The following is a 72,089-nucleotide window of genomic DNA, read 5'->3' on the forward strand; positions in this document are numbered from 1 at the left end:
ATTACTCGTGGGTAATTTGTATAAAAAAAATTCTAACTCCCTGCTTTTACATGCGAGGTTACCAGGGTATGTTACAATTGGTATCAGAGCTAAAGGTTGCAGCACTGGCGCCTTTGGGAATTGGTAAGCGGAAAAGAAATTGAGGTATGCCACCAGTGAGCATTAAGTTAGATATGAGTTTAACCATTCACATCTTGATTTATGTAGTACACTACTTTTGACATGATAAGTGTGATTCATGTTTATAACTGCTTTGAGTAGTAAGTAATAAAGTTTGTTGCATAACTATGTTCATGACATTGGATTCCTGATGAGAATAAAAGACAATAAAACTTTTGTCACACTTATGAACACTATTGAACACTCATTGAGGAAAGTGACAATCAACTACCAACTTTTGACTTGCAAATATGGCAATAAAAATGATGCATTTATTGGACAAGATTGAAGTTACAATGAACGAAATTTAATGAGTAAATGCATGAATATAAATTATGGGGAATATCCTTGAATAGGATGACAAATTGTTTTAAAAGGACATTAGAAGAACCCCTTTAGATATTGAAAATATGAAATGAGTCAAGTAGTGAGACTTGATTGTAGTAACTAATTTTTTGATTATGTTTTGCCATGGTTTCATTAAGATGATTGGTAGTTGTGATTGGTTAGTGTTGTATGACTAACTAATAACACTTATGTGCGTGAATTGAATTTGATTTAAGCTTATCACAATTCGCAAACAAGTGATTATGGTAGTTACTTCCTGTATTGGTCTGTTGATGGCAATACATTGTGGGAAATTGGAAATGTTTAGATTGTTTCCTCAACCATCATAGGCATTTACACAGTAATGAATATTTGCATATACTTTTATGCATGATAGTATTGTGCCTCAAACTAAAATATTTGGGAAGTGAATACTTGTTAAATGATGTATATGTATAACTAACGTTGTTGATGGGATTAAGTAGTGGTAGCTTAATGGCAACAAGAAAACTCGTCATGTAAAATGTTGCAATGAGAATTGCAATCATAAATGAGAAAGAATAATGTTATATGATATGCATGATTGTGTTATTTGGAAAATAGAATGCATACAACATATATGTCAATTGTGTTTCCCATCAATCTAGATGTTGTGGACCCATGTTGAGGGTTAAGTGTAGATGCATGGTGTACATGCATGTTTGTTTTGTTAATGATAATGATTATATGGTTCATTATGTAAATTACTTTGGGGATAGTGATAAAAGAGAATTTAAGATGCCAGACAGTTGTAGATAGTTGTGAAAGGCTAGAATGCCTTGGGTTGATGGCAGTTATCTGCCTAGAGGGGTTGATGGTACTTGTCTGCCCAGATTTGGGTTGATGGCAGTTACCTGCCCGAAGGGGTTGATGGTACTTGTCTGCCCGGATTTCCTCTCCCTAGAGATAAATTATCTCAGTAAGGGAAAAGAGTTTATGTGGTCATTGGAATTCTTGAGCTAGTTGGCCAGTGGAATTCCATGTTAGACTTGGTAAGGTCTCTATCAAAGAAACTGTCTGGATGTGAAAATGACTCGATCTGGTTGTAGAAACTAGTTCCCATGGGTTGGGAATTCTTTAGCCTATTGTGGTTCTCATAGCTAAAGAAATTAACTTATCAACTATATGTTATGTTAAAAATTCTATATATAGTTGTGTAAAATATGCTATGCACATTTAATAGGAAACGAGCTTAGTGCTCAATAAGGAGTTATTGGAAATTGTAATTCCTTTATCGTATAATTAATCTTGTGAACATCTTAGTAGGGGCTAAGACAATTTTTGCTTGATGCAGTGATTGACTGTTTTTGATGATTAGAGAGCTAGGTGCTCTTTTGGTACTTTTAGAAGTACTCTATGGATGTCTTTAGTGAGAGTTAATTCAGTGTGCATGTGGAGAAAAGATGAGCTCTTAAGTACTTGTAAAAGTACCGTGAATTAAATATCATCTAACATTGCATGATTGATGGATAGTTAAAAGTATTTCATTTGACTAAGAATATTGTGACTAATGTGATTGAATTTGTTTGTCATACATTATAGGATTACTTACCATGGAGGGTTGATGGGTTGTCCAACCACTATTAAAATGCTTACATGAAAGTGCTCATGATTTTCAAGAGTAGATGGTAAGTAATGGTAAGTTGATATAGAGTTTGGTTTTTGAATTTGAATAAGGGCCAAGTGGTGGCAATTAGAGCTTGCATATTTTTGCAGTTATGAATGCTTATGACTATTGATCTTTCTTATGATTATATCATTACAATTTTGTTTGTTGTCATTTCTTGGAATGAAATATTTGATTTTAAAGAGGAAGGACCACATTTTATGTGGTTTAGATGGTTATACCATGAGTAAAATCTAAATTTCCAACAAGAGATGAACACCGAGGACGGTGTTCCTGTTAAGGGGGGGAGTATGTAACATCCCTAAATAACTGGGTGTAAAATTATACAGTTGAGAAGGAGTAATTCGAAAAGTTACAAATCAGTTATTAAACTGATTCTTGATTCACGTGAAACTGAATGAGGGAATTCTATGGTAACAACCGCACAGCCACAAGCAAATCCCTCCAACAACCGCATACTCACACTACGGTTGATCAAACCTGTCGATTCCCTGCAACTCAAAAAGTGATGCCATTGTACTCCATATTCGGAAAGATAACAGTGAAATCCATGAAGAAATCAAGTCCAGTAACCAGATTTGTGTTCATGTATGTTCCTTGTGCTCGGCCCACAATATGGTCAGAGGCAGATTCAGAGCCAGGAATTTTGGTTATGATATCATTCATAACTATGACGGTTCCAAACTTGCCCGGGCTTGAAGAAGAGCCATTTAATCCCGCAACTGTAAAGGAACTGAGCTTATTGTTTCATGCTGGCTGGCGCACGAGTATAAATTTATGAGAGAATTCACTTTGCCTGCTGACTGCAACGTAGAACCTAAGACTATTGCAAGGCATGGTGTTTTTCTCTGGTCTTCAAGAGATCATCCGAATATATTACACCATCAGATAAGTAACTACATTCTTTATAGAAAAGAATAAGTTGTTTTTTTTGGGTTGTCAGTTAAAGACTAATTATTTATATGTTTTCTTGGTAAAGAAAATATGTTAGTGCATGCAGTTAAAGATTGAATGTTTTATATGTTTTCTTGGTAGATAAAGTATTTTAATGCATGCAATAAAATATTGAATATTTTTAATATTTTCTTGGTAAAGAAAGTATTTTAATGCATGCAGTAAAATAATGATTATTTTATATGTTTCTTGGTAAAGAAAATATGTTAATGCATGTAGTTAAAATATTGAATATTTTATATGTTTTCTTGGTAAAGAAAATATTTTAATGCATGTAGTAAAAGATTGATTATTTTATAGGTTTTCTTGGTAAAGAAAATATGTTAATGAATGCAGTTAAAGATTGATTATTTTATATGTTTTCTTGGTAAAGAAAATAGGTAGTTCCTCTTAGAAAGACTACATGTGAGTCTTGTGTGTGAAATGCTTGTCTCTTGTCATTTTCTTGGAATAAAATCCTTGCTAAATATAGCCAAAATATCTTCTTGAGAAAAGAAGGTGAGGCATATAAACGTCCTGAGGACATAGCGTGAAAAGTGGCCAAGTTTTCTTGAATTAAAATATGTATTTTTATAAAAGTTTCTTGAAAAAGGATATATGCTAATTGCATTGTGATACTAGCTAATTTCTAAGTTTCTTGTGAAATAATTATGCATTACATGCATGATAGAATTAGCTAATGATGCGCTTCTAGGCTCATAGATATTGATTTCTATAGTTTTTTTTTTAGAAAAGTGTGCATACTTCATGTATGAAAATGATGGCTTTTATGAGAAGATCTCTTGAAACAAAAATAGAGTTTCCTATTTTTGAAAGACATATGAATAGTGTTCATATCATATCAAGAATCCATACTTGTTTCATGAAAAGATTATGTGCATTGAAGTAAAAGTAATTGTGTTAGGAAAAACACATGTTGCATGCACATAAGGGTAGCTATTGTGACTGTGGAAGTATGATTTTGTGTGTACATAGAGAAAGTGATTATGTTAACTTTCTTGAAAATAATAATCTCTTGAAAAGTTTGTCTTGTTAGATGAGTTGTGTCGATTTCTTGATTTTTGGTGCATAAAAGGGTAAGTTAACCTTGTTATTGTTTCTTGATAAACATGGATATCTAATTAATTTCTTGAAAGGGAAGCATGATAAACCCTCATATAGGAAGATAGAGAAATGAGGTTATAATGACTTCCTTTAAGAAAGAAGTAAGTAATTTGTTACATGAAATGATGGTAGTATTCTAGAGAAGAGAATATGAGTTGTGCATACATTTAAGAAGGGCTATTATGATAAGCTATTGTATGCACAAAGAATAGTCATTGTGATATAGAGATCAGTTCTTTGTATGATAGAGAAACTATGTTGAGTTCTTGAAAAATAACTATGTGAAAAGAACACATGTGCATAAGCATAGGAACAACAGTTTATTACATGTATGAAGATATCACGATTGTGTTATACATTTTAGTAGAACTAATGGGTTAGATCTCTTAAAGAGAATTATGCATTAGTGTGAATAAACATGGTGGAAGTAAAACAAGTATTTACTTGAACATATGTACTAATTAATTAGTATGTTATGCTTGCTCATGCACATGAGTAGATGTTAAGAGATCACTTTTAGAGGTTTCTTATTGATTGATTAATATTGTATCTAATCTTGTTGCCAAAACTTGTTGATGACAACATTGACAGGAAACGATGGCGGTTGGTGCTAAAGAAAAGTGATGTTTAACATTGTGGCAGGAAAAGGATTAATGGTCCATGCAGATAAGTACGAGCTGCGAGATCATACATTGCTAGAATAATCAAGCCACAAGGAATGTTGCATGTGGCGGTATGTAAGTAAAGGGTTTCATGGAAACTGTATTAGCGTTTAGCTATTTATGTGACAACTTAATGATAATTCATTGTAATAATTTTATAACAATGGTTAAGGGATGGAATCCCTTATAAGCCATTGAGTGAGGGGTGAAACCCTCACCAGCATTTAATAATAAGATTAATTGTTTGCTGGTTTTCACCCTACGGGGTTTCCAGGGTATATCGGTGTTCAATCGTGTGATTGCCTTCGGTGTTCAATGAAGTCGAATCCTTGATGATGATGGTTCTTTATTTGATGGGATAATCATAATGTCCAAGTATGTGATTAATTAATATGGTTAAGGAAATCATGAAATGGATGCAAGGATTCATGAGACAGTTTATGTTATTACACTACCACAGTGGTGGTTAATGGTTATGCAACTTACTGTCTTCTATTGCAATTTACTTGATGTACTAATGTACATTATATCTAATGGTTAATGAAAAACTGTGGAGTTTTGAATTGGATAATTACTCGCGGGTAATTTGTATAAAAAAAATTCTAACTCCCTGCTTTTACATGCGAGGTTACCGAGGTAAGTTATAATTCCGTTGTTAAGTCGTGTAGACCAGTCGCCATCCATGGAATCCGTAGACACCCAAATGTAGAACATAATGTTTGTTCTAGAGGAAATAGGACAATAGAGACACGATGACCATAACGAAGTCATTGCATTCATGAACGAATTGCAACAAAACAAGTGGCATATTCTTGACTACTTGGCACCTTTGTGAAGGAGCCAGAGGTGCACCAACGACCACCTAGATGATATTGAGGCAGGCCTAGCTCATGTGGAATTCCATGCCCATCGGGATCCTCGACCTCTTGTTGCTCCTTGTGCCAATCATGCACCAGATTTCCCCCATGATCTATGACGACTGTTAGTTGTCTTCTTATTCTCTATGTTTTCTGGGCTATTTGGTCTTTCTATTTTTTGTTATTATGTTTAGATTCACAATTTATCCTTAGTTTTTTTATTGCTCTCCTAGCCAACGAATCTGATGAGAGTGAGGGCGAGAAAGCAATAATCTTCATATTTATCCAATGTAATTTTTGAAGAATTAATAAAAAAATTTGACACAAAAAAATAAAAGAAAAAAAGAAAAAAAAATAATAATTAATAGTATAAAAAACCATCTTAATTTCAAATCTACAAAACAAATTAATAACCAAAATCTTATTAGAAAGAAGAGGACATTTTTAATAGTTTAATTTCAGCTAAACAACTAGTTTTAAGCCTCATACAAAGTGGAAGAGTATTCTATTTTGTATGCATCAAGAAACCAACACCCTCATTTTTTAAAATAAACATGAAAAAAAAGCATAAAACAAGTTGCATGATATCTTTTCAATTAATTTTAAATTAAAATCCCATTTTTCACCATAATATTGTATCGATAGCTATGAGGGTTTTTTTCCTTTACATTAAAACGTTACTTTCACATCATTTTCTTATAATAATAATAATAATAATTTAAAAATGAAAAATTATTTTTAATTTAAAAAATTATAATAAACATAATTGTGTAAAGATTTTTTATATAATGAATAATTAATAGTGTTCTTTACTTTAAAATATATTGTGAACAATTACTCTATTTTATTTAATAATGGTCTTTATTTTAAAATATACTATGAACAATTTCAATATTGTATTCTGACGTCAACTCTATCCTTTCATTATTTCAATTTATTATTTAATTATAATTATTGAAATTCATATACAATTTTTTTTTAATTATTGAAATTTATATACATTTTTTTTCAATTATTGGAATTTATATATTATTAAATTAGGTTATAAAAAAACAGTGTGATTAATCATTTAATTATTTTACAATTTTTATTTTATATAGCATTGTTATTACAATTTTAAATTTGACCAAAAAAACAATATAATAATTTCTTAATATCACAAAATAAAAATGGTTGCGTATATATTTTCACCTCCCTTAGCACTTGCTATCTTGAAAAGTATAACATATTAAATTATTATGATTTTGTGATTGTTAAATCTATTTTATTAAATAATTTTGATTTTGTTATTCATTTGATCTTTGTATTTTTTTTGAATTATTATTAATATGATATTTATAATATCATAATTCATTATAAAAAAAATCTATATCAAATATTTCAAAACTATATTCCAATAGGGTGGATAACCATGGTATGAGTGGCATAACCCAGTGTGGATGAGACACATGCGAATGACATGAGTTGGACATAGAGAGGGAGGCAAGACAACTAACAATGTCAAAGGTTTAGAAACCTAGAGAAGGTAGAAGCACTATATAAACTTTGGATGGAAGTTTGGTTTGTTTGTCTATCATCTCAGTGTATGTGCGATAGTGTGGGTGGTGAAACTAACATAGAGTATGCCAACATGTGCATGCTCATTTGTTCGATAAACCCGACCTTTGTCATTGTTGTTGGTTGGTGGGAATTATAGAGTGTGCTTGTTTGGAAGCCCATCCGCACTGTGTAGGATCCTATGGAATGGTTTTGTGGGTGTTTGTAGTGCATTTGGTTCATGTTGGTAGGGGATGATGCCTTACTGGTCAAGTTTGTAGGGACTTGTCAATGGCTAGCCCTTAGAAAGCCCAAAAGGGTTTTGATAAGTTTCTTCTTGAGGACCTTTGTTTGGAAGTGTATTCTAGTTTTGTTAGTGTGTTACTTGTGTCTTATCTTTATTCTTCACCAAAGGAGCGTTGCTTTGTTGATAAAAATTAAGCCAGGGAAACACTAGCACTGGTTTCATGGGTGTTGGGAGGTGGGAAATTGGCTTTCAGTTGGTCGTAGTGTTTTTCTATTGGTAAAACCCCCTTTGGTTGTTAGTAGAACTGGTGCCCTAGAAGGGTGGGACCCAAGTTGGGATTTTGAGCATGTAGCTTGGAAGTATGGGTTGGTTAGTTTTATAATTCCTTTGAATGTGTGCTGTGACCACAGGGTTTATTCGAGTAGGCCTATCACCCTATCAGTAGTTGTGTTCCTTTTCTAGTGCTTTGTTGTAAACACAGAGATGTTGAGACAGTGAGGTCAGTCCCGGAGAGGGATGGGGCCTTATGGCCAATGAGGGAGCAGAGATGGACATGCAATAACAGTAAAGGATGAAGGGGTTGTGGGCACTGATTTGGTGGTGGAATTGGCTCAATACTAGATTCCGTTTTCAAGTCGTGTAGACCAGCCACCATCCATGGAATCCCTAGACTCCCAGATGTAGAACATAATGGTTGTTCTAGAGGAATAAGACAATAGAGACACGATGACCATAACAAAGTCATCACATTCATGAACGAATTGCAACAAAACCAATAGGATATTCTTGACTACTTGGCGTCTATATGAAGGAGCTAGGGGTGTGCCTAGCTCATGTGGAATTCCATGCCCATCGGGATCCTGGACCTCTTGTTGCTCCTTGTGCCAGTCATGCACCAGATTTCCCCATGATCTATGACGACTGTTAGTTGTCTTCTTATTCTCTATGTTTTCTGGGCTATTTAGTCTTTCTGTTTTTTGTTATTATGTTTAGATTGACGATTTATCCTTAGTTTTTTCATCGCTCTCCTAGCCAACGAATCTCATGAGAGTGAGGGCGAGAAAGCAATAATCTTCATATTTATCCAATGTAATATTTTGAAGAATTAATAGAAAATTTTAACCTAAGAAAAGAAAAGAAAAAAAGAAAAAAATAATAATTAATAATATAAAAAAACCATCTTAATTTCAAATCTACAAAACAAATTAATAACCAAAATCTTAGTAGAAAGAAGAAAGACATTTTTAATAGTTTAATTTCAACTAAGCAACTAGTTTTAAGCCTCGTAAAAAGTGGAAGAGTATTCTATTTTGTATGGATCAAGAAACCAATGCCCTCATTTTTTAAAATAAACATGAAAAAAAAGGCATAAAACAAGTTGCATGATATTTTTTTCAATTAATTTTAAATTAAAATCCCATTTTTCACCATAATATTGTATTGATAATTATGAGTTTTTTTTTTTCTTTAAATGAAATGGTTATTTTCACATCATTTTCTTAAAATTAAAATGTCACTTTCACATCATTTTTCTTCTTAAAATTAAAGTGTCACTTTCACATCATTGTCATTGTGTAGGTGTATATATAGATAAATATAATTTTCTTAAAATTAAAATGTCACTTTCACATCATTGTCGTTGTGTAGGTGTATATATAGATAATCAATTATATTTAGTCTATTTTTTTTTTTCCGAAGGTGGTAAAACCTATCAACTCAGGTGTCAAACCAACAGTGAGGACAGCCATCTCTGGCTGCTATCCGCGAATGCTGGGTTTGACTCATCACTGTTAAATAGGAAAACCACGCCCCCTGGCATAACCCTGCTGGTGGTCCGTAATCGGGAGCAGGCTCTCACTCCTGCCAGATGCCTCTGGGTCTTGGGCCGTTAACCTGTTTCCTTACGTCCGAGGAAGACGAGCTCTTAGCTAAGCAGAAGCAGTTTTACGGCATACTCTTATTTATAAATACAAATTTTAATGTTCAATTATTTTAATTTTTAAAATGAAATTTAATTTAATTATTTATAATTATTAAATAGATAGTAATTTTTACATAATATTTTTAGTAATATTTTTAGTAATGGTTTTTGAGGCATGTGATATTAATAACTTATGATATTGGCTTATGTTATTGTAACAAAGGCTATTTACAAATTAAGAATATTCATTTTATTAATAATAATTTATTAGATCTTTTATTATTAATAATAATTATTAAATTTAATAGTTTAACATTTAATTTAAACATTATATTTTTTTCTTCAATGTTTTGACCATATCAACTTGCCTAGATCAGAATATTTGACAAGTTGATATATACTATATATATCTGAGAGTATATATCAACTTGTCTAGATAACATTCATCAAAGTCGTGATGATGAACTGCACTTAGTGGACTTGTGTAGATAAAGATATTTGACAAGCGCCTAAAAAGAAAAAAGCTCATGTTTTCTCAGATTTTAGACCTATTTCTCTTTGTAATGCGATTTACAAAATTATCTCAAAGATTATAGCAAATAGAATCCGTGGGACTTTGTCAAAATTCATATCACTCGAACAACATGGCTTTCTTAAGAACAGGGATATCATTGAGGCTATGGCAAACACACAGGAGAGTTTACATTCATTACATACTAAAAAGTTGGATGCAACAATCCTTCAATTAGATTTAAAGAAAGCATATGATAGCCTAGATTGGGGTTTTTTAAGATGCATTTTATGTAAAATAGTTCTAGAATATGAATGCATAAGTTGGATCATGGCTTGCGTGGAAAATGTCAATTTTGCTGTCCTTATTAATGGTCTCCCTACAAAATTTTTCTTAGCTGCCAGGGGTCTTCGACAGGGATGCTCTCTGTCCCCTCTTCTTTTCATCCTTGCAATGGATTCTTTAAGTCTACATATAAAAAGAGCCGTAAAAGATAATCAATTCAGGCCATTAATGATTTGCCAAGGGAATTTTATTTCCCGCAGTTTATTTGTGGATGACATCATGATCTTTGGGATGCTCTGCAGATTTTCTTGGGAATGTATTCATGGCATTCTAAAAATTTTTCAAAGAGCCTCAAGAATCCATATAAATGAAGGCAAATCTTCTTTCTATTTTGATGTAGAAGACAGGGATTCATTGGATTTTCTGAGTGTTCTGTTTAATATTGGAATAAAACCCATAAAGGAAGGTTTAAAATATTTGGGTTTTCATCTCAAACCTGTAGGTTACAAAAAAGCAGACTGGATGTGGTTATCTGATCGTTTCTTTAAAAGAATAGCAGGGTGGGAGTTTAAGTGTCTCTCCATTGCAGGCAGAGCGATTTTGGCACAATCTGTCCTGGCCTACATGACAGTTTATTGGGCCCATCTATACTATATCCCAACTGGAGTTATTTCTATATTGAATAGATTGATGGAAAATTTCATATGGGGAGGTAGTAAGGAAAAAAGAAAATACCACCTGACTAGTCTCAGGAAAATTTCCTTTCCAAAATTTTTGGGAGGTTGGGGTATTATGGACATAAGGATTTTTGGTAAAGCTCTCTTATGCAAATCCATTTGGAGGGGCATAAATGGGGATAGTTTTTGGAGCTCTATCATTAGAAAGAAGTACATGGGGAATAAAGATCTCATATTCTGGTATAGGGAAGGTTCAATTGGAAAATCTCATGGATCTGCTATATGGCAGAGTTTTCGGAAAATTGAATCTTTCTTCCTCAAAAACCTCTTTTGGAATGTCCAGAATGGCAGGGATGTGTATATTGGATATGATCATATCATGGGTTTGGGGGAGAATATCATTATTCCTACATCCATCATAATGGCTCTACATCGAAAAGGAATCTTTACATGGAGTCAACTAATTGCAGAATGGCAGGGAGGCATTCCTATATGGAAGGACCTACAAGCTTTGGGTCTTAGTGAAGAACTAGCTCAGCAATGGGACAATATCATGATGTCTATGAGAAGCTCTGGCATATGCAGATCTGAAGGAAAGGACTATCTCACATGGAGGGGGATAAAGGGGTGGGATGATATACAGGTAAAAGATATCTATTTAGTTCTAGTAAAAGAAATCCCTCTCCCTTTCCAGAACATCTTTCCGTTGTCACTGTGGAAAACAGGGGTGCCAAATAAAATTATTCATTTCTCCTGGCTTGTTTTTCACAACAAAAACCTTACTTGGGAGAATCTTCAAAAAAGGAACTGGTCAGGCCCAAGTATATGCCTATTATGCAAAAAAGAGGAAGAAAATAATAATCACATATTCCTTACCTGCAGCTTCACTTATCAGTTATGGAGGGATCTAGCAGTTTTCATTGGTTTCAATTTGGTGGATCACATAGCTATTCAAGAGGCTTTGTGCTGGTGGAGCTCGCAGAATGCATCTTTTAGATCAATTCCTCTTCTCCTCTTATGGACAGTTTGGAAGCGAAGAAATAAAATAATATTCTGAGATGGGATAGAAGATCAAAAGCCTGTTTTTGAGCAGATCATCTCGTTGTATAATTCTATCCCTAAGAAGTTGTCCTCAAGCAAATCCAGAATTACAGAGTATCAGAGGAAGATTTCGATGAGTTATCCGCGAGCCTTTTTCGACGGAGCTGCACAACGGGGTTCGTGTGCTTGTGGTTGTTTCATATCGATGAATGAAGATCAACACTTTTCCATTTATTGGAATGGTGGTAATGGTTCAAACAATAAGGCCGAAGCTATGGCCCTGACGGGTCTCCTTTAGTTTAGCTCCTTCCTAAATATACAGTCCCTTCAGATATATGGGGATTCCAAAATCATAATAGAGCTGGCTTCAGGCAAACTATCTATTAAGAATCCCTTGTTATCTAGATGGATGAACAGGATTAAAGTATTATGGAACAACGAAAAGGATTACTCAATCAATCATGTTGACAGGTCCCATAATTCTCGTGCTGACGAACTATCAAAGAAGGGCCTCGTAATTCAGCTTGGTTCATGGAAAATGGAGATGCAAATGGAATGAACAACATATCAGATAGAAGATTTCTCCCTTCCGGGTACTTATTCCATTTTTTGTTTTTTGTCTTCCTATGCTCCATACACTATTTCCTCTTGATAAAAGGTATGTCGGTCTTTTCCTCCTTGTCTTTTCCTCCTTGTTTTTTCTCTTTTTTGATGGGGTGGCTAACTCTGGGATGGTCCAGTACATATCTCCATGTGTTTATGGCTGAACATTATCGATCTATGCTATTGATTTCTTCTTTATCAAGTGATCCTAGATACTATGCTTTCAGCTGTGCTTTGTTTAAAGCTAAAATCTTACATATATATGCTATAGCACTTATCAAGTTTGTCTCTATGTAAATATCTTTTATATGAATATCAATCATGTTTTTTTTAGTAATGAAGAAAAAAAAAAAAAAAGGAAAAAAAGAAAGAAAGAAAGAAAAGAAGAAGAAGAAGAAGAAGAAGAAAAGAAAAAGAAAGAAAGAAAGAAAGAAAGAAAAGAAAAGAAAAAAGAAAAAGATATTTGACAAGTTGATATATACTATATATATCTGAGAGTATATATTGTCTAGATAACATTAGTCACAATCATGATGATAAACCACACTTAGTGGTTCAAAATGCTGTGACTCAAAAATTTGAAATGTGATTTACTTGAATATTTCTCTCTTAATTGAAATTTCCGAAGTTAAAAATCTTGTTACATATTTTCTAATATATATATATATTCCTTTTATAATTAATAATAATAACTTAAATTAAATAAAAATTATTATCTAGTTAATTTATATAAATTTTTTAATAAAATGTTTTATAATAAATTAATATGTATTTATCGTTAATTTAATTATATAAATACACTGCTGCTAATAGATATAGATACGAATACACTATGGTGTGCTAATATCGAGTATAGTTTATTTACAACCCTAACTTTCAATGCTCAGTTATCCTAAATCTGAAGATAAAATCACCACCCTGTAAATGTACAACCATATGAATTTCATATTGCAGCTGTATAATCACATCCAGTGGACAAAATTTAGTTTCTCTGAACAATACATGTCAAATGCATTTATCAAGCATTGGGAAACATATTAATAAACATTCGGAACAGTAAATGCTGCAGCAGTCGTCCTTCATTGAATCGATTATCCTTTTCTTGGAATATTTTGGAATCAACTGTAAATTTTTTTTAACTCACATCTGCGAATTCTCCAAATCAACAATCCAGAAAGTTCAACAAGTTGCAACCATAATGCTAATTTAAATAAACAACTGACTTGGAAGGAGGTCCTTCTCTAGAAAGACCAGAAACGAAATTCAAGGAAGTCCTTTACCTTTAAATTTAAGATCAAAATTTGCATCGCAAAAACAAAACAAAGAAACTAATTGGAAGAAGATCCTCTGACAAAACCAACAACCTAATTGGAAGAAGGTCCTGCTAGAAAACAGCTTTTCCATTCAGATACCTGCAAATTCAGCCGTTTAACTTTTCCATTATCTCATATAAAGGAGAGCTCCAGTCAAGGGATTGATTTTTCTTATAACCTTTCCATGCATCCCACCAGATCATGAACCTGCTTCCTGCCGAGAAAACATCTGAAGAAATGCTCAGAGCGTTTTCCGTCTTTGCCACATACTCTTCAAACTTTTCAAGATTTTTTAGGCTCTGGTGTTGGTGTTGGCCTTGTTTCAGATTTTCCAGGTCTTTCCAAGCCTCTTCTACATCCGCCCAAAAGCATGAGTCCGAAGTGAGGGATGCACGCTCTCTGCGACGTCTCTGCCCTTTCGAAATGCGAGTTTTTTCTTTCTCTTCCATCCATTTCTGAAGAACTTTATGACGATTAGGTCTTCCATCTGAAAGGTAGTTGCCACTGTTGTTAATGCGATAATAATGTGCAATATCCAGAGGCTCTACAAATTTTCTGTATGTGTTGCCAGCATTTATCCACTTATTTTGGGATTGGAAATCACTTGGCAATTCATGACCCTCCCATGCTTCAATAATGCCATCCCAAAATATTCCCAGACTTATCCTACGCCCATCAGCTTCTATATCCGGAAAATTGGAATGGTTCTTGAAGGTATCATAATATCCGATGCCACCCTGTTTCTCACAACGCTCTTTATAGTATATACCACTCAAGCTCTGCCATAGTACTTTGCTTTAGGCTTAATTCAACAGCTAACTTATAACAATCCTGTTATACTTGTTTTCAATTTCTCCAGCTCTTCTGAGGGCAAGCTGTGCTTGATCATTCTGGGCAAAGTAATCCACAACATTTCAAGCAGCAATTAGCATGCTGAAATGACGTGAAGAAACTTAAATTCAAAAGTGCCCGTAAAACTTTTTTATACTAAATTTTATAATATAATAAGAATAATAATGTTGTATGCGATTTTTTTTTGTTTGTGAAACAATGTATAGGATTTTTTTATTAATGAAATAAAGGATTCATTTTTTTATGTAATAATATGAATGCTAAAATTTTCACGGGTTTACATATTTTAACTTTAGGATCTTTTAAAAAACACAAACAAAATACATATAGTTAATCATTAAACCCATTAAAACTATTAACTTATAATTTAAAAAAAACACTAAACAAACATATAAACATATATAGTTAATCATTAAGCCCACTAAAACTATACAAATAACTAAAATATTTAATCATTAAACCCCCTAAAACTATACAAATAACTAAAAATTTACAAATCCAAATTGACATTACCTTTAATATATTCCAATCTTGACATATAAAAGAGGAAAAATTTACAATTCCAAATTGACATTACCTTTAATATATTCCAATCTTGACATATAAAGGAGGAAAAATGTTTTACAGAAGTGTAAATACTCTGCTCTTCCGGACTTCACCCATTAAACTAACCGTAATATACTTATTTTCAATATATTTTACCAATATTTTTCCAGTATTTATCAATATAAAAACTAGATGAAAAACATAAACATTAGAGTTTCTGTCTCTGTTATTTAGATGTTATTTTAAGAAAAGTATTGAGTATTACCTGAGCTCCAACACCAGTAGCTTCTAACTGCACTGAAATTCCCATGTCGTAAGATAATTCTGAATCAGGATTAAATGCAAATTTTCTCCCATTTTTGGAGTTTTCTATGACATGTTTCAAAACCGAAGCATACATTATATGCTCTGAAAAACAGTCCTCCACTGTAATATCCCAGAGCTTTTCATGGCTCTGCATTGTCAAATGAAGCATCTTCAAAACGGTGTCAGAATTCTCAATACAAGCTGCGCCACGGCTTGAGCAGAACATGTAAGTGCCAACAGGTCTATATGGGCTTCTCTGTGTGATCCTGTCCGACCACTTTTGAGAATCAAACACATAGCTTGGAGTATACTGCAGGACATTATTAAGAAGAATCCTGCAAGCGTCTTGAGTAGAAGAATATGGGACTTTGCCATCCCAATGGGGCAAAATAGCAGTCAAAGGCGCAGAAATTGCCTCAATCGGTGCAAGGAGCATCCGCGGAGCAATGTCATGCTTGGAAACCACATGACAAAAGTTGCCTCCCCAATTCTCACGGCCAACTGCTTCAACAAGTCTTTCATCTCCGACCAGAGGGCAACCAAATGTGATACAAAAGGAAGAGATTTGCCTTATCCTCTTTTTCAGGAACCACAGTGTAGCCAAGGTTGCAACTGCCCCTCCCAAGGAATGACCCACAAACATAATGGGTTTGAGTTTTCTTTGTCTGGAGTCAGTAGAAGCCTGTAACTGATCGACCTGGAATACATCAACACAATGTTACTTTTCCCTTTGAATTTCAATAATTTCATCTATAATAACAGAAGTAAATCCTCTTGTTGTGAAATCGAGTTTACTTTTGACAGGTGCATTTAGATAAATCACTTTACCTTTGCTTAGAAATCTGTTTTCTACATAATATCTAGGAACAACTTAAGAGCTCCCTGATGGACTTGGGCTGGTTTATCATCGTAATCCTTGAGGCAATCCGAGAATACCTGGTTGTTTGTTTCTATAGTCCCCTCTCCATCGATGAAACTTTCAATTCTGAGAAATGATGGGAAGACAACATATGTAACGTCTCCATGCTCCTTCAGACTAAAACTCTCTGAATTATTTGCACGACCTGACTCTTCCCAAGCATTGAACAGTATTTCGCATGAAGCCAGAAAAGCTGCAGTCTCGTGACCAACAGTGAACCTGCAACAACATATGAGTAAATTAGCACCGTAAGGGAAACCGAGTATGGATCCCTCAAAATTTGGAATTCTGTGCATAAAATTTTCCACATTTTTATGAATCAAGAGATAGGGACGACATGATCAGATTCAACAAGAATAAATAATGCCTTCATTATCTGAGATGAAGATAAAAAAATGTGACAATGAAAAACACTATATAAGATTACATATACAACCCGGACTTCTAAACAGGATAACTGAGGTGTCTATCACACTGAAACCACTTAACTTGCCAAATACTGCAGATCAAGAACCAGATTATTGCATCTGCCATTACTGGACAGGATTAACTCACAATACTAATACCAAAGCTGTCCTCCCCTGCCTACACCTCAGGAAGATTAATACCCATACTATTCAAGGGGAAAGCCTCCTAAAGCTTAGCGGGGGAAATGATGGACCTAGAGCCTGCAATTGATGAATGGGTAATTTACAATGAAAAAACACTATATAAGATTAAATATACAAACTGACCTTCTAAACAGGATAACTGGGGTGTCTATCACACTGAAATCACTTAGCTTGCCAAAAACTACAGATCAACAACCAGATTATTGCATCTGTCATTACTGGACAGAATCAAACTCCCATTACTATACCACAGCTATCTTCCCCTGCCTACATCTCAGGAAGATTAATACCCGTACTGTTCAAGGGGAAAGCCTCCTAAAATTGGCTGGTAAATGATGGGCCTAGAGCCTGCAAAAGATGGATAGGTAATTTAAAATGAAAAAACACTATATAAGATTACATATACAAACTGGGCTTCTAAACAGGATCACTGAGGTGTCTATCAAACTGAAACAACTTAGCTTTCCAAAAACTGCAGATCAACAACCAGATTATTGCATCTGCCATTACTGGACAAGATCAAACTCCCATTACTAATACCACAAGTGTTCTCCCCTGCCTACACCTCAGGAAGATTAATACCATACTGTTCAATTGGGAAAGCCTCCTAAAGCTTAGCTGGGAAATGATGGACCTAGAGCCTGCAATAGATGGATGGGTAATTTATAATGAAAAAGCAATATATGAAATTACACATACAAACTAGGCCTCTAAACAGGAGAACTGAGGTGTCTATCACACTGAAACCACTTAGCTTGCCAAAAACTGCAGATCAACAACCAGATTATTGCATCTGCCATTAGTGGACAGGATCAAACTCCCATTACTAATACTACAGCTGTCCTCCCATGCCTAGACCTCAGGAAGATTAATTCCCAGACTGTTCAAGGGGAAGCCATCCTAAAGCTTAGCTGGGAAATGATGGACCTAGAGGCTGCAACAGATTGGATGGGTAATTTCCAACGACAGAGACCAAGCTCAAAAAATTTATATTTTAAAGATCACAAAAGTCCATTTTTTTATCCCAAAGTCACCCTAAACTTCTTTAAGAAATTCAATCTTCGTATACCAAAAAGTTTCCCGCTGATTTATTTATCAAAATGTAAAGAAGACAACCATATCCTCATAAGAAATTATGGAAAACAAAATACCAATCTTCATATACCAAAAAGTTTCCAGCTGATTTATCAAAATGTAAAGAAGACAACCATATCCTCATAAGAAATTATGGAAAACAAAATCCCAAGCTTATCCTTACAGTGGGGTAGATGAGTCTTCTTCCGTGGTGAGCAATTGTTGCTTGCTTCGATTTGTTGCGCACTGGCGTTGGATTTAAGCGCTGAATGTTGCCCATATAATAATTCATAATGGGTACCGGTCGTTCCTGACACTGAAAACAGGGAAAGACCCAAGAAAGAACAATAGAAGACTTTGAATGGGTATGCAGTGTGGAAACTGTATTTGTCACTGTCAAATACAGTGATTGTCATCGCTCTGTTTAAGCGAAGCAATGTGAAAAGGTTGATTATCCACACTTGTCTGGTACCAATAGTAAAGGAGCCCGGAGAGCCCTGATGAATGAATTATATTTAATTTTTTAAAAGAAGTGCCCATGTTCTCAGTTTCTGTGGAAAACCAAAGGAAAAAGAATGGTCAGCGAGTTCCAAGAAAATGCAGTAAGATAGTGAGAAAGAGATTCCAAATATTTTTTTTAATTGGAAAATGCTTATTTTATCGAAGTAATGCTTGTGTCACGATATTTTGTTTACTGGAAAATGCTTATTTTATCGAAGTAATGCTTGTGTCAGATATTTTGTTTACTGGAAAATGCTTATTTTATCGAAGTAATGCTTGTGTCACGAAACCTGTACTCGATTTTTTAATGCTAAACAATTGTAAATGTATAATTATTAGAGGTATGTTTTAAATAAATATACTAGTAATATCAACCTCAATAATAATGACCATGTTTATTTTCTATCTTGCCATGGCAGCTCTTATTTGATTAAAGGATAGAAGTGACTTATTAGTAATATATTTATTATTGCGAAAAGATTTTATATATATATATATATATATATATATAAAAACTTATATATATTAGTATGGAGGAATAATTTAATAATTAAAATTTGAATTATTCTTCTAAACTAATTAAAAAAGTTACTACACATTTTATTAGCCAAATTTATTATTATAAATATTTATTTTCAATATTTTTTAATTAAAATTTAAATATTAATAATGAAAATTTGAATGAAAATTGTTTGGCCGTTTAAACCACTCCACCAAAACCATACAAATTCAATAATTTTGATTAAAAAAAATTGTGTTATGGATAGTCATATTGAAATTGGTCCCACATAATTTTGATTGGAAAGAAAAATTTAAAATAACTTACTGATTTTATTAGCCAAATTTATTATTACAAATATTTCATTTTAATATTTTTTATTAAAATTTGAATTATTCAAATTTTATTTATATTACAGCTTACAAAAACAAATATGAATTTCATATAATCTAAAAATGCAAATATTCTTAAAAAACACTAATATTCCTAAAAAAAACCTAAATTATTTATCAATCTATCAACATATCATAATGCTACAAGACTTTACTAAATAAATAAATATATCCAATCCTAAAATTATCTCTAGAAATTAAGATATTTTCAAAGTTAAAACCAAAAATTAATTAGCCAACAACTTAATTATCATACTCAAATTTTATATAAAATTTTTGCATTAATATTGCCGTGCGTCCGTCCTCTCAATAATATTGCAATTATTAAGAGTTCTGATAATTAAAAACCATTAATATTTTTCTGTGAAAAATGTACAATTAACACAATCTAAGAGGGGGAGATGGATCGCACGCGCAAAGGGCTGGGCTAGGGTTTCTCCTCGCGCATCTTCTGCGGTTCGTAGCGGCTAAGGTTCGATAGCACTCCTCGTCTAGGCACAACCGCTACGGTCACGGATCAGGAACTTACAGCTGCAGCATCCCCATCGTATTCTTCACCTGTCATTTTCGGTCGCCGACAAAGTGATAGTTATGGATGACATGGAGCATGAAGCAGTGGATTACTCGGCGGATCCCTCGCCGGACAAAGCTATTTTTGGGAACCCTAGTTTTGCCCCTCGCTCACAGTTCACGCCTTCCACATCTTCAACTGTTCCTGCGCGCACACCTTCCCGGTCCTCCGCCTCGCCCGCAGTTTATCACTCCATTCCATCATCCGCTGGAGCATATCCCATCGAATCTCCGCCATTTGAAGTCCCTCCGCTCTCGCCGGGTTCTCTGCAGTTCTTGGCCTCACATACACCTCCCTCGCCCTCATTCGATCCACAGGCTCCGCCCCTCCTTTCGGTGCCTTTCCCCCCGCCGGCAGCTACTCCTGCATCACATCCCTCCGTTTCGGGAGTCCGCCCATCTGGTTGTTTTGAAACTCCTGCGGTCGTTATTCACCCCACAAATCCCCCATCCCGGGAAGGCATTACAAATCCACTGGTGGATCATCCGTCGGCTCCCCGCTCCGGCAAAAAGAAGGCAAAGTGTGTTAGGTCTACGACAAGGGACATCTCCATCAAATTCGACGAATCGAAGCCGCTCGGTGACTATATGGACATTGCAAACACTGTGTTGGTAGGGCACGTCAGGGGTAGAACATACTCGAGGCAGAGGCTCAATCTATGGGTAAAGGAGATCTGGGGCGGAGTGCTTTTTGACCTACCAGAGGTCCATGTCCTCCCCAGAGGATGGTTCTCCCTTAAATTTTCCAAGGAAAGTCAGACAAACCTGGTATTGGGCCGATACTGGCATATTGAAATGGCCCCGGTCCTCCTCAAGCGCTGGAACCCCCTTTTCGACCCTGAGCGGGAGCAGCTCGGTGCAGGACCAATCTGGGTTCGCCTCCCAGGCCTTCCGTTACCATTCTGGGCTGAAGAAGTTTTCATTAAGGTTGGCAATGCCCTGGGGACTTATTTGGATTACGATCGCACATATGTGGAATCTGGGAATCGAACACTTGCGCGGATTTTGGTTCATCTGGACACCCGTGAAGGACTTGAGGAGCAGATCACGCTTCAGTGGGGAAGGTGTATCAGAGTGCAGTTGCTGGATTATGAAGGAGTCCCCTTCCGTTGCAGACGATGCCATAAAGTCGGGCACCTTGCAAAGGACTGCCCACTCAACAAGAAAGCTGAAGACACTCCGAAGAGTACCCCGACTCCTACCAGGACGGCATCACCCAACACTTCTCGCCCTCCCTCTGCAGGCCCGCCCCCTTCGGCTTCAGCTCCCGCGGTCGATACAGGACTCCGGCGTCCATCGCCTCCTATTACCAGGGCTCGCTCGGCGGCAGAAGCGGGTATGATCTCAGGTTCTTTTACCTCTCATTTACTTTCTTCGTTTGATGTTAATCATGTCATTGGTCCCTCTTCACATTCCTCCATGATTCAATGCACATTAACAACATCTCCTCTAATCTGCAACTCTGATCCCATCATATCCACTACTTCCCCTGAGGCTTGCTCCTCCCCGCGCCCGTCTTCCCCTCCACACTCATATTTTCTACGGTCTAGGAACCCTGCCAAAGAGACTCCAGCAGGACATTCTGGTCTGGGCATTGTTATTCCAGAAGGGGGTGTATTGCATACCAAAGGGAGAAAATCCCATCTCTCAAAGGCCATTAAACTTGCTGGGGCAGAGGTGGTTTCTGGCCGGCAATCGACCATTGACGGGGTCCTTAGAGCAGGACACACCCCGAGAGGTGTTCCCCCATGAAGTGCCTATCCTTTAACTGCAGAGGACTGGCTAGTTCCTCCAAGAAACTAGCCATGAAGCGGCTCATTGAAACTGAGCCTATAGACATTATCATGCTTCAAGAGACACTCTGCTCAGCTGAACAGATTACTCGAGCCTTGCAAGCCTTGGCCCCTGGATGGAGCTTTTATGCCAATGATGCTGTAGGACGATCTGGGGGTCTAGCCATTGGAATCAACCCTCGCTCCATCAAATTGATTTCGACCTGGGGGGGGCAGGGTTCATTGGTTTGGACGTTTTCTCAGCTGATCTCGGCATGGATCTCAGAATTGTCAATGTATATGCTCCCTGCTCCCAGAGAGAAGCGTTCTGGCAGCACATCCTACACCTCCCATTACTGAATGAAGACCATGTTATTATCGGAGGAGACCTCAATTTCTCTCTGGGATTCAGGGAGTCTTGGGGCTCGGAAGCACAAATCGACCCCATTACCGATTACATGACCAATCTGCTGGAGCAATCAAATTTCACGGATATTCCAATGCAGCGTCTCCTTCCTACTTGGAGGAATCGACGAGTTGGGGATGCTGCTCTTGCTCGCAGACTTGACAGATTTCTCCTAAAGGGGACTCTCCTTCAGCGTCTGCATCTCTACAGACAATGGGTTGGCTCGGGGGGGCTATCGGACCATAATCCTATTTATCTGGAGATTCAGGGTCCTTCCAAGAAACCCAAGGCACCCTTCAAATTTAATCACATCTGGCTGAAGGATCCATCATATATCAAGCTGATAAAGGATTACTGGATGGCACACCCTATCAATGACAATGAATCTCTTGCCAAAGGTTTCTGCAGGAACCTTTCAGAAATAAAGCATATTTCTATTCAGTGGGCAAAGGAGAAATTGGAGAGGGAAACAGCACAGCTCACCCAAATTGAAGCTGATTTAAGTTCTCTCACCGACGACCGAGGATTGGGGTTCATCTCAGCTGCTGACAAATGCAGGCTAATTGACTTAGAAAATCAAAAAGCCAAGATCCTCAAAGAAAGAGAGGAATCCATCAGATTAAGGAGTAGAGCTTTATGGATACAAGCTGGGGATGACAACACAAAGTTTTTCCATAACTTTGCAAAGAGCAGGAAAGTATCTAATACAATCTGGAAGCTCCCCTCCCCGGATGGCGACATCGCAGACAATTTTAACAAGCTCGCTCACCTGGGCACCACCCATTTCAGGAATCTATACAAGAGCCCCCGGGAAGCCAACCTACTGGATATCATTAATGTGGCAAACCACTTCCCGAGATTCGTGGAGGAAGATGATGTGGAGGCCTTAACTGACCCAGTAACAGCTGAGGAACTCGAAGGAGTGCTGAAATGGTTCAAAAAAGACAAAAGCCCTGGCCCGGATGGTTGGACCATCGAATTCTACTTAGCCTTCTTCGAAGTATTGGGGCAGGATCTGCTGCGGGTGGTCGAGGAGAGCCGGATTACTGGATCCATATATCATGCTATCAATTCTACTTTCATTGCTCTCATCCCCAAATCAGACTCCCCGGCATCCTTTGAGGACTACCGGCCCATCTCGTTGTGTAACTGCCTCTATAAAATCATATCTAAGACCATTGCTAACCGTCTTAGACCCATCCTCTCCAGATCCATTGCCCCGCAGCAATTTGCATTTCTTGAATCCAGGCAGATCCACGAGGCCATCGGACTTGCACAAGAAGCCCTTCACTCCATTTGGTCAAAGAACCTTAAAGCCATCCTCCTCAAGATCGACCTTTCCAAAGCCTTCGACCGAGTCAGCTGGCTCTATCTTAAAATGATCCTCATACATCTGGGGTTCCCACATGCCTTCATCACTTGGATCATGGCCTGCATCACCTCTCCTTCCTTCAGTATCCTCATCAATGGCTCGGCCTCTACATTTTTCCACTCTGAAAGGGGTCTGAGACAGGGGTGCCCCCTATCACCCCTTCTCTTCCTCTTGGTCATGGAAGGTCTCAGCCGCCTCATGGAATCTGCAAAGAGGGATGGAGACATTGGGGGACTTGGCATAACCGACCTTTGCTATCTCACTCATCTACTTTTTGTGGACGATGTCCTTATACTACTAGATGGCAGTGTACGAGACACCCGGACCTTCACAAAGATCCTGCAACGTTTTTCTGCAGCTACTGGTATGCAGCCAAATCAGATGAAATCTACCATCACCTGCTCTCGCACCTCTGTTCAGGAGACCCGGACAGCCCTTCAGGCATTTCCTTACTCGGTTCACCCTCTGGATAGAGGCCTCAAATACTTGGGATTCAATCTGAAGCCAACCTGCCAAAGGATAGCTGATTGGGTCTGGTTGGTGGCAAAAATGGAAAAAAGACTCATGGGATGGAGCCACAGATATCTCTCTAGGGCTGGCAGATTGGTGCTTATTAAATCTGTGCTAGAGGCTACCCCGGTCTTCTGGATGGCACTAGCCTGGATTCCAAGGAATATCTTGGGTAGGTTACAGCAGTTGTGCAACCGATACCTCTGGAACGGGAGTCAGGAGAAAAGGATCTTTGCTTGGATTAGCTGGAAGAAAATTTCTCTGCCCAAAAAATGGGGAGGGTGGGGCCTCAAAGACCTCCCTGATTTCGCCAAGGCACTGGTCGCCAAGATGGGATGGACATTGCTTACTTGCCAAAACCTGTGGACACAGGTAACCTATCACAAATACATATGGCCCCAAAATATTCTGGATTGGGCCCGACTACCATCCTGGTCATCTAAGGGATGCTCATCAGTCTGGAAGGCTTTGATAGATTCCCTTCCTCTCATTCGGGACAATCTAGCTTGGCGAATAAATGATGGATTGACGGGCAGGATTGGCTTGGACCCATGGATCAACAGTGGGGGCAGACACATACTAAATCGAGAGCTTATCACTCATCTTCAAACCCGGGACATCCGGCATTTCGCTCAGATTGCAGATCAGCATCGCACGGACATCTTCTCCCAAGCTTGGAAAACTGCCCAGCAACTGGAACTCCCTCCTCAATGGCATCAGGAATGGGAACAATATACTGTGGCATTAACTGAATCCCACATCCGCATCAAACAAGGGCCGGACGAACTTATTTGGTGCATCGCGGATCATGGTATGTATGCTCCAAAATATGGGTACAAAGCTCTCATATCCTACAGAACACCTGAACAGATACACTCGTGGTGGCAAACAATCTGGAAGCTCAAGGCTCCACCCCGCTCCAAACTCTTCTTCTGGTGCGCCCTCAATGGTATTGTTCCCACTGGTGAACATCTTACCCACAGAGCCATCTACGGCCCAACATGGTGTTCGTTTTGCAAGGGTGCGTCAGAAAACACAGATCATATTTTCCTACACTGCCCTGCTATACACAACCTATGGAGAAATATCTGTAATCAATTGGGCATAGCGGGCCTTTGGACTGGACTTGATCTACAGAGCGCATGGGATACCTGGTCACACAGTCATCCGGGCACAAAACTACAAAACCTCCCCCCTGTGGCCACTTGGCATATCTGGCTCGCTCGGAATCGGGCTATATTCGAGGATCGACCGTTATCATGGAGCCGGATTGAAATCACCATCATCGCTGCTTATCAGGAGCTACCTGATCCGCCACCTCCCAGACCCAGAACCATACAGCCTATGCCCAGTATCGACAGATCCACCCCGTGGGCCTTTTTCGACAGGGCAGCAAATCAAGCTGGGTGTGGAGGGGGATTTGTCCTGCACATAAACGAGCATCATCGATATCTTGCAAAAATGGGTTTCGGAATGGGATCAAATAACTTTGCTGAGCTTTCAGCTGTACACAATCTTCTACACTTTGCATTATCGCATCAACACAAAAAGATCAATATATTTGGGGATTCAATGGTGGTTGTGAACTGGATTAACAATGTCACTACTTGTCATACACACACACTCAGCAATATATTACATGATGCACTCACTCTCAAAGCAGCTTTTGATCATTTCTCTTGTTTACACATTTACAGAGAACACAATAGCGAGGCTGACAAATTATCCAAAGAGGCCTCGACACTTCCCAGAGGCGACTGGCTAATAGTGGAGCAGAATGGAACAGAAGAGCACCAATTTTACCACAGGCCATACATAGATCAGAGAGAACAAAGGGACAACAGTCCCAATAGCTGACAGATAATGGAGACTATTTTTGACGAAATGTTTATGCCATATTGTTTATAAAACAGAATCCTTTTGTGATAACGAATAGGCTGAACAGCCAGACACATGAATGTACACAGCACTTTTTGCAACTACTCACTGAACAACACCTCGAGAGGTGAATTTTGTATGATCGATACAGTAATGCCATGGCATCTGCTTATGTAATTTTCTAATATAAATGAAAGTTACTAATTTTTCCAGTGGAAAAAAAAACACAATCTAATAGCAACTCGGCCATATATCAAATATTAACTTGGTAATATATCATCTGTAATTTGTATAAATTTAAAACAATTAAATATGATAAATTTAGTATAATATTGCAATTATTAAGAGTTCTGATAATTAAAAACCATTAATATTTTTCTGTGAAAAATGTACAATTAACACAATCTAATAGCAACTCGGCCATATATCAAATATTAACTTGGTAATATATCATCTGTAATTTGTATAAATTTAAAACAATTAAATATGATAAATTTATACTAAAGTAAGTAATTATTTTAAATTTATTCTGGTTTTTTTTTTTTAATTAGTCTAGTTTTAGTTGTGTGATATTATATAATTACTAACAATAAAATTATGAAATTTTGTCTAAATATAAATGTTTTATGTTTTTAAATAGGTTATAGTCCACATAAATATTATAGGCAAAATTATGGGTTATCATAAACTTAGGTATAAAAAACTAATTATACCTAAGCCAAATTTACCAAAACCACTCCAACATCTTGGACATAGAAAACCAACTATAACTAAGCCAAATTTACTAAAACCACTCAACATCTTGGACACATATGTAGTATGTGAACTAATATAATGAAAATTATCAAATTAAAAAAATTAATTTTAATTTGACTTTAGTAATGAGTATAAATAATGTGAATCCGTTATTCCACAAACAAATAAGATAGTCTTACATAACAAACTATTCTACAAATAAATAGGGTTGGCACTAAAGACAATTCTTAGAACAAATTAATATCTAACTTATTCTTAACATTAAAATTAAATTACTAACATTATATAAAATAAACCTACTAAGATATAATCTTTTTAAATAATTATAATTTATTATTATATTATTTTTCATAATAATATTATATATTGAAATTGAAAAAAATTCCAATTTTTTTTATAAACAAGCTCAAAATACTAAGTATCAAACCAACATTATTAATGATTTTTTTATATCATTTTTCCATAATATAAAAATTTGGAAAAAAAAAAAATCAAATTGTAGCCTTTGAGTTTGATTATGGCTTTGTAACTTAATTAAATGATTATATAATTAAATTGGGATTAATAAAGAAGACCATTTTTAATTATGATATGATATAATATATATTAATTATTATATATTAAATTAAGTTTTGAGAATTAGTTTAATTGGCTTTTTTATTAAAAAGTTAGCAGTTTAATTGTCTAAATATTCTTAAGTCAAACTTCTTATTTGAGTTAGTAAAAAAAATTAAAAAAATCTTCTTATTTGAGTTAGTAAAAAAAATTAAAAAAATAATTTTAGTTTTATATATATATATATATAATTTAAAAAATTATAATAAACCTTGTGTAAAGTTTTTTTATATAGCTAATAATGTTATTTACTTTTAAATATATTGTGAACAAATACTCTATTTTATTTAATAATGGAAAATATACTATGAACAATTACATTATTGTACTTTCATGTCAACTCTATCCTTTCATTATTTCAATTTATTATTGAATTATAATTATTGAAATTTATATACAATTTTTTAATTGTAAATAAATAATGTTTAATAAATCAATTTAATTATTAAATCGGGGTATAAAAAAATTGTGATTAATCATTTAATTATTTTACAATTTTTATTTTATATAGCATTATTATTACAATTTTAAATTTGACTAAAAGAACACAATATAATAATTTCTTAATATCACAAAATAAAAATGGTTGCATATATATTTTCACCTCCCTTAGCACTTGCTATCTTGAAAAGTATAACATATTAAATTATTATGATTTTGTGATTGTTAAATCTATTTTATTAAATAATTCTGATTTTGTGATTGTTAAATCTATTTTATTAAATAATTCTGATTTTGTGATTGTTAAATCTATTTTATTAAATAATTTTGATTTTGTTATTCATTTGATCTTTGTATTTTTTTTTAATTATTATTAATATGATATTTATAATATTATAATTAATTATAAAAAAAATCTATATCAAATATTTCAAAACTATATTCTGATGGGGTGGATAACCATGGTATGAGTGGCATAACCCGATGTGGATGGGACACATGCGAATGACATGAGTTGGACATAGAGAGGGAGGCAAGACAACTAACAACGTCAAAAGTTTAGAAACCTAGAGAATGTAGAAGCACTGTATAAACTTGGGATGGAAGTTTGGTTTGTTTGTTTATCATCTCAGTGTATGTGCGATAGTGTCGGTGGTGAAACTAACATAGAATATGCCAACATGTGCATGCTTATTTGTTTGGTAAACCCGACCTTTGTCGTTGTTGTTGGTTGGTGGGAATTGCAAAGTGTGCTTGTTTGGAAGCCCATCTGCACTGTGTAGGAACCTGGGGAATGGTTTTGTGGGTGTCTGTAGTGCTTTTGGTTCATGTTGGCAGGGGATGATGCCTTACTGGCCAAGTTTGTAGGGACTTGTCAATGGCTAGCCCTTAAAAAGCCCAACAGGGTTTTGGTAAGTTTCTTCTTGAGGACCTTTGTTTGGAAGTGTATTCTAGTTTTGTTATGTGTTACTTGTGTCTTATCTTTATTCTTCACCACAGGAGCGTTGCTCTGTTGATAAAAATTAAGCCAAGGAAACATTGGCACTGGCTTCATGGGTCTTAGGAGGTAGGAAATGGCTTTCAGTTGGTCGTAGTGTTTTTCTCTGGGTAAAACCCCCTCTAGTTGTTAGTAGCACCAGTGCCCTAGAAGGGTGGGAGCCAAGTTGGGATTTTGAGCATGTAGCTTGGAATTATGGGTTGGTTGGTTTTATAATTCCTTTAAATATGTGTTGTGACCACGAGGTTTATTAGAGTAGGCCTATCACTCGATCAATAGTTGTGTTCCTTTTCTAGTGCTTTGTTGTAAACATAGAGATGTTGAGACAGTGAGGTTAGGCTCGGAGAGGGTGGGGCCTTGTGGCCAATGAGGGAGCAGAGATGGACATGCAAGAACAGTAAAGGATGAAGGGGTTGTGGGCACTGATTTGGTGGTGGAATTGGCTCAAGACTAGATTCTGTTGTCAAGTCATGTAGACTAGCCACCATCCATGGAATCCCTAGACACCCAGATGTAGAACATAATGGTTGTTCTAGAGGAAATAAGACAACAGAGACACGATGACCATAACGAAGTCATTGCATTCATGAACGAATTGCAACAAAACCAGTGGGATATTCTTGACTACTTAGTGTCTATGTGAAGGAGCTAGAGGCGCACCAACGACCACCTAGATGATATGGAGGCGTGGCTATCTCATGTGGAATTCCATGCCCATCGAGATAATGGACCTCTTGTTGCTCCTTGTGCCGGTCATGCACCAGATTTCCCCCATGATCTATGATGACTGTCAGTTGTCTTCTTATTCTCTATGTTTTTTGGGCTATTTGGTCTTTCTGTTTTTTGTTATTATGTTTAGATTGACGATTTATCCTTCGTTTTTTCATCACTCTCCTAACCAACAAATTTGATGAGAGTGAGGGCGAGAAAGCAATAATCTTCATATTTATCCAATGTAATATTTTGAAGAATTAATAGAAAATTTTAACCCAAAAAAGAAAAGAAAAAAAGAATAATAATAATTAATAATATAAAAAAACCATCTTAATTTCAAATCTACAAAACAAATTAATAACCAAAATCTTAGTAGAAAGAAGAAAGACATTTTTAATAGTTTAATTTTAGCTAAACAACTAGTTTTAAGCCTGGTACAAAGTGGAAGAGTATTCTATTTTGTATGGATCAAGAAACCAATGCCCTCATTTTTTTAAATAAACATGAAAGAAAAAACATAAAACAAGTTGCATGATATTTTTTTCAATTAATTTTAAATTAAAATCCCATTTTTCATCATAATATTCTATTGATAGCTATGAGGTTTTTTTTTCTTTAAATTAAAATGTTACTTTCACATCATTTTCTCATATATATATATATATATATATATATAATGGCAAATCATTTTTAATTTAAAAAATTATAATAAACCTAATTGTGTAAAGATTAGTGTTCTTTACATTAAAATATATTGTGAACAATTACTCTATTTTATTTAATAATGGTCTTTATTTTAAAATATACTATGAACAATTACTTTATTGTATTCTCACATCAACTCTATCTTTTCATTATCTCAATTTATTATTTAATTATAATTATTGAAATTCATATACAATTTTTTTTAATTATTGAAATTTATATATAATTTTTTTAATTATTGGAATTTATATACAATTTTTTTTTAATTGTGAATAAATAATGTTTAATAAATCAATTTAATTATTAAATCAGGCTATAAAAAAACATTGTGATTAATCATTTAATTATTTTACAATTTTTATTTTATATAGCATTATTATTACAATTTTAAATTTGACAAAAAAAAACACAGTATAATAATTTCTTAATATCACAAAATAAAAATGGTTGTGTATATATTTTCACCTCCCTTAGCACTTGCTATCTTGAAAAGTATAACATATTAAATTATTATGACTTTGTGATTGTTAAATCTATTTTATTAAATAATTTTGATTTTGTTATTCATTTGATCTTTGTATTTTTTTTGAATTATTATTAATATGATATTTATAATATCATACTTAATTTAAAAAAAATAAAAATTATATCAAATATTTCAAAACTATATTCCGATAGGGTGGATAACCGTGGTATGAGTGGCATAACCCAGTGTGGATGGGACACATGTGAATGACATGAGTTGGACATAGAGAGGGAGGCAGGACAACTAACAACGTCAAAGGTTTAGAAACCTAGAGAAGGTAGAAGCACTGTATAAACTTTGGATGGAAGTTTGGTTTGTTTGTCTATCATCTCAACGTATGTGTGATCGTGTGGGTGGTGAAACTAACATAGAGTATGCCAACATGTGCATGCTCATTTGTTTGGTAAACCCAAACTTTGTCGTTATTGTTGGTTGGTGGGCTTTGTAGAGTGTGCTTGTTTGGAAGCCCATCCGCACTGTGTAGGATCCTAGGGAATGGCTTTGTGGGTGTCTGCAGTGCTTTTGGTTTATGTTGGCAAGGGATGATGCATTACTGGTCAAGTTTGTAGGGACTTGTCAATGGCTAGCCCTTAGAAAGCCTGATAGGGTTTTGGTAAGTTTCTTCTTGAGGACCTTTTTTTGGAAGTGTATTCTAGTTTTGTTAGTGTGTTACTTGTGTCTTATCTTTATTCTTCACTAGAGGACCATTGCTTTGTTGATAAAAATTAAGCCAGGGAAACATTGGCACTGGCTTCATGGGTGTTGGGAGGTGGGAAATTGGCTTGCAGTTGGTCATAGTGTTTTTCTCTGGGTAAAGCCCCCTCTGGTTGTTAGTAGCACTGGTGCCCTAAAAGGGTGGGAGCCAAGTTGGGATTTTGAGCATGTAGCTTGGAAGTATGGGTTGGTTGGTTTTATAATTCCTCTGAATGTGTGTTGTAACCACGAGGTTTATTATAGTAGGCCTATCACCCAATCAGTAGTTGTGTTCCTTTTCTAGTGCTTTGTTCTAAACACAGAGATGTTGAGACAGTGAGGTGAGGCCCAGAGAGGGATGGTACCTTGTGGCCAATGAGAGAGTAGAGATGGACATGCATGAACAGTAAAGGATGAAGGGGTTGTGGGCACTGATTTGGTGGTGGAATTGGCTCAAGACTAGATTCTATTGTCAAATCGTGTAGACCAACCACGATCTATGGAATCCTTAGACTCCCAAATGTAGAACATAATGGTTGTTTTAGAGGAAATAAGACAATAGAGACACGATGACCATAAAAAAGTCAATTCATTCATGAACGAATTGCAACAAAACTAGTGGGATATTCTTGACTACTTGGTGTCTATGTGAAGGAGCCAAAGGCGCACCAATGACCACCTAGATGATATGGAGGCATGCCTAGCTCATGTGGAATTCCATGCCCATCGGAATCGTGGACCTCTTGTTACTCCTTGTGCCGGTCATGCACTAGATTTCCACCATGATGTATGACGATTGTCAGTTGTCTTCTTATTCTCTATGTTTTCTAGGCTATTTGGTCTTTCTGTTTTTTGTTATTATGTTTAGATTAATGATTTATCCTTAGTTTTTTCATCGTTCTCCTAGCCAACGAATCTAATGAGAGTGAGGGCGAGGAAGCAATAGTCTTCATATTTATCCAATGTAATATGCTGAAGAATTAATAGAAAATTTTAACCCAAAAAAAGTAAAGGAGAAAAGAAAAAAATAAATAATAATAATTAATAATATAAAAAAACCATCTTAATTTCAAATCTACAAAACAAATTAATAACCAAAATCTTAGTAGAAGAAGAAAGACATTTTTAATAGTTTAATTTAAGCTAAACAACTAGTTTTAAGCCTCATACAAAGTGGAAAAGTATTATATTTTGTATGGATCAAAAAAACCAACACCCTCATTTTTTAAAATAAACATGAAAAAGAAAGCATAAAACAAGTTGCATGATATTTTTTTCAATTAATTTTAAATTAAAATCCCATTTCTCACCATAAGTTTGTATCAATAGCTATGATGTTTTTTTTTCTTTAAATTAAAATGTTACTTTCACATCATTTTCTTATAACTAAAAATAATTAGATATATTAAAAATCATTTTAATTTAAAAAATTATAATAAACCTAATTGTGTACATATTTTTTATATAATGAATAATTAATAGTGTTCTTTACTTTAAAATATATTGTGAACAATTACTCTATTTTATTTAATAATGGTCTTTATTTTAAAATATACTATGAACAATTACATTATTATATTCTCACGTCAACTCTATCCTTTCGTTACAATTATTGAAATTCATATACAATTTTTTTTAATTATTGAAATTTATATACAATTTTTTTAATTATTGGAATTTATATACAATTTTTTTTAATTGTGAATAAATAATGTTTAATAAATCAATTTAATTATTAAATCAAGTTATAAAAAAACATTGTGATTAATCATTTAATTATTTTACAATTTTTATTTTATATAGCATTATTATTACAATTTTAAATTTGACCAAAAAACACAATATAATAATTTCTTAATATCACAAAATAAAAATGGCTGCGTATATATTTTCACCTCCCTTAGCACTTGCTATCTTGAAAAGTATAACATATTAAATTATTATGATTTTGTGATTGTTAAATCTATTTTATTAAATAATTTTGATTTTGTTATTCATTTGATCTTTGTATTTTTTTTGAATTATTAGTAATATGATATTTATAATATCATAATTAATTATAAAAAAAATCTATATCAAATATTTCAAAACTATATTCCGATAGGGTGGATAACCATGGTATGAGTGGCATAACCTGGTGTGGATGGGACATATGCGAATGACATGAGTTGGACATAGAGAGGGAGGCAAGACAACTAACAACGTCAAAGGTTTAGAAACCTAGAGAAGGTAGAAGCACTGTATAAACTTTGGATGGAAGTTTGGTTTGTTTGTCTATCATCTCAATGTATGTGCGATAGTGTGGGTGGTGAAACTAACATAGAGTATGCCAACATGTGCATGCTCATTTGTTTGGTAAACTCGACCTTTGTCGTTATTGTTGGTTAGTGGGAATTGTAGAGTGTGCTTGTTTGGAAGCCCATCCACACTATGTAGGATCCTAGGGAATGGTTTTGTGGGTGTCTACAGTGCTTTTGGTTCATGTTGGTAGGGGATGATGCCTTACTGGTCAAGTTTGTAGGGAATTGTCAATGGCTAGCCCTTAGAAAGCCCAACAGGGTTTTGGTAAGTTTCTTCTTGAGGACCTTTGTTTGGAAGTGTATTCTAGTTTTGTTAGTGTGTTACTTGTGTCTTATCTTTATCCTTCACCACAGGACCGTTGCTCTGTTGATAAAAATTAAGCCAAGGAAACATTGGCACTGGCTTCGTGGGTCTTGGGAGGTAGCAAATAGGCTTTCAGTTGGTCGTAGTGTTTTTCTGTGGGTAAAATCCCCCCTAGTTGTTAGTAGCACTAGTGCCCCAGAAGGGTGGGAGCCAAGTTGGGATTTTGAGCATGTAGCTTGGAAGTATGGGTTGGTTGGTTTTATAATTCCTCTGAATGTGTGCTGTGAACACGGGGTTTATTAGAGTAGGCCTATCACCCGATCAGTAGCTGTGTTCCTTTTCTAGTGCTTTGTTGTAAACACAGCGATGTTGAGACAGTGAGGTCAGGGCCGGAGAGGGATGGGGCCTTGTGGCCAATGAGGGAGCAGAGATGGACATGCAAGAACAGTAAAGGATGAAGGGGTTGTGGGCACTGATTTGGTGGTGGAATTGGCTCAAGACTAGATTCCGTTGTCAAGTCGTGTAGACCAGCCACCATCCATGGAATTCCTAGACACCCATATGTAGAACATAATGGTTGTTCTAGAGGAAATAAGATAATAGAGACACGATGACCATAACAAAGTCATCACATTCATGAACGAATTGCAACCAAACCAGTGGGATATTCTTGACTACTTAGCATCTATGTGAAGGAGCCAGAGGCGCACCAATGAACACCTAGATAATATGGAGGTGCGCCTAGCTCATGTGGAATTCCATGCCCATCGGGATCGTGGACCTCTTGTTACTCCTTGTGTCGGTCATGCACTAGATTTCCCCCATGATCTATGATGATTGTCAGTTGTTTTCTTATTCTCTATGTTTTCTAGGTTATTTGGTCTTTCTGTTTTTTGTTATGATGTTTAGATTGACGATTTATCGTTAGTTTTTTTCATCGCTCTCCTAGCCAACGAATCTGATGAGAGTGAGGGTGAGAAAGCAATAATCTTCATATTTATCCAATGTAATATTTCGATGAATTAATAGAAAATTTTAACCCAAAAAAAAAGAAAAAATAATAATAATAATTAATAATATAAAAAAACAATCTTAATTTCAAATCTACAAAACAAATTAATAACCAAAATCTTAATAGAAAGAAGAAAGACATTTTTAATAGTTTAATTTCAGCTAAACAACTGGTTTTAGGCCTCATACAAAGTGGAAGAGTAGTTTTAAGCCTCATACAAAGTGGAAGAGTATTCTATTCTGTATGGATCAAGAAACCAACGTCCTCATTTTTTAAAATAAACATGAAAAAATGCATAAAAAAAGTTGCATGATATTTTTTTCAATTAATTTTAAATTAAAATCCCATTTTTCACCATAATATTGTATCGATAGCTTTGAGGTTTTTTTTTTTTTTTTCTTTCTTTAAATTAAAATGTTACTTTCACATAATTTTCTTAAAATTAAAATGTCACTTTCCCATCATTTTTCTTAAAATTAAAATGTCACTTTCACATCATCGTCGTTGTGTCCCACTGTATATTTGACAGTGACAAATACAGTTTCAGTTGAAAATAATTAATATTATTTTGTATTAATGGAGAAATGGTTACATTAGTTGTAACGTATCTCCTTAGTTTAGGATTTGTTCCTAAAGTCTAGGAGTTTGTTTGCAACTACCTGATTTCTAGTGATGTACTTATTGATGTAATCTTTCATTCATGAATAATAGAGGGTACAAAGAGAGTTCTCTTTTGTATGAGTGCAGTCTCCAGGTGCAGTACTCACCTGTGAGCTGTAACTCCTTTTTAATTCAAGTTTGATTTTTATCTTGGTATCAAAGCTTAGGGTAGGGACAGCCTTATTTTTTTTTAGGATGCATCATTGATTAGATAATTGTAGTGGCAGTGGAGTATCTGTAGGATCAGGTGGACTGCAGTAACACCTGAAGACGGGTCTCAGATGACTGATCATCTCTGAGCACAAGAAAGGGTTGGCACGGATTTGTCGCGCGCTATTTTTTTTCTTGAGCAGAAGCGGCTTGGCGCGGGTTTTTAACGAACAGACGCGCCTATTGGCGCGGATTTTATGGTGATAATCGCGCCAGAGAAAAAGACACTGTAATTGGCGCGGATCCGTGGCTGTTAATCGCGCCAATTTAGGAACACTTCCATTGCTTCTGTTTTCTGCGTTTGGTGCGGATCCGTAGCTGTTGAGGGCGCCAACGCGCTAATCCCTTTCTCTTTGAAAACAATCTGCAATTTTCTGCAGATCAAAGTTGCCCGGTGGTGGCACCTTGAATTTACGGATCTGTTCAGAGGCAGCAGATTGGAATAGCCCCGTGGTGACGTGTTGGAGTTCCTGATCTACTCGGTGGTAGAAAATTGGACTTGCCCAGTGGTGGCGTATTGAAGTTCCTGATCTACTCGGTGGTAGCAGATCGGACTTGCCCGGTGGTGGCGCATTTGAGTTCCAGATCTGTTCGGTGGCAGCAGATCGGACTTGCCCGGTGGAGGCGTATTGCCCGGTGGTGGCGCATTGAAGTTTCAGATCTGTTCGGTGGCAGCAGATCGGACTTGCCCGGTGGTGGCGCATTGAAGGTACATTTTTTTTCAGCAAAACAGAGGTTCAGATCTGGTATAAGTCAATATGAATAACAGTTTAGAATCGTATCTCCACGAGTCTGGCAAACTCGATGGATCAAATTTCAACAACTGGAAATTCAAGATGCAGACTTTGCTTGAAAGTGAAAATGCATGGGCGATCGTCACAGGAAATGAGCTGAGAGCAGGAACAGCGACACAAGAACAAGATTGGGATAAAAGGGAGAAAAAAGCAAAGGTCATATTGAAGATGTCCGTCAAGGACAATGTTATCCCTCATATTAGAGACTGTAAATCGGCCGCTGACATTTGGACGACAATCAAAAACCTGTACGAGACGCAGAATACAAACCGTGTCTTGTCACTTAAAGGCAAGCTGTTTGCATTGAAGATGGAGGAGAATGAGTCCGTTGCTGGATTCATTGCTCGAGTCAAGGACCTGAGTGACAGATTGGGAGCTATCAGAGAGAAAGTTTCCGATTCAGATCTGGTCACGCTCACATTGAACAGAATGATTGATGAATACCAGACGTTCATCACAGGGCTGTCAGCAAGAGAGAAAGCCCCTTCATTTGAAGAGCTGACAGGGATCCTGCTACAAGAAGAAGAGCGACGACAAAATTTGAAAACTCAGAGCAATGATCTTGCTCTGATGGCAAAAAGGAGACAGTATAGAGGGAAGCAACACCAGCACCAGCAACCACAGCAGCAGCAGCAGAAAGGAGCCAACACATTTCAGAAGAGACCGTTTAAAGGTATGACTGCTAATGATTTTCCCATCAAGAAATGTTTTTACTGTGGAAAACCTGGTCATCAGATTAGAGATTGTTATAAGAGGCAGGCAGACGAAGGAAGAAACAAACAAAGAAAACATAAGGGTTATTTTGCTGGGGAAGAAGAGGACCACAGCCACGAACTTCGACTATTCACAGTCGACTGTGCTCTTTCGGCTTCAAAGGGAGATGAGGATGACATATGGTATGTCGACTCTGGCGCATCCTCACATATGACTGGTAAGAAGGACTGGTTTGAATTTCTTGAAGAAACTTCATGTGGGTCGAAAATATATTTAGGAGATGATAGTGGATATGAGATCAAAGGACATGGTGACATTCCTGTAAAGTTACCTAGCGGTGATATTAGACATCTTAAAAATGTATTGTATGTCCCAGGAATTAAGAAAAATTTGGACTCTGTCTCAATGATTACTGATCAGGATATGCAAGTTCAATTCTTTAAGAATAATTGTGTCATTAAGGATAGCCAGATGGAAACAGTTACAAAAGTAGTGTGCGTGGGACGCTTGTACAGATTAGATGCAAAGAGTATGCCACAACAAGCAATGGTTGCAGCTGGATCAACAGTCGAAGATCTCTGGCATCAAAGATTCGACCATCTTAATCTGCAAGACCTCATCTTACTTCAGAGAAAAGGTATGGTTGATGGACTACCTGTTTTTCATAATGTTAAGCTGGATTGTGATGGATGTGCATTAGGGAAAATGCATAGAGAAGAGTTCCCTTTGCATGTTAACAAAAAGGAAAGAGACATTTTAGAACTGGTGCATACATATATTTGTGGACCTATGCAAACTAGGTCATTAGGAGGAGCATATTACTTTCTCTTATTTACAGATGATTGCACTAGATTTTCATGGATATACTTTCTGAGTAAAAAGAGTCAAGCCTTTCAGTATTTTAAAGAGTTTAAATCTATGGTAGAGAACCAGACAGGAAAAAGGATAAAAATTCTCCGCTCAGATCAAGGGGGAGAATACAGGTTGGGAGAGTTCATGAATTTCTGCAAGCATCATGGGATTGTGCAGCAGTTTACAGTGCCACACACTCCACAGCAGAATGGAGTGGTAGAACAAAAGAACAGAACTCTTGTGGAGTGCGCAAGTAGTATGCTACAAGGTAAGGGTCTATCAAATGGTCTTTAGGCATAAGCTATTAACACTGCTGTATATTTAAAGAATAGGAGTCCTACTAGTTGTTTTGGCTTCAAAACCCCTTTTGAAGCATTGTTTGGATTCAAACCAGCAGTTAGTCATTTAAGAATATTTGGGTCAAAAGCTTATGCTCATGTACCTAAGGCAGATAGGAAGAAGTTAGACCCCAAAGCCCTGAAATGTATATTTGTTGGATATGGCACTGAGTTCAAGGCATATAAGTTATATAATCCTGTGACTCACAAAGTTTTTGCAAGCAGAGATGTCATATTTCATGAACAGGTTGAAGAAGGAAAGGAGGATTCTAACAGTGATTGCCACATTCCATTGCTTATAGAAGAAAACAGTGAGGAAGATGAAGAGCAGGAGCAGAAACAAGAAGAAGAAGTAACAGATAATGTAATCAATGAAGATGCAAGCTCGGAAAAAGTTTAAATTGAGGTAAGTCCCCTACCAAGGAGATCAGGTAGGAAGACTCAATTATCTTCTAAACTGAAAGGCTATGCTTTAATGTCAAACATTTTAAACATTGTAGAACCTGCAAATTATGAGGAAGCAAGTAAATCTAATGCATGGAGGGCTGCAATGTGTGAGGAAATAGAGTCAATAAACAGAAACCATACTTGGGATTTGGTTGAATTGCCTGAAGGTAAAACCCCCATAGGATGTAAATGGCTGTATAAACCAAAAATAAATGCAGATGGGAGTATAAAGAAATTTAAAGCTAGACTAGTAGCAAAGGGTTACTCACAGCAAGAAGGAATAGATTACGATGACACCTTTGCTCCTATAGCCAAATTAAACACCATTAGAATGCTAATTTCCTTAGCAAAAAACACAAATGGCAGCTACACCAGCTAGATGTTAAATCTGCATTTCTGAATGGAGACTTGAAAGAAGAAATTTATTTAGTACAGCCTCAAGGTTTTGTGAAAAAGGGACATGAACATCTTGTGTGTAAATTGAAAAAGGAACTTTATGGTTTAAAACAGGCACCCAGGTCGTGGTATGAGAAGATTGACTCATTTTTTATACAGCATGGCTTTCATAGGAGCTTGAATGATCCAAATCTATATACCAAGTTTAAAAAACAGAGGCAAATTATTTTGATTTCTTTGTATGTAGATGATATGATTATAATAGGGAATGCTAACAATCTGATCAAAGAAATCAAGCAGCAAATGTCACAAGTGTTTGAGATGAAAGATCTCGGAAACCTTCATTATTGTTTGGGATTGGAGGTATGGAAAGATTATGGACAAACTTTTCTCACTCAAGGGAAGTATGTCAGAAGCTTGCTGGAAAGGTTCAGAAGGGAGCAGTGCAGATCAGCAGCAACACCATTACAACAGAATTTAAAGTTGAGCAGTGACGATGGCACTAAAGAAGTGGATGCCACTATGTACAGGCAGCTAGTTGGCAGTTTGATATACATGACTACAACTAGACCATATTTGGCATATTCTGTTAGTGTGTTGAGCCAGTTCATGTCAAAACCACTTGAAAGTCACTAGGTCGCAGCAAAGAGTGTGTTGAGGTATCTTAGTGGTACTAGTAATTATGGAATTTTGTACACTGACACTTCTGATGTTATTCTAGCAGGTTTTTCAGATTATGATTGGGCAGGTAACTTGGATGATCGAAGATCTATCACAGGTTACGCATTCAACATTGGATCCGGGGTCATAGCATGGAGCAGCAAAAAGCAGAGCACTGTAGCTCTATCTTCATGTGAAGCTGAGTACCAAGCATTGTGTGCAACCACATGTGAAGCTATCTGGTTGAGAAGACTTCTCAACGATGCAGGAGAAGGACAGAAAGAATCAACTAGTATCAAAACTGACAACCAGAGTACCATCAAGCTTGCATACAATCCAGTCTTTCATAAAAATACCAAGCATATTGACACTCAGTTTCATTTTGTTCGAGAGAAAATACAGTCAAAAGAAATATGTGTTGAATATTGTAAAACTTGTGATAACTTGGCTGATATTTTTACTGAGCCTCTTGGGCGTGTAAAGTTTGAATTATTTAGAGGGATGCTAGGAGTTCAGGATAATCCTTTCTCCATTAAGGGGGGGAGTTGAAAATAATTAATATTATTTTGTATTAATGGAGAAATGGTTACATTAGTTGTAACGTATCTCCTTAGTTTAGGATTTGTTCCTAGAGTCTAGGAGTTTGTTTGCAACTACCTGATTTCTTGTGATGTACTTATTGATGTAATCTTTCATTCATGAATAGTAGAAGGTATGGAGAGAGTTCTCTTTTGTATGAGTGCAGTCTCCAGGTGCAGTACTCACCTGTGAGCTGTAACTCCTCCTTTTTAATTCAAGTTTGATTTTTATCTGTTTCCACCCTGCATACCCATTCAAAGTCTTCTAGTATTCTTCCTGGGGTCCTTCGCTTTTTTCCATGTTATGTAACAACCAGTACCAATTATGAGTTCTTATATGGGCTAACATTCAGCGCTTAAATCCATTGCCAACGCGCAGCAAATCGAAGCAAGCAACAATTGCTCAATATGGAAGAAGACTCATCTACCCCACTGTAAGGACAAGCTTGGGATTCTGTTTTCCAAAATTCACATAAGGAATATGGGTGTCTTCTTTACATTTTGAAAAATCAGTAGGAAATTTTTTGGTAGATGAACATTGAATTTTTGAAGGAAGTTTAGGGTGCCTTTGGGATAAAAGTTGGAGTTTTGTGGTGGTTAAAATAGAATTTTTTTTGAGGTTGGTCTCAGCCCTTGGGAATAACCCATCCATCTATTGTAGACTCTAGGTCCATCATTTCCCTGCTAAGATTTACGAGACTTTCTCCCTTGGACAGTATGGGTATTAATCATCTTGAAGTGTAGGCAGGGGCGGACAGCTGTTGTATTAGTAATGGGAGTTTGAACCTGTCTTGTAATGGCAGATGCATTAATCTGGTTGTTGATCTGCAATTTCTGGCAAGCTAAGTGGTTTCGGAGTGATAGGCACCTCAGTTATCCTGTTTAGAAGCCCAGTTTGTATATGTTATCTTATATATTGTTTTTTCATTGTAAATTACCCATCCATCTATTGCAGGCTCTAGGTCCATCATTTTCCAGCTAAGCTTTAGGAGGCTTTCCCCCTTGAACAGTATGGGTATTCCCATCCATCTATTGCAGGCTCTAGGTCCATCATTTCCCTGCTAAGCTTTATGAGACTTTCCCCCTTGGACAGTATGGGTATTAATCTTCCTGAAGTGTAGGCAGGGGCGGACAGCTGTTGTATTAGTAGTGGGAGTTTGAACCTATCTTGTAATGGAAAATGCATTAATCTGGTTGTTGATCTGCAATTTCTGGCAAGCTAAGTGGTTTCGGAGCGATAGGCACCTCAGTTATCCTGTTTAGAAGCCCAGTTTGTATATGTAATCTTATATATTGTTTTTTCATTGTAAATTACCCATCCATCTATTGCAGGCTCTAGGTCCATCATTTTCCAGCTAAGCTTTAGGAGGCTTTCCCCCTTGAACAGTATGGGTATTCCAATCCATCTATTGCAGGGTCTAGGTCCATCATTTCCCTGCTAAGCTTTACAAGACTTTCCCCCTTGAACAGTATGGGTATTAATCTTCTTGAAGTGTAGGCAGGGGCAGACAGCTGTTGTATTAGTAATGGGAGTTTGAACCTGTCTTGTAATGGCAGATGCATTAATCTGGTTGTTGATATGCAATTTTTGGCAAGCTAAGTAGTTTTGGTGTGGTAGAAACCTCGGTTATCCTGTTTAGAAGCCCAGTTTGTATATGTAATCTCATATATTATTTTTTCATTGTAAATTGTCCATCTATCTATTGCAGGCTCTAGGTCCATCATTTTCCAACTAAACTTTAGGAGGCTTTTCCCCTTGAACAGTATGGGTATTAATTTTCCTGAGGTGTAGGCAGGGGAGGATAGCTGTGACATTAGTCATGGAAGTTTGATCCTGTTCAGTAATGGCAGATGCAATAATATGGTTGTTGATCTGCAGTTTTTAGCAAGCTAAGTGGTTTCAGTGTGATAGACACAGTTATCTGGTTTAGAAGCCCAGTTTGTATATGTAATCTTATATAGTGTTTTTTCATTGTAAATTACCCATCCATCTATTGTAGGCTCTAGGTCCGTCATTTCCCAGATAAGCTTTAGGAGGCTTTCCCCCTTAAACAGTGTGGGTATTAATCTTCCTGAGGTGTAAGCAGGGGACGACATCTATGATATTAGTAATGAGAGTTAATCCTGTCCAGTAATGGCATGGTTCTTGTTCTGCAGTATTTCGCAAGCTAAATGGGAGTTAATCCTGTCCAGTAATGGCATGGTTTTTGTTCTGCATTTTTTGGCAAGCTAAATGGTTTCAGTGTAATAGACACCTCAATTATCCTGTTTAGAAGCCCAATTTGTATATGTAATCTTCTATAGTGTTTTTTCATTGTCAAATTTTTTATCTTCATCTCAGGTATTGAAGGCGTTATTTATTCTTGCTGAATCTGGTTGTGTCGTCCCTACATCCTGATTCATAAAAATGTGCAAAGTTTTAAGCACATAATTCAAAATTTTGAGGGATCCATACTTGGTTGCCCTTACGGTGCTAATTTATAGATATGCTGTTGCACGTTCACTGTTGGTCAGGAGGCTGCATCTTTCCTTGCTTCATGCGAAATACTGTTCAAGGCTCGGGAAGAGTCAGGTCGTGCAAGCAATTCAGAGAATTTTAGTCTGAAGGAGCACGGGGGCGTTGCATATGTTGCCTTCCCTTCATTTCTTAAAACAGAAAGTTTCCTCGATGGAGCGGGGAATATACAAACAAACAACCAGGCCTTCCTGGATTGCCTCAAGGGTTACGATGATAAACCAGCCCTCGTCCATCACGGAGCTCTTAAGCTGTTCCTGGATATTATGGAGAAAACTGATTTCCAAGCAAAGGTAAATTGATTTATCTAAATACAACTCTCAAAAGTAACCTCAGTTTCACATCAAGTGGGTTTACTTCTCTCAATTATTATAGATAAAATATTGAAATTCAAAAGGAAAAGTAACATTGTGTCGATGTATTCCAGATCGATCAGTTACAGGTTTCTGCGGACTCCACACAAAGAAACCTCAAACCCATTATATTTGTGGGTCATTCCTTAGGAGGGACAGTTGCAACCTTGGCTACACTATGGGTTCTGGGAAAGAGGTCAAGGAAAATCTCTCCTTTTTGTATTACATTTGGTTGCCCTCTGGTTGGAGATGAAAGACTTCTTGAAGCAGTTGGCCGTGAGAATTGGGGAGGCAACTTTTGCCATGTGGTTTCCAAACATGACATTGTTCCTCGGATGCTCCTTGCACCGCTTGAGGAAATTTCTGCGCCCTTGACTGCTATTTTGCCCTTTTGGGATGGCAAAGTTCCATATTCTTCTACGCAAGAGGCTTCTAGGATTCTTCTCAATAATGTCCTGCACTATACTTCCAACTATGTTTTTGATTCTCAAAAGTGGTCAGACAGGGCCACGAAGAGAAGCCCGTACAGACCTGTTGGCACTTACATGTTCTGCTCAAGCCATGGCGCAACATGTATTGACAATTCTGACACTGTTTGAAGATGCTTCATTTGACAATGCAGAGTAATGAAAATCCTTCGGATATTACAGTAGAGGGATGTTTTTCAGAGCATATAGTGTATGCTTCGGTTTTGAGACATGTCATAGAAAACACTAAATGTGCGAGAAAATTTGCAAATCCTGATTCCGAATTTTCTTTCGCCATGGGAATTTCAGTGCAGTTAGAAGCGATTGGTATTGGAGCTCAGGTAATACTCAATTCTTTTCTGGATTAATATTCGAAAGAACAAAAGAATGTAATACGTTTTTTATATGAGTAAATATGTCTGAAATGTAAGGGAAATATAGAATTACAGTTTGGGTGCTTTTAAGAAGTCATAGATTCAGATCAGGGGAGTAAAGTATGTATATCTCCATTAACTTTACCAGTCAAATCACTGCAAGGTACACAGAGGGATTTCGCCACCTCTCTGCAAGGTCTGCCTAACATGCACACCTCGCTGCAAGGTCTGCCTAACATGCCCACAGAGGGATCTACTCCGTACCACGGCTGTAGAGCCCTTCTTGAGATGGAAAAACATTACAATCTAATTAATTACCCGTCTTTACTGTGAATGCTGTGCTTCCTAGGCTGGCCTTTTCAGCTTTCTGCATGCTAGTTTATGTATTGTGTAAGACCTGATATAAGATTTACTGGAGCGTTGTGCTATCTGCTCTTCTGCTCTTTTGAATTTGATCAGACACACTAATCGATGTTTGAAATGTTGTTGAATTGGTGATGATAACTTTGTGCAGAATGATCATGCACAGCTTGCCCTACGAAAAGCTGGAGAAACTGAAAACAGGTATAACACAAATGTTGATAGGCTAGCTATTGAGTTAAGCCTGAACCAAAGTTTTATGGCAGAGATTGAATGGTATAAAGAGGGTTGTGAGAAGAACGGTGTCATCGGATATTATGATACCTTCAAGGAACTTGACAAGAGGGATATCGGTGCTAATTTGCGTAGGGAAAGGCTCGGCGGGTTTTGGGATGGTATTATTGAAATGTGGGAAAATCATGAGTTACCAAGTGATTTCCAATCCCAAAATAAGTGGATAAAGGCTGGCAATACATATAGAAAACTGGTAGAGCCTCTGGATATTGCATATTATTATCGCACAAACAGCAATGGCAACTATCTTTCAGATGGAAGACACAATCGCCATAAAGTTCTTGAGAAATGGATGGAAGCGAAAAACTCGCAGTTCACGAGGTCAACGACGCCGCACAAAGCGTGCATCCCTCACTTCGGACTCGTGCCTTTGGGCACATGTAGAAGAGGCTTTGAAAGAATTGAAAATATGAAACAGGGCCAACACCAAAGCGTACAAAATCTTGAAAAGTTTGAAGATTATGTAACACAGATGGAAAACGATCTCAGCACTTCTCAAGATGTTTTCTTTGAAGGAAGCAGCTTCATGATGTGGTGGGAAGAATGGAAAGAGTATAAGAAAAACCAATCCCCTGATTGGAGCTCTCCCTTATGTCAGAAAATGGAAAAGTTGCATGCTATTTGAATGGAAAAGCTGTTCAGAACATGATCTTCTCCTGAATGGAGCTTTCCTTTATGTCAGACAATGGGAAAGTTGCAGGTTATCTGAATGAAAATGATGTTTACAGCATGATCCTCCAGTTAGGTTGCTTGTAATGTTTTCGAGATTCAAAGAAGAGGGTTTTCTGCTAATTAGATTGCTGGTTTTGTTTTAGATATGCAATTTCTGTTCCTACCTCCAAGTAAAAGACCTTTTACATTGAGGTCGCTTCTTCTGGAGCTTCTCCCACGAGGTTATTTTTCTGAATCGCTTAACATTTTGATTTCTATGCGTATTTTGCTGCGAATTTTCCAAGAAGAATTGAACTTTTTCCTATGTAGCAATCCTAATGTTTGATAAATGCACCTCCCCATCTTTGAATAAACAAACTCTGGCCATTGGATATGCTTATAGTTGCACTATATATATACATATATTTATGTTGAAAAAATGAGATTGTTGAAGTTCGTCAATAAATTATTAACGAATATTTGATCAAATTAATTGTTATTTTGATTTTCTAATTTATTTTAATTTATGTATATATTTACTAGGCAATGTGGGCATAGGCTTTCCTTTATGTTCTATTTGAGAAGTTGAAAAACATTATTAGAAATAATACCCATAATATGGAAATGGAGGAATAATATTATATTTCAAGACAGAAAGGAGATTTTCATGGTTGTATTTGATAACATTATATTCCTCTTTAACACTATCCCAGCAAAAACTTCTCAGCGTAATAAGCCAAATCAAATAGAACAATCTCCATAACTTATGGTTTTCCCAAGAGCATATTTTGATGGAGCAGCACAAAATGACATATGCGGATGTGGGGTCCATATTATTATGGAGAATGACCTGCAATATCAAATTTTCTGGAATGGGGGAAAGGGTACCAATAATAAAGCAGAGGCTATGGCAACTTCTTACTATCAGCTATTTTCTAAACATTTAGTCCTTTTTGATTTGCGAAGACTCCAAAATTATTATTGATCATGCCACAGGGAAGAATCATATCAAAAAGCAGCGTCTTGTTGGTTGGATGAACAAAATCACGTCTCTATGAGGGAGGATGGAGGGCTACACAATTCAGCATATCAACATAGCTCAAAATTCTCAAGCTGATATATTATCCAAGAAAGGTCTACTCTCACAAAAGGGTTTCTGGAATATGGATGTAATATTTGAAGCGGAAACCTTCTCCATTCAGAAATTCTCTCCCTGGTACATAACCTCTAATTTTCATTGCAGAATTCCCAGGTATGTCTTTCTTGTTTTTCTGTATTTTGGTTTTTTGCATATGCCACTGTTATCCTCCCTGGTGGTAGAAATGATCATTTTTACTCCTCTGGATCTCGGTGAATTCGCGTTTTCGCTATCTTTCTATCTATCTAGGTTGTTTTGTCTCCCTCTAAAGCATCTTGATGTCTATCCATCTACTATGGGGGGTGGTAGAAATGATCATTTTTGCTCCTCTGGATCTTGCTGAATTCACATTTTCGCTATCTTTCTATCTATCTAGGTTGTTTTGTCTCCCTCTGAAGCATCTTGATGTCTATCCGTCTACTATGGGGATATTATTTGGCCATCCAACTTTTCTGGAATTGCCATTGTTCAGACTTTGGATAGATCTATTTTACAAGCTTTATCATGATGTAATATATTTGTCCTTTATATATCTTATATAATACAATCAAGCTTTTTTCGCCCTCAAAAAAAATGTGGTCATAGGCTTTCTTTATGTTGTATTTGAGAAGTTGAAAAACATTATGGGAAATAATAACCATAATATTCTCATAATTATTAGAAATTATAGAATATTATGTCAATAAATTATATTTTATTTTTAGGTTGATAAGTATGTTTATTTTGGATTAGATCTTTGCAATTTTAAATTAATGAGCAATAATGATTAAATAGATGGTAGGAATTTAACCTTCACAAAATATTCTAGAATATTCTTAGTAGTATACACAAATCCAAAGTTGAGATTTACATCCAATGTAGTTATGCTTTTTTTTGCCAATGTACTTAAATTAGTTAATTAAAAACATGTCAAATATTAACAAGTGTCATATAAAGTGAATTATGATTTTTTGGGTATGTGGTATTAATAAGCAAAGGTATTGACCATTAATATTTTAAAAATTAAGAACATGTATGGTAAAATAAGATAAATATGCATGGTTAAGAATTTTGTTCCATGTTTATTTTTTATTTTTTTTGGTTAGTGAGAAAAAATGACAATTAAATTATCCAAAAATTTTAAAATGTATATATATTTAATTTATATATTTTTAAAAATAATAAAATTATAAATTTCTTTAACTTTTTTAATAATTTTTGAAATTTTAACAACATATAGATGCTTATTATAGATTGATATCTATTACTATCTACAAATCATTTAATTTAAATATAATCATTAAAAAATCTCATATAACATATTATCTTATATTTTCAAAAATTAAAAAAATTTATTAAAAAAGTATTCATACTCATTAAAAATCAATAAAATATTATGTAAAAAAACTTACCACAATTATTAAAAAATCTCATGTAACAGGTTATAATCTTTCTTCATATCTATTTCTAACCTTAAGAGTGGTGGTTTGGGATCCATACATAATGGAAAGTCCCTTCAACCACTTCCTAGACGGTATTAAACTAAGTTGTTTAGCTAAAACTAATTAATTAATAAGTGTATTTGTCATTTTTCCGAGACTTCATTATTATTTTGTTTCTTACTTTACAAAGTAAGATGGTCTCACATAATGGAAAGGCCCTTCAACCACTTCCTGGACGGTATTAAACTAAGTTGTTTGGCTAAAACTAAATAATTAACAAGGATGGCTGCGGAGCAGCAAGTCCCTGCCACGATACAAGAAGCCCCTGCCCTGGCTCCTTTGACCTGCCTTCAAGAGGCCTTTAAGATTCTCTTTGATCAAGGAAACATTGGTTATCCAGCGAGAAGATAATAGTGACAAGCCAGGAGGAGCAGTTGAAGGGATTAATGGGAGATTGCCGGCGTGCAGTATTCATCTTATTTCCTATTCACGCATTAACGCATTACCAATTACACCCATTCGCTTTGAAAAGAAGAAGGATCAGGAGGACAATAACAGATAGCCGTACCCGGAGGACACAGAAAAGGAAAAGTACCACGTGGACAAATTCTACTGCATTGAAAAGAAGTACCTGGAGGCTAAACAGAATAGAAGCCTCTCAAATTCTTGCAAAATGAACTTGTTGTGTGGCTCTAATTTTTCTTAATTGGCACTAGTCCTTTACACTTTTGCCTAATTTCTACACTTATTCTCACATAATTCTTTTTTCATCCCTAGCAAATCTGATGCACATCCAACAATGTGGGATATTAGAGTGGTTGAAGGCCTTCATATGGTAGTCATCACTGACCTTTCAATAGCAAGATCTATTTGTATTTTTCATTTTAAACCGTAACATGATGTATGCCATTTCACTAACATGATTTAGATTCTGAAATTTTTTTGGATTAATCTGTATTGTAATGGGTGTAAGTGTTTCCAAGCGCTAAGGTTTGTTGGGAAGGACATGATTTCCTTGAACTCAACCAATGTTCAATGTTCAAGTCATAAAGAGTGCCTTTGAATGCTACTTGTGTGCCTGTCATGCACTTTACTTTCCATCAATTACCAACTCACTGCCTTTTGTAGGGTTCGGGTCCAACCATTACTGTGAGTATTATAGCTTTTTGGAAAAAGAAGAAAGTTTGTCATTGCTATAAAGTTTAAAACTTGTAAAATTTAATCTGGTACTATTAAACTTCCATCTCATTGAAAGTGATCCAATTTTAATTAGAACTTGTATTTTAGGCAGTAATAATTTTGTTCAACCTTCTTTCCTTTATGTTTTTACTCCTGCTAATTTTGAAATATTGGTTTTAGTTGCTTTTTGGTGTGAAAATTGAAGTTTGCCAAGCCTTATTATTAATTATATTTTGTGTCTTTTCTAACCTTTCCACTTTCTGTCAGCAATTAAACAAGAAAATCATGACCCGACATTGTGTTTAGGCTTATGTTTTTTATTTTTCTTAGGCATGTTGCATGATAGAGAGGTCAACTACTGGAACTTGTTTTTGCAGTATTATATGGTGTGTATAATAAGTTCTTTAAGTGACTGTTGCTTGCTTGCATTTTCAGGATATCAAGTATTGTTCTTTTGGTGGCCCTTTGGCTACTTCTTTGTAAGCTAATATTTAGAAGAGCTTTATGTTGCCACTTTTCCTCTGTGGTTTGTACAAAAGCTGATCAAGAAACAACTTTATTAACAAGGAAACACTCAGTTAATCTCACATCTACACGATATGGAAAAGCTTCATTTTACCTGTTCTTTCTCTGTGGTTTATGCAAAAATCAATCAATAAGCAACCAAGTTAAAAAAGGAGATTGAACATCTATCCAACCGAAAATCAACCCTCGAAGCTGTCTCATGGAAATTCCTAGATCATAAAAACTTTCCTTCCCTTGGGAGTTCTTAAGAAATAAATGTGCATATCTGTGGCATGATTGTGCTATATCAGTGGACTTGGCTAGTTTCTCTGCTGTCTTGGGGCACTTAGCGTGTAATGGTCAATTGAGATAAATCCTTTTGAAGTAAATGACATCAGTTAGGTTGAAAGCAATGACTTCTCAGTGTCTTAACATGGCTGTGCAGTTTTATGAACTGAAGAAATATGGCCAAAAATAGTTGAACTTTACAGCAAGAAAGGCGCCTAATTGGAAATTTTAGTGCTTTTGATTGAGTTATATAAAATGGAATCACAATCAATAGATGATTGTGTGCTGAATATCAGAGGAACCATTGTGAAGTGGGAATTTAATCTTGCAACGTTGATACACACTATTACAATCTTTAAAATGGCCTTTTCTTAAATAGTGGCAGGCCTGCAGTCTGTGCCAGTTTACTGCACAGGCCCTCCCAAACTAAAAAGCAGAAACAAAAAGGTCAAATTAAAAGCACAAGAAAAATCCAGAAAAAGAAAATTAAATATACTCTAAACTTAATACATACATTTTTGTTTGTTTGTTTCTATGTCCCGTTTGGTTCTATTGGCATTAACAGCATTTATTGATCGTTCTCAGATGGATCCTTACTCACTTTTGATCAATATTTGTTATTTTTGGAAAATACATCTCATATTGTTTTTAAATTTTGATCAACATATCTGTGGAATTGGTGCTTCTGATCTATTCTTCACTGGTTGCAGTTGCTTTATTAATCTGATTGATCCTTCATCCAATTGTTCCCTTGATACCCTTTGACTTCTACCTCACCTGAATTGCTCAATAGCTTGTTTATGGAAATACTCTTCATTATTCTATTAAAATAGAAAATATTTTTGAGTATAAACGGCACATTACAAAATAAAACAGACAACAGATAAGCTGTTAACACAAATATAGGTCAAGAGCTTAAACACAACATCCAAAATAAAAAACAAATTTCTGAGAACCACATATTCCTGAAAAAACAAAACACAGATGTAGAACAGATAAACTACCCTTCACAAAATATGAGGTCATTGTGCAAGGGAGCAGGAGGAGCCTGGCATATTAAACTTCCCCTTTACAATTTCTTAGGCAAAATACAAAAGGGAGCAGTGTGTGCCTGGATAGTAAGGTGTTTGATTTACCTATACCTTCATTATGGAATATACTATGATCTATTAATCAAGTAGGTGGTGGAAGTGATAAAATAGGCAAATGAAAGCAGTACCAATTTCCAAAGTTGAATCAGCATTTATCAGGGACAGAGTAAGCAACGAAGGAGGTAGAGGCAGCCTTACTATGAATAGGGGAGTCATTATCAGATACAGAGCCTGAGCCGGTGGATTTCGTGACTGAAAGCGACCATATGATTATTATCTACAAAATGATTGGTGCTCATTATGCGCTCATTGAGTTCCAAAGTCGGTTTATAATCTAGTGGGAGATTCAGTTTACCGAGTGGTTTCACTTTATTAGAATTTTGACAGTAAGTAAGACATTGCCCACCGACGGAAATCAATATATTAGGTATCCACTAAATAGTACTATAGTTCTCCGATTTCGTAGCATATATATATATATATAGTTTAGCCAAATGACTAGCATTTACCCCCGTGCTATTTGAAATAATGATTAGTTCAATAATCAGCTTTTCAGTGATGGGACGCTGATCGGATTACAATATAAAGCAGAAGTCGTTTTTCAATTTACCCCTTACCAATACAAGTTAGAATAGCCCTCTAACTAAGTAAGCTTAAGAAAAGTATCTCATCATTCAGTCAGATCAGATTGGGCCTCCTTCAATCCGCTCCGTCTGTAGATCGAACCTGATAACTTAAATAAATATAATGCATGGAATAAAATAAAAATAATAAAAAAAAGTTAGTGGACTATGTGGGCCTTCGCATGAGAGCCACATGCCTTACCACTCTATCCTCTATCACCATTACATAGCATGCAATTTGTAACAGCGCCACTTAAATGTTGCATCAAGCTAACATATGTAACTTAGTTCAGAAAGCTAGCGTTTAATTCTGCAATGAATGTCATTGAGCTTTACCTTTCGTGGCTTGAAAATGAAAAAATTGTGTCTGTTTTCCTCACTGCCACCATTTTCTGAATTTGTCAACATGATACCATTGTTTATCTCATTTTCTGAAACTGTTTGTGCGATGCCAATGTTTTCTGAAACTGTGTGTGTAACGCCATTATTTTCCTCACTGTTATTGTTTTCTGAAAGTTTCTGTGACTTGTAACTGTTTACATCATTTTTCATGTCACTCAGATCAAAAGAGGCATGATAAATGTAATCAACGGTTCACAATGTTTGGTGAGATAGAAGAGATATGACCAGAAAAATACTCGGCCAACAGAGCGAGTTCTGAGAGGGAAACAGAGCACCCACTCTGCAGAACTCATGGATTTCCTCCAAATCCATCTTGTCTCCTTAATTTCCACAGAGGTTGCCACCAAACACCCCACAAAAATGGCGACCCGAATCGCTAGTAGTCCCAAATTATAAAATGTTGGAATTGGGCCCAAGGGCAAGGGTTTCTTCCTGAAAATGAGAACCATTTTGAGGAACAAAATGGCGAAGATATATAGAGAAGTAGAGCCGAGCAGGAACGACCATGAAGATCCCCAGGCGTTTTGATCCCATCTAAAGTGCACAATTAAGGGATGATCTGCGAGCCAGTATGTGGTCAGGGTACGGGAAAAAGGACAAGAAGGGCCAGATTTCATCTCACAGGTTCGTTAATTTACTGGATTTCAATACAGCTTTGAAATCAAGCTAAATTCATTGATAGTTTCGATTTGCTTGAGATTGCTCTGGCAGAACTTGAAGCAGACCACAACGGCCCCACTTTCATAGACCGTTTCGTCAAAGCTCTGAACCATTACTTCATCCTCTTCAATTCCCTAGAAGCCACAATGCCCCCGAAGAGCGAGGAGCGTTGAGCGGGTCTGGTTCGGCCGAGAGATTACCAACATCGTGGCCTTGGAAGGACACAATAGGAACGAACGCCACCAGAACAGTTAAGTCGTTGATGAAGTAAGTGGATAAAGTAGTTTCAGTACCAGCTATTGATGAAGTGCCAGTACCCACAATCCATTTCTTTTCACAATACCCGCAGCTATTGGTAAAGTGAAAGTGCCAGTGCCGGCTATGGAGAAAACCTTGCACTAGGAAGCACAAGCCCTCCGGACCTTACTTTCCCATAGCATTTGTTGTTAATAAATCCATTCCTGAAGGTATGCCCATGGCGCCCCAGTAATCACTTTCAAAGGGTCGGGAGGAGGCCTAACTAGACCCTGCCTTGCAGCGTTACAGAATGATTTCCCCATTCTCTCTGAATTGCAGCGTTACAGAATGATTTCCCCCTAACCCATAGAAACAAAAAAGCAGGGTCTGCGAAGGGATGGCTCTGCTTAGGTATGTATCGATCTTACCCATGTTCGTTAGCTTGACTTGTTCTGAATTTCGTTAGCTTAGCTTGCTCTGGTTCTGTAAGATTAGCTTGTTCTGGTTCTATATTAGCCCTGCCTGAAACACATTTTGAACCAGCAACAGCGAAAGCCAAGCAGCCAACAAAAGAACTAGGAGGTGCCAATGAAGGACAAAGACCAGTAGGAGATGCCAATGAAGGACAAGGACCAGACACGAGGGCAGTACTGCACAGATGTCAGATTACTTGCAAGGGCAGTACTGCGCAGATGTCAGATTACATGTAATGTCACTGTTGGCAGATGTCATATTACATGCAAATATGGGGTACGTGGTTGCACTATTAACCTGGTCACATATAGTCAATAGGCAAGTCATTAAATCATAACATTTAATGCTTTCAGGTAATGCCAGCATTAGTTTCCTGATTTGAGAATGCCAAGGAAATGCGAAGGAAATGGCCCATTATATTATATGGTAATAACCTTTGGCCTCGAGAAGAGGCCAAATAAGATGGCTAAAAATATTTGCGCGGTTGAAAATTCACTTAAACCTAAAAGCATTGCTTATTCCTTGCTGAAACATTGCTTATAAGTTTTATTGCTTCTAATGAACGGTTGAAACTAATGCTTATAACCTCTATTTCGATTGCTATAGTCCCTGGCCATTGCCAGATGGCAGGGACTAATAAGTGTATTTGTCATTTTTGTCATTTTTCCGAGGATTTATTATTATTTTGTTTCTTACTTTACAAAGTAAGATGGGTCTCCTTTGATGCGGGAGCATAATATTCTCAAAATTGATTTTGTAACTTAGGTTCAAGGGGATCATGGAAATTTTTTTAAAGGGGAGTATAATTTAAAAGTTATATAAATTAGAAATAATGATTTTTTCATGTAAATATAAGTGTTTTAGTTCTAAAATGAATCTAGTTTCTTAGGGGAATTTTGATGAGCTAGCACTTTTCGTTATGTGATAAATTGTAAAAAAACAAATTGTAATATATTTTTAATGATGAGGACAAGTGTAGTTAAATTAGTGAATTGTTAGAGGATAAGTGTAGTTAAATTAGTGAGATGTTGGAAAGAGACTCCATCTTGTCTATTGTAATGGTTGATATTTTAATAAGAAATGGTTAAACAAGATAGCCAATAGAGGCCTAACAGAAAAGGCAATAGAAGGCAAAAAGAGAGAGTAATACGCATAAGAAAGGCTAAGGCAGAGTACAGTGTCTGTGTTATAGAAATTGGTTATTAAAAGCATATTTACATGCTTTTGTGTTTATCTTTGTTTAGGTATTTACAATGAAGTGATTGTCTCGATTTGAATGTGAATAGCAATATGAATGAGTGTATGATTGTTTACTCAGGGATTTGTGTGTTTCCTATAATGACAAATGAGTGTACAAAATGTTGCTTAGGAAATGTAATAGAATATGTATGCATGGGTTTCAATGGCTAGTAGGTTTTCCAGAAGAACTTACAAGAAAATTGGAGGAACAATCATTGTACAAAGATTATTCACAAAACTATTCATATTCTTCACACCAAAACCAAATTACAAGCCATATAAATAGTGCACATGAGATCCAACATATTCCTAAAAAGGAATTGTTTGTTGAGAGAATCTCTCAACAAAACCAACAAATTAATCTACCTATTTACTAATGTAAGCATTATTCCAAGCCCCCCCTTTAATGCTTACATTACATCATTACAAAGATTAATAAAAAAAATGACAAATTACAATTCACATGTCACATCTATCTCACTCCTCGACACTTATACCCACTGTGAAGTCTCTAGAAAAAACTCTTTTCACCACCATAATCTTTGAGCTTCCCATTCAACTCATTCAAGACATAATCACCTCTAACCATTGTTAATGAACTTTGTATAATCTCCCAAAAGACAATCTCAATATTGGATTGTATCTCGTTGTCAATTATGCAACTGACCTTTTTACACATGGATCTCATAACATAACCTGTAATGATTATATTGAAGCCCGAAACACAAGAAGACCCATCAACTTATAACAAACTTAATTAAATTAACATATTCTCTTGAGACCAAAAAAACCCTCCAAAACCACCGCTCATTTAAATTAGGTTAATCTATTCATTAATCAGTTCTCCATTATATTACATCACTGCACAAAATTCACGCAATATATTCATATCACTAAAATAAAGCAACCACCGGAGTTAAAAAATTCTGGAGTGCCTCCCAAGATCTCCACCGGATTGACTCCTCCTCGATTATGAAATAATGCAACAGTAACTCGTGGACCCACCTTTGCCTTTCTAAACCGGATCTATTTGAATCCAAGGTTCAACGATCACAAAGAAATAGCCCAAAACTGAATTCTGATGACATTCTGTGGCACGAGTGACCACTGCTCACCAACACGCATCCATCCAATGTCTGTCATCCATTCTTGTGAAACTGGACACGAAGAGTCTCCATCAAAGTATCAATAATCATGAAATTGAAATCACGAGATCAATGAAGCAATTAATAACAATGGCATCGCTGTCATAAATCTAGAGGCAGCGCAGCAAGGTCCTCTGCTAGTGTCAATGTCTCATTCAAAGCACTGTCCTTACTAACTGCTCCACGAAACTCCTATTCAGCATGCAAATCTCTCTTGGTGATAACGGTTGTGCATTTAGAAATTAGCTCCTTTGCGCTGATGTCCTTCCACTCGACTCACTAGCCACCTGGATCAATTTCTACAGCACCAAATGTAAAGCAAACGAAACCCTGGTTTCAAAGAAGCTGTCAAATTGCAGAAAAGTCGACCTCATCCTCCTGCGAAGTCAGAATGCCAACGCCTCATCAATCAGCTAGAAATTTTGCAGGTACCCTGCGCGGTCTGATCCCAAAAAACGAGAATGTCAAAATGCCTAGTCCTCTAACTTCTGCTGTTCGTCACAGAAAGCAAACAAAGTACATGATATTTATCAACGAATGAAATCACCCAACTCACTGCAAAGATTCAATAGTCTGGCGTAGACTGGTTGAAATTTGAATTTCGACACAGTTGTCTTCCTTTGCAATTCCCATTTGCAGCTCTTCCAGATTGAGGCGGGTTCTAGAGCTAGACGGGCCCTTAGAGTGCGAGCGAGAGAGTGGAGGCAGGGTCTGTGGATCTGCTTGTAGCAAAATTCGTTCTCTTCTTCCTCAGTTCCACAACGACACCAGTAACACCCTTCTCAATCACGCCATTTCCCATTCCATCATTGAACCATTCGTTCGATTTCCTCCAACATTTTTTCCATTGGTAATTGCACATGACTTTGCACCAGCAGAAACTCTGCAAAAACGAATAATTTCACAACAATTTAACGAATAATTTCACAACGATTTCACGTACACTAATCTAATCTAATTCTACTTATGTACATAGTATCTATCTGTATTCATGTGTTTTTATTTTTCTGGGTTCTTCCATAAGGGATTCCAGGTCATATAGGCTTTGATACCGACAAGAAAATTGGAGTAGTCATGGTACACATATTACTCACAAAATTATTCATATTCTTCACACCAAAACCAAATTCTAAGCCATATAAAATTTGGAAATTTAATTTCTACTTGTCTTGTGACTCTTTCTATGTAAATGAGTCTGTTCCTATTGTTAGAAAATTATATATTACGGAGCAATGGAACACATAAAATATTGCAGAAATATAAACACAGAAAATGCACAAAACAAGAGAGACACAGATATACGTGGTTCACCCAGTTTGGGCTACGTCCACCCCGAACAGCCAGTCCTTCCTTTCTATTATCCAGCAAAATGAAGAGACACAACCTACAGCAAATCCGCTGTAATATCCTCTGTTTTTCCTCACAGTCTCACCTCTCTGTTTCTCGCTCACAGAATACACACCTATTTCACAGCCTCAAATACAATACACTCATACAAAGAGAGGGATTTCCTTCTAGGGCAAAAAACCCTAAACTTAACATAAGTTCTACCGTCAGATCATTTGCATAATGAACAGCCCAGATTGACTAGAAATTACTATACTTTTACAAGGCAATTTTACATTTGTTTTTAGCTTCGGGGGCGCTGCCCCCGAGCCCTCGTCGGGGGACCGCTGGCCCCTGGACCCCCCAGCCAGGGGGGATCAGCCCCCCCGGACCCCCGCGGGGGGGACAAGTCCCCCCCGCACCCCCCCGCGTGGAGGGGTGTACAAACTTCCTGGGGTATACATCCGGCTGAAACAAAAGACCTCTGAATAATCATGCTCCACACACAACAATCTCCCACTTGGATAATGATTGTAGAAACTCCACCGCTGCTTCATTTGTTGGACAATGACTCCTCTTTGCACCTGGTTGTTCCTCATCTTCATCGTCATCCTTGAAGACCAATTGAAACTGAGCATATTCCCAATTTCGCCCTGGTTACAACTTTTGTTAGCATATCTGCAGGATTCTGGCTAGTGTGTATCTTTTCCAGCTTCAATTCTCCATCTTCCAACACTGATCGTATGAAATGGTACTTGAGCTGTATGTGTTTAGTCCTGGAATGAAATGCTGAGTTCTTTGCAAGATGAATGGCACTTTGGCTATCACTGTATAATGTGCCCTTATCATGCTCCTTACCCAATTCACCCATAAACCTTTGTAACCAAATCATTTCTTTACTAGCCTCTGTAGCAGCAACATACTCTGCTTCCGTTGTTGAAAGTGCAACAACACTTTGGATTTTTGAAACCCAACTGACAGCTATTCCTCCAACAGTAAATACATATCCTGTAGTGCTCCTCCTGTTATCTCTGTCAGCTGCCATATCTGCATCAACGTATCCCTGTAGAGAAATGTTTGCACCACCAAAGCATAATGCTTGATTTGTGGTACCTTTCAAATATCTGAGAATCCATTTCACTGCCATCCAATGTTCCTTTCCTGGATTGTTCATGTCCCTGCTTACAACTCCCACTGCATGTGCAATATCAGGCCTTGTGCAGACCATTGCATACATTAAGCTTCCAACTGCTGATGCATATGGAACTTTAGACATATAATCCATGTCTTCTTGGGTCTTTGGGCACATTTCCTTGCTAAGTTTGAAATGGCTAGCGAAAGGTGTACTAACTGGTTTTGCATTGTGCATGTTAAATCTTTTCAACACCTTTTGTATGTACTCATTCTGAGACAATGTTAATTTACGATTTTTCCTGTCTCTAGTTATTCTCATACCAAGGATTTGTTTTGCAGCTCCCAAATCCTTCATTGCAAATGAATTTGCCAATTTTCTTTTGAGCACATTTATTTCCTGCATGTTAAATCCTGCAACAAGCATGTCATCTACATACAATAACAATATAATATAGCTGCCATCATTTTGCTTTTTCAAATAAACACAATGATCAGAGTGACATCTAGTATAACCTTGTTCAGACATAAACTTGTCAAATTTTAGATACCACTGCCTTGGACCCTGTTTTAAGCCATACAAGCTCTTCTTCAACCTACACACTAGTTTCTCCTTCCCTTTCACCTCATATCCTTGTGGCTGCTGCATATATATCTCTTCCTCCAAATCCCCATGGAGAAAGGTTGTCTTTACATCTAACTGCTCAAGATGCAAATCTTCAGCTGCTACAAGACTTAAAATGGTTCCGATTGAAGTCATTTTAACAACAGGAGAAAATATTTCATCAAAATCAATACCTTTCTTCTGTGCAAACCCCTTCACCACAAGTCTAGCTTTATACCTCTGTTTTCCTCCATCTTCTTCCTTCAGCCTGTAAACCCATTTATTCTTCAATGTAGTTTTTCCTACAGGCAACCTGACTAAATCCCAAGTCTGGTTATGCATTAAGGAGTCCATCTCTTCTTCCATGGCTACCTCTCACTTCTTCCTGCTTTCAACCTGCATTGCTTCTTCATAACATTCGGGTTCACCGGAATCAGTCAATAATAAATAATATAATGAAGGAGAGTATCGTTCAGGGGGTCTACTTATCCTGGTAGATCTTCTAACACCACTTTTAGGTGTTTGGGGTGCCTGTTGTTGTTGTGGTGGTTGTTGTTGTTGTGGTTGTTGATTATTATTATTTTCAGGCACCTTTCCTTTTTCAGTGATTTCATCAAGAACTGTGTATTCCTTGTTTTCCTTTTCCTGTTTCTTTTCCTGCAATTGATTCTTATACAAGACCTTTTCATTGAATATTACATCTCTGCTCCTAATGATTTTGTGATTTTCGTAATCATATAAGCGATAACCAAAATCATTAACACCATATCCAATAAAGGTACATTTCTTTGACTTTGCCTCAAGCTTTGTTCTATTTTCTTTATCAATATGGACAAAGGTCTCACAACCAAAAGGCTTTAAAATAGAGTAGTTTACCTTTTTACCTGTCCATGCTTCCTCTGGAACACCACCATCCAAGGAACTTGAAGGCCCTCTGTTTATTAGATAAACAGTAGTATCTACAGCATCTGCCCAAAACTGTAAAGGCAATCCTGCATGCAATCTCATGCACCTTGCACGCTCCATGATTGTTCTGTTCATCCTTTCTGACACACCATTTTCTTGTGGTGTTCTTGGAACTGTCTTCTCTCTGCGAATTCCATGCTCTGAACAGTACCTATCAAACTCTTTGCTGCAATATTCACCTCCATTGTCTGATCTAAGACACTTCAATTTCTTTCCTGTCTCAATCTCAACCAAAGCTTTCCATTTCTTGAAAGTATCGAATACATCAGATTTATTCTTAATACAATAAATCCAAGTTTTTCTAGTTGCATCATCAATAAAAGTAACATAATAACGAGAGCCACCGAGAGATGATACCTGAGCAGGTCCCCATACATCTGTATGCACAAGCTCTAATTTTTCATTCTTCTTTTCTTTCCCAACTCTGAGAAATCTGACTCTCTTCTATTTTCCATAAATGCAATTCTCGCAGAAGTCCAAATCAACATTCTTCAAACCCGGCAACAAATTCCTTGAGTGAAGAATCTTCATCCCCTTTTCACTCATGTGTCCGAGCCTATGATGCCATAATGTTGCATCTACTCCTTTGGAAGTTAAAGCATTAACAGAGTTAGAAATACCATTGCATAAATACAATGTACCAACCTTTTCGCCTTTTGCTATTACCAGGGCTCCTTTAGTGACCTTCCAAGCTTTATCTGTGAAAGTTGTCACACAACCTTCACCGCCTAACTGCCCTGTTGAAATCAGATTTTTATTTAGATCTGGAACATGCCTTACCTCTTTTAATAGCCATTGGTTTCCATTCTGCTGTTTTACAAGAACCTTACCCATTCCAACGATTTTACAGGGTTTATCATCACCCAGACGAACTTGTCCAAAATCTCCTTGAACATAGTCATGAAAGTATTTCTTATCAGGTGTGGCATGGAATGAAGCCCCTGAATCTACCACCCAGGAATCAGTAATATTTTCGAAAGAAAGAATCAAAGCATCTTGTAACACCTCACCTGTCACATTTGCTTCATGATTGTTTTCTTGCTGTGCATCTCCTTCTTTTCCCTTCCGAGATCTACAGTCTTTCTTTAGGTGTCCTTTCTTTCCACATTTCCAGCACACTATCCCCGATCTGGACTTGGATCTGCCTTTCCTTGATTTACTGCGATATCCTGAGCTCTTTCCTCTTTCCATTTTTCTTCCTCTAGACTTTGCACTCAAAGCATTTCCCGATGTCTCACCGGAGCTTTTCCGTCGTGTTTCCTCGCTAAGGATAGCACCGACAACATCATCAAACTTTAAAGTACTAGATCCAGAAACAGAGTTACTAATGGCCATTACCAAACCATTCCAACTTTCTGGTAATGAGCACAAGAATAACAGAGCTCTAACTTCATCATCAAAGTTTACCCCTACAGAACTTAACTGACTTGTAACTGTATTAAAATCATTTAAATGGTTTGCAACAGATCCACCTTCCGACATATTCATATTAAATAATCGTTTCATAAGAAATACCTTGTTTGACGCCGAGGGTTTTTCATATAGTTTCGACAACATCTGCATCAGACCCTCTGTCGTGGTTTCCTTCGAAATGTTGAAGGCGACTGACGCAGCAAGGCACAACCGTATTGTTTCGAGTGCCTTTCTATCGAGAAGGTTCCATTCTTCGTCTTTCATACCCGTCGGCATCTTTGTTTTTCCACCCAATGGTAGGTATAGATCTTTCTGATACAGATAATCTTCCATCTGCATCTTCCACAGCGAGAAGTTTTGGCCGTTAAATTTCTCGACCCTGAACTTACCATCTTCCGCCATTGCTCCCACTCGAACCAGGAACCCTTCTTTCTTGCGAGTTTATCAGCCAAATAGACCTTCGGCTCTGATACCAGTTGTTAGAAAATTATATATTACGGAGCAATGGAACACATAAAATATTGCAGAAATATAAACACAGAAAACACACAAAACAAGAGAGACACAGATATACTTGGTTCATCCAGTTTGGGCTACGTCCACTCCGAACAGCCAGTCCTTCCTTTCTATTATCCAGCAAAATGAAGAGACACAACCTACAGCAAATCCGCTGTAATATCCTCTGTTTTTTCTCACAGTCTCACCTCTCTGTTTCTCGCTCACAGAATACACACCTATTTCACAGCCTCAAATACAATACCCTCATACAAAGAGAGGGGTTGCCTTCTAGGGCAAAAAACCCTAAACTTAACATAAGTTCTACCGTCAGATCATCTGCCTAATGAACGGCCCAAATTGACTAGAAATTACTATACTTTTACAAGGAAATTTTACATTTGTTTTTAGCTTCGGGGGCGCTGCCCCCGAGCCCCCGCCGGGGGACCGCTGGCCCCCGGACCCCCCAGCCAGGGGGATCGGCCCCACCGGACCCCCGCGTGGGGGACAAGTCCCCCCCGCACCCCCCCACGTGGAGGGGTGTACAAACTTCCTGGGGTATACATCCGGCTGAAACAAAAGACCTTTGAACAATCATGCTCCACACACAACACCTATTAGTTGTTAAGATCTAGACGTGTCCTAGATTGGTGTGTGGTTGAGATATTCTCTAAACCAAGTGATTGTATGTCCAAATTAGTTTACCTAATTTGAGCTCTGGTTTTTCCTTGTCCCGGAGCCATTTTGTGTATGTATATGTTACTACTTACTGACTCTGGCGTGCTGAACACTATTGCGGCGCTTCTCCCTCGGCTCTTGCTCGGTAGAAGGTCAGTGGTTTCATATTCCCCTTATAGGCATGTAATGTTTTTGGATGCTTGTTATTATAAAAGCCAGGTTGTAATGTTTCTTAAGGAGTATATAAGAAAATACAGAATCCTGAATTATATTGGTAGTGCAGGAAAATACAAGATATAATCTAATTTTGTTTTAGTATACTCCTGTTTTCCTTTTGAAGTTATTCACGTTACTGGGCTATCATAGAGAGATTCTGATTTAGTTATAGTTACAAGAGGAAGGTTTGCTCTGCTATCTACATCCATGTCCTGGTACATATCTTCTGAAAGGCTAAGGTCGTCTTTGGAAAACCTCAGAAAATTCTTCATTGTATATAGACCTTGCTCTGATATACGGTTCAAGATTGGCCATTGGTGGTGCATTTTCGAAATTGTTTGTTGTTGTATTGTCTGCCCGGGTGTTTCATCATGACCTGCATTTTTCTCCTGTTTGAATCTCTTCTGGTTTTTCCGTCGCCGGGCGTTTTGGCTCCGACCCATTTCCGGCGCATTGTCATGGACTGCTTTTAATTGACAATACAATTTTCCATCCTCTGTAGGCCGCCATTTCCTATTCTACCTACCCCTCTGTGCATAAGGACTTCCTCGGCTGATGCACTTGACCTTATTTGACTATTTTTAGTCCTTGTTTATAAATAGTTTCCTCTTTCTATTAATACCTAGAGATCTCTAAGCTCTATCAGTACTATCTCCTCGGTAATTGTCATGTACTTTTGTGGCTCTGCATAGTTTTTTCTAATTTTTAGATAACAGTCGATATCCCGAGGCGGCTATCTTTCTGGAAATGAATTTATTTGCCCTGCTTTGACTCGTGTCTTTCCTTATCTTATCGTCCTTGTTGCTCACGCCTGTCCTTTTCCTACTCTGAGATGGACATTCTTCATGTGGAAGCCGACGCGTCGGATCTAGTAAAAGCGGCTATGGAGGCTGAAGCTAATTATCATGGTACTGTTAATGCACCCGATTGGCATTCCAAGTTGGCAGAACATCTTCAATCATCCCACCTCGTTTCTGATCTGAATGCAGACTCTCTCTCTGCTCCCCGTCGCAAACATAATCATCGTCCTACTAAAATTACATCCCCCCCCCGCCCCGCTATTTGCTTGGATGGTGTCAAACTGGTGGACCGTATTGCTAGCCTTCAATCCCGGGCCCTAATTGGAAAGTGGCACTTTCCAAACATGGACGATGGCCAGATTAGAAAATGGCTTGGAGCCCGATGGAGCCCTCTCATTGGATACATGCCCACCATTGTCCACCTAATGCGTGACTGGTACAGTTTCCATTTTTTGAAAGTTAAAGACCTTAATATCATTTGGGGCCTCTCGTGGGTGCACGGGTGGAGTTTCTTGGCCCTTCACAAATGGTATATAGGTTTCGACCCCCTCAGGAACACCCCTCAGAACAATTTCATTTGGGTCAAATTACCTGCTCTGCTAATTGAATTGTGGACGAAGGAATCCCTTTCCTTCATTGGAAATGCGATCGGAAAATTTGTTTACGTCGACCCTAGATGTCTAGGTGCTAAAGACAAAAGGGTTGCCTGGATACTGATTGAGAAAGACTATAGAGGTGGTTTTCCCAACCACATTGATCTGCTCTGGGGTAATTTATCTGCCAGTCAAAGGTTGGACTACTGGGGCGTTCCTTTTAGGTGCTCCCTGTGTCATAAAACGGGACATTTAAAAGACAAATGTCCACGGATGCCGCAAGGAAAGGCATGGAAGAAAGTTTATAAGGCGAAACACAACTCCCAAGTCTCGGCTATGTCTCCAAACAGCAATGACGGAGGAAATTGCATTTTCAATGATGCATCACCTTCTGCTCAAATCCTCTCTTCGTCCTGTTATCAGAATGGTCAATATTCACCGATATTTTCGGGGGGCCGTACTCATAGACCTTTCCTTTCGCCCAAGAACTATAAATCATCCTCCATACCTTTAACAAGATCGAATTCTGTGGGAAATCTTAACGCTGTAAGCGGCATTGTCTTTTCGCCCCTGCCTCCTCCCCCCGAACCATCTCACGATGTTCCTGTTGATTCACCCTCACCGATGCCCAAAGAATTTTTCCCATCCCTAAAGGAGAATACATCCTCATTATCCCCTCGTCTTCATCGTCGCCTGTCAAATATGATCGCTCCCCTATCAAAGTTTACCCTTCTCCCTCCATTCATTACATGCCGAATCGCTCTGCCTCCAAAGGAAAATCCCCTATGTCCATCGCTTCCCCCACAACGTCACCTCTCCATTCTCCTTCCAACTCCATTGGCAGTGATATTGACTTGCTTCTACAAAAGGATTCTCTTCATCTGTACCCTTTGACTATCCATAAGCCCCGAAATTCTTCTTCTCCTGTCATCAGTCCTAATTCGGCGAAGAACGTCACTGTTCGCCATAAATACAACAAGGGCAGTAGACACTTTAGGGGTCGAAATGGCACTCGATGTCTGAATTATCAGGAATCCTCCCTCATTGATATACCCATCTCAAATTATTTTGAATTCGGTCCTCTTAGAGCAAAATTGCCCAAGAAGAATTCCCGATGATGAATATACTTTCTATCAACATAAGGGGTCTCGGAGCTGACCCTAGGTTTGTAGCTCTAAAAGATTTATTTTTCTCTTCTTCATACAGGTTGATTCTACTTCAGGAAACCATGCATGACAGACAGGATACTATCACTTTCTTCAGGTGGATGCTTCCATCCTAGTATATGGTGGCAACGGAGGCGAATGGTCTCTCCGATGGATTAGTAGTGCTATGGGATCCGAGGTGGATCTCTGCAAGAACTTTCCGTTGCCTTGGGGGAATGCTAACTGTTGCTAAATATAGAGGATGTGCTGATAGTTTCCACATACTAAATGTATATGCTCCCTATAAAGACAGAGCTTCCCACTGGAACTTGGTTTTTGCCTCCAGTATTTGGGAGATTGAAACGCTTCTCATCGCAGGAGATCTAAATTTCACATTGGGACCGGATGAAGTATGGGGGAAGGGGAAAAAGACTGACTCCATTCGGGAAAAAATCAGGGAAGCAATGCTACAATATAACTTGGTAGACATTTGTCCAAAATCTTGTCCCCCACATGGGACAATGGAAGGTCCAGGGAAGCCTACATAGCTAAAAGGCTGGATAGATTCATCATGCATGAAAATATGTTGGAGAAATATGGCATTCCGAGCTCCCATACACTCCCTGTGTTCATATCGGACCATCGGCCAATTTTTTTACAATGGATGGATCAAAATCCACAGAAAAGTTACCCTTTCAAGTTCAACAAGTATTGGCTTGAAGATGAATCATTTATTAGTATGGTCCGCGATGTTTGGAGGGCTAACAGTCCTTCTACGGAAGCCTCTCCATCAGAGAACTTGATTAACAAAATGAGGAACCTTCGTTCCAAAGTTAAAGAATGGCAGATCCAAAAAAAACAAACAAACTATTCAGAATTGAAGAAGATTGATAAAGAACTAAAAGAATTAGCCGATGGTATGACTTCACAATCCATTCCATGGAACACTCAGACACAGATTTGGGAGCTTGGAAAAAAGAAACAGAGATTATTATCAATTGAAGAAATCTCATGGCAGCGTAAAAGCCGTGCCACTTGGCTAAAGGAGGGAGATAAAAACACTAAGTTCTTTCACCGTTTTGCAAGCAAAAGACGAGCTACAAATTCTATATGGAAAATTAAGAATGAAGAAGAGGATTATTTGCACTCTCAAGAAGATATCTCCGAAGAAGCCGTCAAACACTTTAAAAAGGCATATCAACAGGATGTTAACAGAAAGATAGAAGATATTTTATGGGGCATAGAACCTTTCTCAAATATGTTTGATGAAGAGGATAATGCAAGACTATATGCTGCTGTAACAGAGGAAGAATTACTTACTGTAATGAAATCTTTTAAAAAGGACAAATGCTCTGGCCCTGATGGCTGGACCATTGACATTTTCATCCATTTCTTTGATATGATGAAAAACGATATCTTGGGGATGGTGGAAGAAACCAGAATACAAGGGAAAATACATCATATCATTTCATCCACCTATATAGCATTGATTCCAAAAAGAAAGGATTCCCTTACATTTGCATACTTCAGGCTGATATCTTTATGAAATGCCATCTATAAAATCATATCAAAAATTATAGCTAAGAGAATCCGCGGAAATCTATCAATTCATATCTCAAAAGAACAACATGGGTTTTTAAGTGGCAGGAACATATTGGAAGCAGTGGCTATCGCTCAGGAAGCTTTACATTCAGTGCAAACTAAAAATATTGGAGCTGCAATCCTTAAAATTGATCTAAAAAAAGCCTACAACACATATTTCATTAAATCTGGAAGTATTTTATTACAAGGCCTTCAACAACATTCATTCTTTTCTAAATCGCCATATTAACTTGATTCAATATTAAAATAATTTGCAAGTAATTTCAAACCAATTAGAGATCATGAATAGGTCAAACATGGGGTTGTTATGTACAATAGTATAAATACACAATAGGAGTGAAATCAAATTCTTAGAAGAAATTGATTTAAGCTAAATCATATTAGTATGTCAAACATCCAATAAACATATTATAGTTATGGATAACATGCTAGATTCCTCAATGTTTAAATTTTATGTCTGGCAACTCTAACCCCCTTTCCCCAAACCTACGGGGTATTTGTTGATTGAATGATGGTGATGTGAGGATCTTATTGTAAATGACAAGGATAGGTGTCCCTTGCATTGCATTGAAACTAGTCTACTAAAACCTTAGTAAAATGTTCATGTGCTCAATTTCCTATGGTCCCTTTGTGCCTTTATGAAGCACTAATGAGGGGGTCATCATTCATCTTCATAGCATGCAAGCATCCACTATAAAAGTTATACATTGTTGATCTAGGTATTTCAAGAAGTTTAGGCACCATTGATCTATCTCCACTCAAATCCAAGTACATCAAATGAGATTTCTTAAATGGATATTCAAGTCATTCCATTATGATGGACAATGTCACAAATTGAAGTAAACAAGAAACTTTAGTGGTGACTTCTTGTAAGTAGTGGAGGCAAGGGTTTTCAAATATTAGCACAATTGATGGTAGTGTGGATATTGATCTCTCCTTGTCAACATTGTTAAACCAATAATAGTCTCGATGTAAATTTAGTGTCAACCATTTGTATGGAAAAGCATGATTGACTATTACTTTCACTAAGAAGAGAAAATGATAAGCATTTTTAATGGGGAAGAAATAAATGTGAAACATAACTCCTGTATTTTAGTTGAAATTTATATAAGTCCCTGTGTCCTTTAATTATTAAATACCTAATGTAAATAGAAGTAAGTTATCATTAAGATATTGATTTTTAAGATTAAATATGTATTAAAAGGCATTCATCTATGACACTTGATTTTTCATGTAGCCTGAATAAACCACTTAAAGTTGATTATCAATTAATCCTAAGTAGTTTTGTATAAGATATATATTTACTTGCATTAATAGCTTTATTTCAAAAATAAATTACATTTATAAACTTATACGAATACATATAACTAAATGAAATTCAATAAATAACTTTTGAGTCTTGTTGGATTCTATGAGATTATTTTAAGTACAAATAGTTTATTTAAGAATTGAAATTTAGAAAATGTTAATGTTGATGGGAAAAGCATGTCATATGCTGTAAAAAGTTTAAAGGCATCCATTTATGTCTCATCTCTTGAATGAGCTTAAATAGTCTACTTAATGCTCATGGTGAATTTATTAATCCATATCTTATTAGAAAAATCATTTTCTTTACATGGTTTTTTATTCTAGAAATAGCAATTTCACATTTATACATTCATATTAAACCACATGATAGTTAAATAAAAATAAATTAATGCTTTCTTGACTTATTGACTTATATGACATGATTACATATAGGAATAATTAATTTAATAATGCATAGTTAGAAAAAGTTGTCAATTCAAAATAGAATAAACCAGTTAGAACTCATAAATAATTGATTTTAAATTATTAATTTTCTAAAAAATATAATTTTTACTTACATTGAGATCTTTATTTCAAAAATAAATTCCATTTATACATACATACATTCTAAATATAATTTAATACATACTTGTTTGTTGGCTTCTATGAGATTATTTCAATTACAAATAATTTATTTAAGAATCGAAATTTACAAAATGTTAAGAAAGGTGGGAAAATCAAATACCATATGTTGCATAAAATTTAAATACATTTATTTATGACCCGTACCTTGAAATAACTTTAACAATCTACTTAACATTCATTACCAATTAATTATTCCGTGTGTTGTTAGGAAAAACATTTCATATACATGGAGCTTTATTTAAAAAAAAAAAAGTGCCACATTTACACACTTAGTTTAAATCTCATGATATGAAAATAAAAGTCGATAAATGGATTTATATAGACTACTTAAAAATCATTATCAATTAATTATAATATGTTTTGTAATATATATATATATATATATATATATATTTTTTTTTTTTTTTTACATTAAGAGTTACATTTAAAAATTGCATCTCACTTATGAAATTCTATCAATGCATATAGACAAATAGAATTTTTCAAGTCATATTGGATTCTATGAAAATATTTAAACCACAAATAAACTATTTAGGAATTGAAAATGACAAAATGCTAATATGGATTGGAAAACCAATGTCTTGTGGTGCAAAAAGTTTTAAATACAACCATTTTTTACCCATCTGTTTAATGAGTCTAGATGGTCCACTTAACAAATTGTTAATTAATTATTCCGTGTTTTATTAAGAAGAGAATTTTGTTTTCCATGGAGTTTTGTTTCAAAACAATACAATATGAGATTAATATAGTCTTAATAGATTATGTGATAGACAAATAAAAGTCAATAAATGGATTCCTTATTAAATTAAATGAGATAAGATGATTGCATATGCAAATAATTGATTCAAGAATATATGAAAAAAAAATATGGGTTAAAAATTGAATGCCCTAAAATTTAACGAGTAGTATTCACTTATGAACGATCACCCGTTAGCCTAAATAGTCCACTTAATACTTATTATCAAGAAATTAAAAGACTTATTTTTCAAAAAAATGCATCATAGTATATGGCTATTATAAATCACATTTATACACTCATATTAATGGACATAACTAAGCACAAGTCAATAATATAATTATTGCTCAATTGATATGATTTCAGTTTATTTAAAATATAAATTTACAAAAAATGACTTTAAATAATGAAATTAAATGCCTTACGGTTCAAAAAGTTCAATGACATAATTCATCCTGATAGTATGTAATCAAACCTTGATAATCCACTTATCAATCATTATTATTATATATATGTTTTTTTAAGAAATGCAAAATTATTTACAATATATTTTTATCTAAAAAATTACATATCACATTTTATGCATTCATATTAGCGCATTTTATATGTAAACAATGAATAATTGACTTTGTGCCTTGTTGATTTTCAATATGATATGATTGCAGTTACAACCATTAATTGATTTAAGCATATAAATTTGTGAAAACTATCGATTGATAAATCACATATCTTATGCTTCAAAAAGATCAAATCATTTACCTATGACACATTTATCATTAGCCTTAATAGTGAATAATGCATTGTGAATAGTGAACAATGCACATAACATTTACCAAGTAAATTATTGTAATTTCTTTAGTAAGAATAGCACCTTTGTTTGCGAGTTCTATTTGAAAACTAATATTTCACATTTACATATGATTATTGATACATATAAGTAAACATAAATCATTAAAAATAAAATGCCTCGATGGTTCATGTAAGATAATTTGAATGGAAAACAATTCATTTAAGAACACACGCGCACGCGCACACACATCTTAGAAAAAAAATCGATACAACAAAGTCATTGCAAAAACATTTATAAATAATAAGAAATATACATATTAATATAATTGGCAATTCCCATATATTTCAAAAAATGTAAAATCATACAAATTGATTCAACAAAAACTATGTCCAAAATGTATTGAAAAATTGGAATGTACTTCTCATCAAATTTATAAAAGAAATTATCTCCATGAACTACAATGAAGTACATGTTCTATTGAACATTCGAATGTACTCATGTTTTTGTTTGATACAATGAAGTGTCTTAAGAAAGGGGAATAAAACATGCATAAGCCACGTATCTTACTCTTTTCCTGTATATGATTTTATCAAGATGCGACTTGATCGATATCTGATGAATTGAGAAGTATGTTTTTCTGTATCTATTAGCAATACATTTGATTCTTCATAATTATCTCCATATTGGGACCACACATCAATCAATTTTTTTCATAAAATTGTCTTGTTCTCCCTACTTCCAATTTTGTTTGCAAATGACAATGGACATATCCCACACAAATTTAAAGTCCTCTATATCAATATTTGATTTTTCAAGTACTTTTCGGATGTACTTGTGGGTGACATTTAATGTCCATATTGCGACATCATAATTTCTTAAGCAATATTTTAATACTTCTGATTGAAAAGGCCTTAAAAAATAAGACCTATCACCAAACTACCAATCTAGTTCTCTTTGAATATGAAAATTTTGTTCATCTTTGGTGTATGATTGGAAGAATACTCCTTCATTTCAAATATCAACAACATCTTTTGACTTGTAGTAATTTCCATCTGCATCTGCACTGCAACCACATGTATGATATTAACATATCTCCACTTCAACACTTCATTGCTTAAGTACATAAAAACCTATCATTTTAAAAATGATGTTAATATTTCTTATGAACTATTTCCATTTCTATGCAAACGTAATTTTACAATGAGTTCAAAGTAGCACAAAATACAAATACAATTGCCCCATTAAAATGAAAAAACAAATAATATGTTTACTTTATATATACAGCCTAATACCTTTATTTAATTTGTATGGAATAAAAGTCTTATAAGAATGCATTGACCCACCATTTAAATCATTGATTTTAAGAGTTATACTGATTTATTTAATTGCAATTGAAAATATAATTACAATGGTCTAGTGCAAGTAAACAAACTAATTATATATTAATTTTCACATGAAATATAA

General features: G+C 36.3%; 3 protein-coding genes across 3 annotated transcripts; 1 reads left to right on the forward strand and 2 right to left on the reverse strand.

Moving 5' to 3' along the window:
* Positions 1-13,648: 13,648 nt before the first annotated feature.
* On the reverse strand, positions 13,649-14,651 carry LOC149243800 (lipase-like PAD4; the record flags this gene model as incomplete). The annotated part of the gene is made up of 1 exon (XM_089371313.1): positions 13,649-14,651. A coding segment is annotated over one exon (681 nt), but the record flags the coding sequence as incomplete, so codon positions are not given.
* On the reverse strand, positions 14,625-18,737 carry LOC149243801 (protein EDS1-like). The gene is made up of 4 exons (XM_089374627.1): positions 18,356-18,737; positions 16,396-16,705; positions 15,527-16,264; positions 14,625-14,753 (listed from the first exon to the last, which is right to left on the reverse strand). Exons 3-4 carry the CDS (start codon positions 16,208-16,210, stop codon positions 14,679-14,681), a joined length of 759 nt encoding a protein of 252 aa, XP_089230753.1. The 5' UTR covers positions 16,211-16,264; positions 16,396-16,705; positions 18,356-18,737; the 3' UTR covers positions 14,625-14,678.
* Positions 18,738-44,277: 25,540 nt separating this feature from the next.
* Positions 44,278-46,117, forward strand: LOC149243802 (lipase-like PAD4). The gene is made up of 2 exons (XM_089367861.1): positions 44,278-44,459; positions 45,007-46,117. Exons 1-2 carry the CDS (start codon positions 44,415-44,417, stop codon positions 45,769-45,771), a joined length of 810 nt encoding a protein of 269 aa, XP_089223987.1. The 5' UTR covers positions 44,278-44,414; the 3' UTR covers positions 45,772-46,117.
* The last annotated feature ends 25,972 nt before the right edge of the window (positions 46,118-72,089 follow it).

The sequence above is a fragment of the Pinus tabuliformis genome, chromosome 8 (genome assembly GCF_031772625.1).
Source record: "Pinus tabuliformis cultivar Carrire ecotype Pingquan chromosome 8, CPIR1, whole genome shotgun sequence".
Lineage (NCBI taxonomy): Eukaryota > Viridiplantae > Streptophyta > Pinopsida > Pinales > Pinaceae > Pinus > Pinus tabuliformis.

Excerpts from the sequence above, each read along its gene's own strand:
- LOC149243801 (XM_089374627.1), bottom strand. The coding sequence starts at position 16,210 with ATGTTTGTGGGTCATTCCTTGGGAGGGGCAGTTGCAACCTTGGCTACA. Across the intron at positions 14,754-15,526 it reads CTACTGGTGTTGGAGCTCAG|AATGATCAAGCACAGCTTGC; the intron begins GTAATACTCAAT and ends TACTTTGCCCAG.
- LOC149243802 (XM_089367861.1), top strand. The coding sequence starts at position 44,415 with ATGGGAATTTCAGTGCAGTTAGAAGCGATTGGTATTGGAGCTCAG. Across the intron at positions 44,460-45,006 it reads CGATTGGTATTGGAGCTCAG|AATGATCATGCACAGCTTGC; the intron begins GTAATACTCAAT and ends AACTTTGTGCAG.